General features: G+C 41.5%; 3 protein-coding genes across 11 annotated transcripts in view; all 3 read left to right on the top strand.

Moving 5' to 3' along the window:
• Positions 1 to 14,649: 14,649 nt before the first annotated feature.
• On the top strand, positions 14,650 to 26,509 carry kcnip3b (Kv channel interacting protein 3b, calsenilin). 2 transcript variants are annotated; one of them, XM_034541691.1, is made up of 7 exons: positions 14,650 to 14,755; positions 22,106 to 22,230; positions 22,333 to 22,402; positions 23,180 to 23,358; positions 23,603 to 23,707; positions 24,165 to 24,227; positions 26,462 to 26,509. In XM_034541691.1, exons 1-7 carry the CDS (start codon positions 14,650 to 14,652, stop codon positions 26,507 to 26,509), a joined length of 696 nt encoding a protein of 231 aa, XP_034397582.1. The 2 variants fall into 2 exon arrangements, with proteins under 2 accessions (XP_034397582.1, XP_034397581.1); XM_034541690.1 differs by lacking the exon at positions 14,650 to 14,755 and adding an exon at positions 19,417 to 19,528.
• A 3,488-nt stretch (positions 26,510 to 29,997) lies between these two features.
• slc23a2 (solute carrier family 23 member 2) lies at positions 29,998 to 61,302 on the top strand. 6 transcript variants are annotated; one of them, XM_034540674.1, is made up of 16 exons: positions 29,998 to 30,302; positions 41,195 to 41,243; positions 44,189 to 44,397; positions 45,507 to 45,605; positions 46,803 to 46,919; positions 48,126 to 48,283; positions 50,915 to 51,003; positions 51,285 to 51,352; positions 52,613 to 52,794; positions 53,262 to 53,382; positions 53,934 to 54,090; positions 54,446 to 54,593; positions 54,687 to 54,792; positions 55,482 to 55,749; positions 56,510 to 56,605; positions 56,781 to 61,302. In XM_034540674.1, exons 2-16 carry the CDS (start codon positions 41,195 to 41,197, stop codon positions 57,056 to 57,058), a joined length of 2,145 nt encoding a protein of 714 aa, XP_034396565.1. In that variant the 5' UTR covers positions 29,998 to 30,302; the 3' UTR covers positions 57,059 to 61,302. The 6 variants fall into 6 exon arrangements, with proteins under 6 accessions (XP_034396565.1, XP_034396564.1, XP_034396566.1 ...); XM_034540673.1 differs by having other exon boundaries at positions 44,186 to 44,397; XM_034540675.1 differs by lacking the exon at positions 41,195 to 41,243 and having other exon boundaries at positions 44,186 to 44,397.
• Positions 61,303 to 62,312: 1,010 nt separating this feature from the next.
• Positions 62,313 to 71,597, top strand: part of rassf2b (Ras association domain family member 2b) — a 10,736-nt gene continuing 1,451 nt past the window's right edge. Inside the window, exons 1-10 of one of the 3 annotated variants that reach the window (XM_034541248.1) lie at positions 62,313 to 62,554; positions 67,557 to 67,630; positions 68,366 to 68,441; positions 68,632 to 68,786; positions 69,466 to 69,581; positions 70,345 to 70,487; positions 70,621 to 70,774; positions 70,878 to 70,999; positions 71,100 to 71,197; positions 71,343 to 71,597. The exon at positions 71,343 to 71,597 is cut by the window's right edge and continues 1,451 nt beyond it. In XM_034541248.1, the coding sequence (XP_034397139.1) occupies positions 67,578 to 67,630; positions 68,366 to 68,441; positions 68,632 to 68,786; positions 69,466 to 69,581; positions 70,345 to 70,487; positions 70,621 to 70,774; positions 70,878 to 70,999; positions 71,100 to 71,197; positions 71,343 to 71,412 (987 nt within the window). In that variant the 5' untranslated portion in view covers positions 62,313 to 62,554; positions 67,557 to 67,577 and the 3' untranslated portion in view covers positions 71,413 to 71,597. Of the gene's footprint in view, positions 62,646 to 62,720; positions 66,078 to 67,556; positions 67,631 to 68,365; positions 68,442 to 68,631; positions 68,787 to 69,465; positions 69,582 to 70,344; positions 70,488 to 70,620; positions 70,775 to 70,877; positions 71,000 to 71,099; positions 71,198 to 71,342 lie in introns of those variants that run through there. The other 2 variants (XM_034541246.1, XM_034541247.1) reach the window with 2 other exon arrangements.

Below are 71,597 nucleotides of genomic sequence, written 5' to 3'. Positions count from 1 at the left end.
CTCTGTCACACTTTTGAACATTTGTAGATGAACTGGTGATCATACTCTCTAAAACTTACCGAAAGATGTCTCACTCTTATTCTTTTTCCTGTATCCAGTTTGATTTTTGTAAGCTGCTGTATTTACTGCCAAACTGTTGTTATCAGTTCTTTTTCAGGGCCATATGGCGAGTGAAGCGACTTCATGATGAGCTTATTAAACTCACTTTATTATTGCTGATAAATGGGGGGAACAATTTGTTTGTATACATGGAAAGGGAGACATTAGGGAAATATTATACATCAAGACACTAGCAATAAAAAAAATGTAAGTGGTCAAATTAAGTCATATATTCTCACATGCATCAAAGTGTCCATGATGTTGCCATTTAGTACATCTTCCGTGCTTCACTGTCTGTCTCTCCATCCGTCTGTCAGGTCATATCAAAGAGCTTCTATTGCACTCAAGTGATTTTAGAAAGTGGGGCTGTAGCGGCCAGTATTTAGACACAAGCCGTCATTAAACTCAGATAGTTGAAGAACTCGCAAAGTCTCATAAGATGTGCGCGACTGAAGTTCCTGAAAACACCTCCAGACCAGAGGCTAATCATTTTTTCCAGGCACGCACATAATCTCCTATTTAATTTAAATATCTCATCCTGGTTTGTTTAATTTCCATATCGACCTGAACTCTCTCTCCCCTCTCTCCTCGTCCTCCAGGCGGATGGCAAGGTGGTCGATGGCAGCCTGCTGGGAGATGCGAACGGCGTAGAGCCTGCGCCGGGCAGAGTGAAGGATTCTGGGAAGTGGCAGAAGCCACGGTTCTCTCGGAAAGCTCTGATGAAGTGCTGCCTGGTTAAATGGATCATCACCAGCACACAGCCACAGGACAAAGGTTAGAGAGAGGGAGGGGGATGGGGGGAGAAAAGGTGTGGTGAATGCACGACAAGTGTGACTAACAGTGTTTGAATTGATTGCTGATTTGACTGAATGGACCTCTGCTGGCCTCCGCGGGTCCCCGGGGGCCCGTCTGGCTCATTGTGGCGGGCAGGTGACCTCCGAGTCAAGTACCCAGAGATCACTTAGTTGCATACGCTCATTTATCAAATGTCTACACCCTCAGTTCCCCATTATTGTTCTCCACATCGGCCTGAAATACTCCTCTGTGCCAACAATTCCACTGCCCTTGGTTGTTTATGATGGATGGACATCTTTTTTGCAGCGGTTGTTTTATCTTCAAAGCACTCGGCATCGCCACGCGCTGGTATAAAGTCGTGGTTCAGTCCACAGGGGTCGTAGTTATCGTCAAATCTTGTTCGGCCTCTTCTCATCAGTTTACCGACTCAAAACAGCTTGTTGTAGTTAAAGATCAAGTCAAAGTGTTGTTTTTCAGAAGCTCCATCTCTTTTCCTGCTCTCCCTTTCCTTCCTTACCTACTTGGCTCCTTCTCTTTTCCAAATTCTTTTTCCATCTATGCCCCCTCTCTTTTTCTTTATACCTACTTGTCTCCTTCCCTACTTCTTCTTGTCCTTTCCTGCCGACCACATTTTTTCCTTATCTACTGATTTCTTTCTTTTCTTCATTATATTTGTTCTACCTGAATTACCTCATTAATCTCCTAGTTTATTTTCCTACTTCTTTCTGTACATCCCCACCTCCTCATGTCCGTACTTGATTTCTTCCTTACATCCTCTTGTCCTTCCTTTGTCTCCTTTGCTACTTATTCCTCCCCATTTGCTCCTTCTTTTCCTTCACTAACTCCTGTTTGTTGTGCTTCCCTCCCTTTGTCTTGCCTTCACTATCCCCTTGTGTCCTTTCCTATATTTACCTGTAACTTCCTGCCATCTCTTTTCCCTCTCTACCTCATAATCTCATTTCCTACTTCCTACTTCCTAATTGCGTTCATCCCTGCCTGTAAGGTTTTCCTGTCCTACCTGCTATATTGTCCTCCTATAGCATAAAAACAGACCGTTTTGAGGTTTTAAATCATTAAAATGCTAATATTACCTCAGGCTATAGAGAGAATTCAGCTCAAATCCTGCATATTACACTCTATGAACCAAATTAGGCAGACATGTGTCATTGTGACCCATCTCGAGGTCAGAGGCCACCTCTGCCTCATGTCCCATTTGAAGGCACTCTAGCAGGTCACTGAAAAGTAAGAGCTAGATCCAGCTAAGACCCGCCCTTGTGGCTTCACACCTAATCCCGTACATCGCACACTTTTATCAGGTTCTCTTCTCCTCTTTGTCCCTTGGCTCCATCAGCAGCACTTCACTAAGTGTTGCCATGTTTTTCCGCCAAACCGCTGCACTTTAGCGTCCCCAAGTGGCAACAAGAGACAGCTCGTTGAAAGTTTGAAGTTTGAGTTTTTTTCCTGTCTGGAAACGCAATTGCTAGCTTCTCGGATCTTCTTTTAAGTTTTCTTAAGGCTGAAAATGAGATGCGGAGAAAAATAGTTTTGGCAGCCGGTTCAGGCGTACTAATACTGTGCTGTGAATATACCGTGTAAAGGTCACGCATTAAAAACTTTACTTCAGCAAATGTTTATCAGGAAATGTACTTTCACTGTCTGTGTTTTAACATATATTATATTGAAATTGATATTACTTATGCATTAATATGTCTTCCACTCCGTTGTATGCTGTTGTACAGTTTAGCAATGCATCACATACATGATCCTTATATGTCCTGTGAGAACATATGTCCGTTTCTCCTAATGAGCTCAGAAGCTTTGTGACGATGCATTTTACAGCTCATCCAGGAGGCTTTTGAAATAGTTATTTTAGGTCAAGAAGCAGGAGAATTTCGCTCGGCCCACAAAGGATCCCTTCATTCTTCAATTCATCCATCCATCCATCCATTTTCAATACCGCTTATCCTCATTAGGGTCGTGGGGGCGCTGGAGCCTATCCCAGCTGACATAGGGCGAAGGCAGGGGACACCCTGGACAGGCCGCCAGTCCATCGAGGGCATCTTCAATTCATGTGAAAAATAAATTAAATTCCATGTAACCAAAATTGAGGATCTGGGGACAGTGAAACAGTGAAAAGTGACAGTGAAATCGACAGCATGTACAATTTAAATAGCGTAACATGGAAAGTACCTCCAATGTATACTTAAGTACAGTATATACAGTATATATATATATATATATATATATATATATATATATATATATATATATATATATATATATATAGGTATATATGTGTTGGGGTCAGTTGTATTTAACACATATAATCAGTGTTTAACATATTCAGATTATCATTCAGGGGTTTTAATCTCTCTTTGGTACCAACACCAGTTCAGCTCTTTGTGTGTGTGGAACAGGAGCACAGTGACCAAAGAGCACAAGAGGAAAGAAAGGCTGGGATCGGATCTATTTCCTCTCAGCGGTGCCTCAGTATCATCAGTATCATCAGTATCATCAGTATCATCGGTGGGCAAACCCTCACCTCTGTAATGGCCAGCAGCTATAAATAGCCGCACAGAGATGGAGATGTGAATCAGACAGCGGTGGGGTGCAGGTGGGGTGGTGTCGTCGATGCTGTAGCTGCGATGTGGTTCAGGCGTGGAGAGGTGGAGACGGCTGCACGTGAAGCACAGCTGAGGGTTTGAGGAGAGTCAAAGGGGCAGAGAAGATGCTGCTGTGCAACTAATTATTCTTTGTATAAACTAATTATTCTTTCTATAATTAGTTAATCGGCCAGTCAGTTTTCCGATGAACTGGTTTATTCATATGAAAAGCTAAGAACACAGAAGTGATGTCCCTGCTGTTGGTTTTGGAGTTTAATGACTGGATGATTTTAATTACCCATAATGTTGTTTTTTTAGAGGATAATTCTGATATTATGTAAATTAATTTTTTGGTGGCGTTCAACACTGTGGAAAGTGACCGTCGAGAAATGAATGAAAATAATGAGCGTTGGGAAGAAGAAAGGGCTTTTGAATTCCTCCACCAGAGCTCATCATCCTGGCAGTGAAACAACATTAAGATAATCATTTAGGAGATGAAATTGACAGAAATACATAATTCATAGGTCAATTAAGAAAAGAAGAAGAATGCAATCAGAAGTCTTTCTGTTAGCTATCATCTTATGTCTCTGAGGGAGATGGGGGTGCTCATGATGTGAGTAACATTCAGGGTTCTTTACTGATCTGTCAAATACTTCTTCTGCAAGTTTCTTTTAGTTTTTCGCTTTAAATAAAATGTATCCTATATATATATGAAATATCACGTTTGTGATTATTTACTGGTATTATATGCATGTAAATCTGTGTTTTTTTGTGTTTTTATTGTTTTCACCTGTGACATTGTCCAGTCATTGAATGTGCAGCAGTAGCTAGAATAACTGTACTGACGGGTTTCTCTCTATCGCTTTGGCTCATTTTTGGAAACCATCTTGATATTCCCTAAATTGTAAGAGCAGTTGTAACAACCGTCCTGGGTCCTCTGCTGCTCTGAGGCTCACTTCTATTGTTCCTATCGTTATACTTCCACGTGTGAAGCTTGTGAAATACAAGACAGAAATCCTCACAAAGGTCTAGTTGGGGCTCATTGTCACGTTTCCCATGTCTATGAGTTGTCAGCAGTTACACCAAAGACCCTCGGATTGATCTTGTTCCAGACTAAACCACCAAACTGTACCCAAAAGTAGTGAAAGCTAGTTGCACCTGGATCAGCTGGGACAGAAAAATGCAGTCGATTTGCGTTGGTCTTTGTTTTTTAATAATCCCGTCGCTATAAATAGTTGTAATCGTTGTTTCTTAAAGAAACAGCCTTGGTTTCATACTCAAGAGGCGCTTCCTCATTTGTTTTTTTATCAAATGTATTATTTATTTCTGTCTGAGCATTGTCCAAATAAACTTTTATTAGGTTTGATCTGATCAGTCACACCTTTTCCCTACATAGGATCTTTATTTTTCATTTAATTTTTGCTCATCTTTTCCTCAGCCTGTCCTCGAGTTAGTCTGTAAGTCCTTCCGTTTCAAAAGTTCATCACCTCTGCCCCAGTTTCTCCCAAAGTCTGTGCAGACAGGGGGAGGAGGACACCTCGGGGGGCGGAGTTGGCACCCCCCTCTTTCGAGACAGGATGTGATGACATTGGTTTGTGCCTCTCCATCGTGCTCTTCGCTCAACAGTCGCCAGCTTGAATCTCCATTGTGGAGTCTTGTAGGGGTTCAGGTCTCCACTGATCCATTACCAAAACCTGATTCTGCCTTCGGTGTATAGGCTCAGAGAGATATGTGGCTGTTGGATTAAGAGAAATGAGAGGAATAAAGCAACAACCAGGGGAAAGGACGAGAGGGGAGAGAAAAAAATAAGCTTTGATTAAGTTTCCCCTGTTTTAATTACACAGCTACGGTGGACTTTGAACCTTCCGAGCTGCTTTTTAAAAAAAAAAGGAGATTCATCTCATATTAAAGTGCGACGGGCTTCGTTTTTAATTGGAACATATCAAACGGCTGAGCACAGGGACAGCAGGACTGGAAGTCTTCTTCTTTTCCCCTGATGACCAATGTTTCAGAAACGGTTTATTGACACGTATGTCACACACACACACAAGGAATGTGGCTTGGTGATTGGTGCGTAACAATAGTCAGTGGGGGTCCCAGGCTTTGTTGATGAGCCCAACTGTAGATGGGAATCAACTGTTGTGGCCTGAGGTCTCTGTCCTGATGAACTGCAACCTACTGTCAGAGGGAAGGGACTCATAGAGTTTGTGTCCAGGGTGAGAGCGGTGGGCTACAATCCTTCTTGCCCATCTCAGGGTCCTGGAGGCCAAATTTTTAGCCAATCACCCTCTCAGCAGACCAATGAGGGCGGTGTCATCCTTAAACTCCGGGAGCTTGACCGACTGGTGACTGGAGGTGCAACTGTTGGTGTACAGGGGGAAGGACCGAAGTGTTGAGGGGGATGAGTCAGAGACGTGTTTCCCCAGCTTCACATGCTGCTTCCTTTCAGAGAGGAAGTCTGTGATCTGCTTGCAAATGGAGTCGAGCACCCTGCAGCTGGGAGAGCGTGTCCTGCAGCAGAGACGGAATGATGGTCTACAAACAGGAGTCCAGATGCTGGAGGATGAAGTGGAGGGCCATGTTGACTGCACCGTCTACAGACCTGTTGGCTCTGTAGGCGAACTGCAGGGGGGTCCAGGACTGGGTCGGTTACGGATTGGAGGTGGACAAGGTGCTCAAAAGACCACATAGGTCAGGGTAAAGGGCCTGTAGTCATTAAGTCCTGTCATCGTTTGGTTTCTTTGGCGACGGGGATGATGGTGGAGGTCTTGAAGCAGGCTGGTATACGTGGCATGTTGTCTGCAGTGAGGGGTTGAACATGTCTGTGAACACCGGAGACAGCTGGTCAGCACAGTGCTTACAGCACAGAGTTTGGAGAGTAAAGAAAAGTTTACATTTTTTCATCTTTAGCCCCTGGAGCCGGTTGTTAGGGAAGACGTGAGCATTAAAATGTCTACATGTGTTTCGACTCCTGCATGCTCACTGTATGATCAGCTCGCCCCGGACGTGCACTGCATCAAGAAACACAAGCCGTGTGCTCACCATGCAGATTTCCACTTGTGTGCATTATTAAATGGCATAGATGAGCACATGCTGCAGTTTTTATTCAGATCATGTTTCTTTTGTGGCTACTCGTTTTATCCACGTATTGGCTGTTCCCGATTAATGAGGGTTAATGAGTAAGCTAACACCCGATCTTGGAATAGTCTGAATGATTTGATCCATTTTCTAATGTTTCATTTCCTTTTTTCCCCTCTCTGAATGTGTCAGTGAGTGGATGTGAGCTGCTGTTCTGCTCTGCTGTGTGGTGTCCAGCGCCCTCTGGTGGACTGAGGGGATATTACAAGCAACAATTATCTAAGTATGTACCTGTAAGTGAATTGTGAAAAATAATGTTTACAAGTGCCCAGAGTCCAATGCTGTTTTAAAAAATATTTAGTTTACAACCGTAAAGTATAAAAGAGTATGAAAAGCTTATTACAGCCTAAAGAAAATTATATTAATGAAACTGAAAAACACAAATTTATGCTGAAAAGAAATCCTGTAATTGACTTCTTATCTGTTTACAAATAATGCTCTGTCTCTAGCTATTGTACTTCAGTTGTTTGCAACATAACATAACAACGTGATGATTTTTTATTTAATTAGGAAATCAGGCACATTGTTCAACAACAATAAATCAAAGTTAAAACATGTAATATTGATGTAGGTTTTAATCCGCATCTATATTCATTAGATTCCAGCTTAATGGTGGTGAACTGAATATGCTCTGGTGTTGGACTGTTGACCAGACAAAACAGTTTGACAAAGCAATATAAATATGTTACGTTCAGTCCGTGGAAATGATGTTTAGCATTTACTAAATTGTTTGACAATTATCACAGTCATTAAGACTAAACAGCTTGTTTGCAGTGTTTCATGCAGCTACTACATTGATAAATAATGGAGACATGCGATAAACGACAGCCTAAAACATAAAAAAGACAATTTACCCCAATTTTCACCTTACAATGTTGGTGATAATCAATATAATCAGCAACATTTAGATACTAAGATGAAACTACCGAAAAGCGATTAATGAAAATAATTTAGTTTAAAAAATAAAAAATACGAGGAAAATGTATTTAAAGAGTTCCAAGCGACATTAAATTAAAAAAAAGTGATGAATGGGATAAAGAAACTCTATTACAATAGATTTTGTATTTGTCCTTGTACCAACAGAAAGTAATGACTATGAGGCTTTTATGTATTCTCTATTGCCTTTATGTGTTGACGTGATGAATACTAAATGTGTTCAAAACAATTGTCCTTTTGGAAAATTCTAACGTTAAAGTTGTTTCCATGCACACAAGTGTATTTATTTTACAATGTATTAACCGCAGCAGAGGAGTTGCAGTTGCACATTTTAATAACACAAAAAGAAGAAAAACAAGAAGAAATAAACGTAATTTGTTGCCTTGCAGATTGCACTGTGAAGCTCTCAGCCAGACCTCTGGAGTCTCCTCAAAGTGTCTAATCCAGGAATAAACGCTCCATCACAACATAAGGATTTACTGTAAACACCAGTCGTGGATTGTTAAAAACAGAATATCCGCCTACCAGTGGTAATTACAAACAGGATATGTGGGAAATAAAGACAGACTCCATTTGTCATAAACCGTAACGATGTGTTAACAAGAGCGGTAAACGCGGCAGGCAATCACCCAGTGACAGTCACAATACTGTGTTTTCTAAGAAGAGTAGTTCTGTATTTCAGAAAATACAGAGAGTTCAATTAAAATCAACATCACTGTCGTATATCTGTCCATTGAAAAGAAGACAGCTTAGCTTAGCATCAAGACTGGAAGCAGGGAAACCGCTCGTCTGGCTCTGTCATAGGTAAATTAAAGATATGATGGTATTCTATTCATTTTTACCAAACAGATATGAGGGTGGAATCGAGGAGAAACAAACGGATCAACATCTTCTTCTTCTTAAACAATACGTTATGAACATGGCATGAAGTCCTTATTAATGTTGTATTCATATGGTGTGTTTGGTATTGCGAGGGTTTATTCCATCTACAATCTTTGTCCTCGCCTGATTTAGAATAGTGAAGTCTGGGAAGTGCTTTGAGTCTGTTCAGGCCAACTGTGTGAATCCATAACCCGAACCCGACGTGCCTCGAGTGACTCATTAGAACACTGTGTTGTCTCCAGTGTGAGTGTATTCACTCACTTTCAGATAGAAATCAAGCAGATTGAGCACATCAACCTTGACTTGCACTTTCAATGCCACTTTCTGGGTAATAGAGATCTAAATTGCAAAATAAAAAAATTAAAGATAAAAGCATTCTTGCCTTCATATACTTTCACAGTAGTGGTAGGTTGTTGTTGTTGTTGTTTTTTCTACTTTCAAGCTCTGTATTGTATTCTGTTGCTCTCTTGACAGCAACATAACACATTCAAGAGAATCTTTTGGTCAAAGGCCCACATTATTGAATCTATATGAATAGGAGAATATTTGACCATTTGTTTCTGGCATCTATCCCAAGCGTATAAATAAATATGTCTCTTTGTGTATTTTAATAATCAAGTGTTACAGATCAGCAAAAAGAATAGATTTAAAACATATATATTTTTGCACCGTTGTGATGTACCTTAATTTGTCAGTTACATGATGCATTACCCAACAAAAACGTGTTATGCATCAACTGCTTCTTACAGTTTTTATTTCCCGAAAGCTAGCTGAGAAGATTGGTATCACGCTCGTATCTGTCCAAGACTACAGATGGTTAGCTTAGCTTAGCACAAACACTGGGAAGCTAACGAAAAACATGCAATATCTTGTTTGTCTCTGCCCTACAAAAAACATAACAAATGGTTTCATGTATCTGGGAGTAGTAACTACCTTAAACCATATAACTCACAATGTGATTTTATCTCAGTGAGATTATGGAGGCTTGCTCGTGGTATAGCAGGGACAGTGAGTGAGCGCGATGGAGGTGTATAGACATGCTTCTCTGTGGGGCAGGTGCAGACGAGAGGAAGGCAGACAGAGGGATTATTTTATAAAAAGAAAAAGATGTGTGATGCGAAAGGTCGGAAGCTCACCAGTGATGTTTGATCCCGTCCTCTTTCTCATCTTTCTCTCTTCTCACTGTGAAATTCAAACAGATTTTCAAATGTGGCCTCTGACAAAAGGCACACACACACACACACACACACACACACACACACACACACACACACACACACACACACACAGAGAGGGAAACTCCCCCACCTGTCACCTTTTTCCACTGTGCCAGGCTGCCGCCTTTTAGGGTACACAGAGTCAGACTTTCAAGCTCCTGTTTGAGCTGAGATTCTCAGAGCCGGGGTTCAAACTTGAGCGTTGATCTCCACGACTGAGCTATTGAAGCCTTTTAAAGTCTGGTTCTTGTCTTGTGAGATGTTGGTCTGATCCAGGCAACTCCGGCGCTATTCAAGCTATTTCAGAGCAGCCGGGCAGCCAGTTGTCGCGGCTCGGCTGCAGAATGGGAGCCGTGCTGGCCGCTCTCTCCGTGGAGGCCAGGAGGCGACTCTCTCGGCCGAGCTGCCTCTCTCACTGCGGCCACAGCGCAGCCAGGTACCACCGCTCAGGTAGGCACTCGTACGGTTTCACCACCCGGGGTCATTATCTGTCTCTCCGTTCGCTCTCCTCGTCCTTAAAGTCTCTCACGTGGTCTCTCTTTTTCTTTTCACTCTTACGGTAATCCACAGGATTCTTGTTTTCTTGGAGTTTGGACAAGTGTCCCGTGATCCGTGAGCAGTTTTGTTGAGCGTTTGCATTCAAAGTTGCAGAAATCCCTTTCTGGCCTATGAAGTCCTCTCCTCAGTAGTACAACACAGTTTCGGTGGGTTGTCATTTTTCAGTGTCAGTTCGCTTATGATGGAAATTCCTGTTCCCTCTAACATTAAACACATTGCTTCATGCATTTTAGAAGATGGAGCAGGACACCAGAGCTCTGCATCTAGTGATTGAAATTTGATATGGCTTTTCAAATGTCCTACTTTTTACACTTTATTTTTTTTAAAGCGGTGTTGCAAGTTACCTTTCAGATTAAGATTGTATAGACAAAACATATAGTGAGTGATTTTACTTTTGTTTATTTATTTGCTTTTATGGATTTTATGGAAAAAGGTTGGTGTACTGCAGCAATCAAATCTAAATAGAAGAGGGAGCTATTTCAAACCATGGTGAATATAGAAAATAAATCAATATATAGATGTCCCAAACTATCTTTTAATCTATCGAATCATCTCCTTGATCTTTTAAATGCCAAAGGCTGTCATTGAGTACTATTGATACTTTAAGTAGGCCTTCATACTGTTGCTACTACTCAAGTACTTTTCTGAGATAGAATTTTGAATGCCTCATAATGTAATAGAATTTGTCTCCACGGTGGAATTTCACTTAAGTAGAAGAGCAAAAGACTTAATAAATAATAATACCTATACTAATGTTTTTAAGTGTTTGGCTGCTGGTAGAATCATCAATGTGTTACATTGGTGAACTCCATTTAAAATATATGAGAGAATTGTATCATTGTAAAATGTTGCAGCTGGGAGCGAGGCATCATGTTTGCGATCTATTTTCTTTTTTTTACGAATGCCTCTACACTCATTAAGTGTCGTTTCTGCGTCTCTTTCCCTCTGGTTGTGGTGAAGAGTGAGGTGATCTTGCTGATGTGTCTGGATCCTCTCTCCCTCTTTACTGACTGTTGTGTCAGCAGGCAGTAAGCCTGCCTTTTAAAAACCCTTTAGTGTCCTAATGGCCTGCTCAGAGGAATGATCACACACCCACACACACGCACACACACACACACACACACACACACACACACACACACCTTAAACTAATTATAGCAGCATCGATATATAAAAACTGTGATATCTGAAATTAAAATTTGACCTTCATCCGCTGTAAAGATTGGCACCACAGACTTATTAAAGAATAGTTACCGCAGAAACTGTGAATACATTTTTTATGATTTTATTATTGATGTCTGATTTATATGTTTCCGGTGACGTGAGGAAGAAAAGAGGGGAAGCTCCACCACCACCGCCTCACCACAGATATATTGATCTCTCTCACTCTGGCCTCCCATCTGTGTCTCCTATCTCCAACCAAGTCAATGCATTAACACACACACACACACACCTCCATTCCACATCTAATCGTGATGCATTAGCAAGAAAAGCGAGTCGAGGAGCAGTTTCAGCTGTGGGGTCTGCAGTGCCCATTTGTGGCCGAGCCGTTTGGAGCACATGCCTGATTGTGTGGCCACCGGTATCGTGGCTTGCGGTGTTCTTGGGAACCTCTCATCACTTGTTGGCATTGTAGTCTGAGCATCTCCAGCATCCAGCAGCAACAGTGAAGTGCAGGCATTGAGCCACCGCTTATAAAGACCCTTTGTGGACGACATGCATGCTCAACTCAGTTCGCAGAGCCTTGAAGCCCCGCCCACACTTTATAGTTACACAGAGGAAATACTGAGTGCAAATCAGGCCACGGATCAGAATATCTGTATGAAGCGACTGCAACCATTTCTTGGTGGAAAGTCAATCAAAGGACAACATAGAGACGCAAAACAACCACAAAGAAACAGAAACAAGACAAGATGCAAAACGAGAACAAACTAACTAAAGGTAGATGCAAAATGACAAAAAAGAGGTAAAGAACTAAGAGATGCAATGTTTTACAACGTTCCACAACGAGGCTCGAAACGACGACAAAGAAACGCAAAGGAATCACCAAGAGACAAAAAACATCTACAAAGAGATGCAAAATGACCACCATGGTATGCAAAGCAACCACAAAAAGAGGCAAAACAACCACCAAATTACGTAAAACAACCACAAGGAGATGAAAAAACGACCACTAAGCGACACAAAACAACCACAAAGAGATGCAAAACAACCAGGAAGAGACACACAACTACTACAAAGAGACGCAAAGCAACCACTAAGAGACACAAAACTACCAAAATGAGATGGAAAACGACCACAGAGAGATGGAAAACGACCACAGAGAGATGGAAAACGACTACCAAGAGATGCAAAACACCCACCAAGCAAAACAAAACAACCACAAAGATATGCAAAACAACCACAAAAATAAATAAAACAACCACCAAGAGACGCAAAACAACCACAAAGATACATAAAACAACCACCAAGAGACACAAAACAACCACAAAGATACATAAACCAACCACCAAGAGATGCAAAACAACCACAAAGATACTTAAAACAACCACTAAGAGACATAAAACAACCACAAAGATACATTAAACAACCACCAAGAGATGCAAAATAACCACAAAGATACATTAAACAACCACCAAGAGATGCAAAATAACCACAAAGATACATTAAACAACCACCAAGAGACACAAAACTGTCTCTTGCTGACTAGGAGACTTGCTGTGCTGGTGGTTGTGGCGTTTAGACGTCTGTGTCCAGGATGTCTCATAATGTAGGCTATTTGGAGTTACAAAAAGCAGCTAGGAATTTATATTATTTCATTTTATAATATTTAAAGTGTGTTTGTTTGTCATTCATTTCATCCCAGTTACTTGTTGATCAGAACCAGCGAGTCTTAACAGATTTTGACTCATTTTACAAATTTGTCCCGTGCCATTCAAACGTTACTGAGCCGCCCCTGAAGAGGTTGATGTGGTAAAAAAAGGAGGGACACTTTGGAGCAGGAAAGAGGGAGTCGAGCAGAGGAGAGAAAGTCTGCGGTTGGCCAAAGTTATGGAATGACAGAGAGGATGGAGGGAGCAAGGGGAGGAGGAGGAGGAGGAGGCTCACTCTAGGGCACACAGGCGAATCAGATGGACAGACTGAGGAAAAAGGAGGAGTGCGGTGGAGTAAGGAGAGACCACACGAAGGACAGGATGGGAGGAGGGCTCTGGGTGGACAGGGCACTTCAGTTTTAAACCCCAGTGAGCGCTGACTAATTGAGGCGAAGGAGGAAAGTTGCAACTAGAGGCAGCAACAGATAAGTTCAGGAAAGGGTGCAGAGAGAGAGGAGTGATGGAAAAGTATGTCCGGAGGAGGTAGACACCGGGGAAGGAGGTTTCATTCCACACTCTCAGTTCGTCAGGACTCCCCTCGCTGGACGCTGCTTGTGCCTTCTCTCCTGGGCCATACTCTTCCATATCTGGAGCTGGATTTGGTCAAACGGTGAAGTGGACTGAATCAGACGGGACAGCAATGCCGCACCGACATTGAACTATGTCCAGTTAAATGAGGTCTCTGCTGAAAAGTGTTTGGTGGACCAAAGGATTACTGACAGAGGAAGTGGTTTTGGCTGCATAAGTAAATGCCTTTTCTTTTTTTTCTTTTTTTTGGGCAGTGCAGCGTCATTCTACCCACTTTTCCCTTTGCATGGAAGTCTCATGTTTGTATCTTGACTCACAGGTCTGATAAATGGGATAATTGGGGTGATTTATTCATAATTGCTAATGCCGTGTTGCCTTTTTATGGCATGGAAAATGAGAACACTTTTCTGTATAAAATTGTGTCAATGGACGCCAAAGTCTCTGCTTTTCCCAAAAGTCATTTTCATCTAAAAGGAAGATGTGATTCATGAGCGTAAACTATGACGTGAGCACTCAGGATAGCTGTTTGGATTAAGGGGATGAGCAGCAACTAGCCAGTCTGAGCTCCTGGCGGCGCGTGCAGGAGGAAAGTCTGGAAAGTGACTCCAAACGTCTCCTTTAATGCACCATAATAAATGGCTCGTGACACAACCCCCATTTTCCCTCATGGGTCTAGAGAGGGAGGTTTTCCATATATGTCGGCGACCACATATTTTCCACTTCAGCATCAGTGTTGACATTAGAGCAGCCTTCGTCCAGCCCCCCGGCCTGATTCTCATGCTGCCTCCCGGGCCTGGAAACAAACCCATGCAGTCACCCACCAACCAGAGCTGATTCCTGTCACTTCTTGGCTCACCTCTGTTGAAAACACTTGCTGTTGGTCGGCTAGCCCGGCCCAGCGTTACTTGTGCCGGCCTCAGGCTCCCACAACCCTCCGCCCCCCGCCCCTCTCGCCTCTCCCCGGGGCCAGGCCTTCTCGTGCAGGCTTGGCCCTGAGTGGTCTCCCCGTGTCCCGGAGTCATGGGGATCCAGGGCATGGAGCTGTTTGCCATCGCCGTGGTCATCATCCTTTTCATGGCAGTTCTCAAGCAGTTCGGCATCCTGGAGCCCATGTCCTCATTTGAAGGTAAGGGCCCCCCTGAGCCCCCACTACCGGCTGTATTTACTCTGTACGCAATAAACATTGAATGAATGTTTATAACAAACTATAATGTAGTTATATGCAGTAACAAGGAAGTGTTACATATTAATAAGTAAGTCAATGAAGAAGCATTTCATATAATGAAAAGTCTGATAGAGTCTTTATAGGAATATTTTGGTAAACAAAACAAACAACACATTGTTGCTTTATTTCCAAATTTGGTGATGAACCAAAAGATAAAGTGTTCCCTCTTCTACTTCCTCCCACTACTATTATTATCATCTACGAGTCACCTTTTCTTTAAGTTTAGCTGGTGTATAATACATAATGAATATATGAATATATTTTGGTGACTTTAAATTGAACTACTCAGCAGGTTATTAAAACCCCTAAATATCTTGCCTACACGTTTATGCATCAGTTATAATAATAGACCAATAAAATATATAATTGATAAATCTAACAATCTGACAGGATCCATTCTGCTCTACTAATTCTTTTACCTACGTAATATCTCTGTATTGTTGTTTTGATTGTTTTACTTAGCTACGGGGTGGGAATACTCCACCACTATGACCAAGTACATTTTATTTCACAACTCCTCCTGTATTCAAAATAAAGTAAATTCTATTTATATTCTACTGTCATGTGCCACAAAGTGTTTCACACTAAAAGACAAAAGCGAGTCATAAAATACACACACAATAAGTGGCTATTTTAACATCAGGCCAAAGGGACAACATTTGAAAATGTGCCTTTCACATGATCCCTGCAAAAATACATGTGAAAAGAATGAAGCTGATCATGTAATCTCAATGTCGTTACACGTCATCTCTCCTCCTGCTCCGTCCCGTCATTCCCTCTCAGCTCTCTATTATGTGATTAAAAACATAACATCACCATTTTGTTATAGCTACATGGGCATGTGTTACTATTTTTCTATGCATTTCTTGGGGTATATTTAAAAAGCAATGGACCATCAGCCAAACTATGTGCGGCATCAGAGTGGGTTAATGGGTCAATGTTATTTATTTATTGTGTTTTTGTCCGGTGTACATTTGGGACGGAGAAAGAGACATGAGAAGCTGCTCTCTGAGCGATGCAGTTCCCATTTGATTTGAGTTTTGGGCGGATTGCCAGCCAGTCAGAGTGCCCTGCAGTCAGGGAGCCAAGACGATTACAGGAAGGCTCCATTCGGCACATTAGTGCTTCTCATATGGCTCGGCATCATAAGTAATAAGTTCAACAAAAAACACCAGTAATGTCCTCTTCATAATTTATCACTCATCTCAATCACGGCAATCTTTAATCTCCACCACCCATTCCTCCTCCTCCTCCTCCTCCTCCTCTTCCTCTTCCTCTTCCTCCTCCTCCTCCCCCCACTGTGGCGGGGCCTACACCCCGGTTTAGCATTACTGCACATCAATTATCCATGCAGTATCGAACAGGCTTTCTCTGAGGCCGCCTAAATATGGAGCCTGGAGTACTCCCCCAGGACCCTGAAGGACACTGGCCATCCCTCAGCGGCCTCCCAAGTTCTCATGCGTCTTCGAACCTGATTCCAGCCAATTCATTACTTCATCACATCCCTGTGAGACTCATTTTCCCAACTGCAGCGTCATTCTCTCAACATTGTAACTCGTTTGGCAGCAGATATTTTACATAATTGTTGTTTCTCTCCAAATGTTCACCTGTCTTCATGGAGAAAAACGTCTGAGACGTAACTCATGAGGCCGTCGTATACGTTCCAGGATCCAGAAGTTCAGCTCTTTGCTGACCCGCCTTTGTGACGTTTCTGGCTTGTTAGATATTTACCAAATGACCTGTAGATGGCACTGAGTGAGTTCATGTCCTCAGAAGTCATTTCTTCTAGCCTGAGAGGTTTAATGATGCAAATAAAATATTTAGTCCAATAAAAGAAAGTGATGAAAGCCCATCAAAATGTATTTTTCAAAACAAATATACATTCATTTTACAACGCAATACAAAGAGAAACAATCAATGTCTCACAGTTGCTAGAAAAATAATTTTTAAAATTAGCAATCAACTGACTTAGTCGATACAGGTTTTGGACTTTAAGATTTAAAGCATTTTAAAATGTGTCTGTTTACAGGGATTAAGAATACATTTCCGTACTCACCGAAAGAGAAAAACAACTTGTAATACTTGTACAATACTTGTACTACAATGTAGGGAGTTAAGACAAACCAAAAATATGTATTGAGCTGTTTTTTTTAATACTGTGAACATTTCACTATTTCAACAGTTTAATAGACGAAATTGGACTCTTATTGAGATCTTTGATCTGGAGCACCATTATATCCCCTTTGAAACAGAAATAGTGGTATAATGTTAGTTCATCATAACATAAAAATTAAAAACATAAATAGTGTCAAAAAAGTGAATTAAAGGCCTTAAAAGTACTTTATACTATCCCATAAAAGGAAACTCTTTTCAGTCCCCCGCCACTCAAAATACAATTAATTGTTCGGGCAGAGTATTTTAGTACGTAATAAATCACGTCTGGAGGGGATCTTTAATACTGCGTACCTAGTTTTTCCACATTTACCATCAGCAGGGCATTAGATGTCCTTTATCAATCAGCAATCCAATCAGTGCTGGTAGCTTATTTGTTGCATTATTTATATCATCAGCACTCGAGAAAAGATCTTGATTTTGAAAATGCACCTATTTACAAACCCCTCGGCCCCTTTGATTGTGGTTTCAGTCCCGTCCTCTCTGCTCGGATGTCCATTTTGGGCTGAGTCCAGCTTGGTACTATTTTGGGAAGACATCTGATGCCAGAGGTAGTAGCCTTGTATTTAAACGTGGAGATGTATTCTGAGGTTCTCCAATAGCATCATCTGGTATTTGTACGCCACATTTGACTCAGGATGATGCAGGATGAGTAAGATCGATATACCATTAAAAAAGAAAAAATTAAGGAGGTTATTTGTGACTTGTTTGCTCATTCCCATGTTTGTCGGAAATACATAATTCATCCAGTGTTGGAATGTAACTAAGTACATTTACTCAAGAACTGTACGTTGGATGTACTTGTATTATATTTGAGTATTTCTATGTTACGCTACTGTACTACGCTTGCAGATTCCAATTAATAATACAAAATACAAGTCAGTAAATGAAATTCTGATGTATTAATATATATAATTATTCAAATAAACTCCCACTTTTACAAAAAGTAACATTCAAGTGGTGCACACATTAATGCATCAAGGATTATAATCCTCACTCAGCAATGTGCTGAAGGAGCAGGGTATTTTAAGACCTTTTTTTTACCCTGGGTTTTGCCTCTCGGGCCACACACAGTCCACCCAACCTCATTGGTGGAGTTTGTTGGGGCTGTTTGCATCCTGAAAGGAAATCTGCAGGTAAAACTCAGGTGAATATTCTCCTAAAAAGCATGTCTCTATAAAAGAAACGACGTGATGAAGTTGATGTCTCTATCTTGTCTTTTTTTACAGACTGAGATTTGAACCCTTGACACATTAAATAAGAGGCACATTATTTGTCCCATTGGACCTCATATGCTGGGAACAGAATACCTCAATTGTGAATAGAGAGAGAAACAATCCTTTTTCTAGTCACCTGTCCTGAAGTCCTGTGGCTGCACAGTCTCATGTTGTTTCATTGTTCTCCACTAGAGGGAGCAGTTATTACAGGAGTGTGAGCGTGTGACACAGTATCACAATCTGTGTTAGGGACCCCAGGAGAGTCACGGGGAACAATTAGAAAGTGGATCACTGAGCTGACTGGGAAAATGGGATCCAGGACACCTGTTGACCTTTTCTCACCACCTTCCCTGGCTCCTTAAAGGCAAACTGGCTCACGTGTGTCACATGTAGAAAAATAATATTGCAATCGTTCGTGAGTTTTGTCCATGTAAAGCTTCAATATTCAGTGCCTTGCTGCCTTTTGTTTTGTTATTTTTGATGGAAAAGGGTATAGAGTTGCTGTGAAAAGATGTGAGATGTAGGAAGCATCAGTCGTTCAGTAAGTGGTGGATTTTGGAAGTCTTTTTTTTCTTCTATTTGACAAGACTTTTGTCACCAGCTAGAGGAATGATATTCACGGGAGGAATCCCAAACCAACTGACTGCTTGTGCCAAAACAACTTCATGTGTGACGTGGGAGTTTCTGAGCTTCCTCTCTGATTGGATTTCCCATGGATTAACAATGTCGTCCAGATTTTTGGGAGGGATTCTTTTCTTCTTTTCTCTCTCTCTCTCTCTCTCTCTCTCTCTCTCTCTGTCTCTCGATATTTTTTACAGCAATAATCTGATTCACCTGACCTTAAAAGAGAAGTTGCACCATCAGACGCTCAGTTGTGGAGAACATGGAAAGATCCATGAGAGCAGGAGAGAGCAGGGGTGAGGGAAGAAAACGCCAGTCAATTAAAAAGACAGAAGGGGGGGAGCTAAATAGAGTAACTTGTGACAGAAAAGGAGTGATGAGTGAGTGACACTGTTTCAGAGACGGGAGGGTAAAGAGAAGAAGAGCGGACAGAGTTAGACCCAAAGAGACAGATGGATTGAAAGAGAAAAGGTGTTTTGTTCAAATCCAAGTATGTAAAAGAGGCAAGGAAAGAGAAGGACCGTGGAGGGGAAGACAGAAGAAGAGGGGAAGATGAGTGTGAGGTGGGAGACGGAGGGACTCCAGACTGTTGGCATCGTCTGCCTGGTGATCATGTTCCTCAAACTGATGCACCTGCTGGGCCTGATCGACATCACTGAGACCGGTGAGACAACCTGGGTGAGGGGCAATAAAGAGGAGGAGGAGGAGGTGTGTGTGTGTGTGTGTGTGTGTGAGGGGGGGGGGCTTGACTTGTTATCTGCTTGTAGATATCTGTGAATGCTGTTTTTATGTAAGTCTGGAAAGTGTACATAATAAAGAACATTTTTGGTTTATCCTTTCGAAGGCTGTTGTGGAAAAAACAGTCTTGACTTTAACATTAAGGCATATATAGGCAGTTTGTTATTGTCAGCACAGGCCATGAAAGGATACACCTCCCACTCATTGTCTTTCCCCTCTGCGTCTGTTGATCTTCGGCCCCAATGACAAAAAATTGACACAAATATATAGTTGTATTTTTTGTCAGTATACTTTCCCAAATAAGCTGAGCGCTGTAGTTTCGTAGTAAATGCCAGTCAAACAGGAGTAAAGAGTACATTTTTGCTGGGAATATTTTCAACTGGGCATGAATTCACATTTGGTGGCCGGCTGTTCGTAGCCTCAAACTCAGCCTAGTTTACCAAGTGGACATTTACTCCTGACTAACTTGACGTCCAGTAACTGCCGAGTGTAGCAACTGTTGTGTAGCTAGCTGCCAAAGCTAACATTAGCGTGCTAATTAGTGAGCCGTTTAGAGTGAATATTAAAAGAGATAATATGGAGTACGACTGACATATCTGAAACTGAAACTTAAAACAAAGCTGTTCAATTAATGATCAGCTATAACCTCAGTTTGGTTTGCATAGTCCCATTTTTCCCTCTCATTCTTAACTGTATACTAGTAATGTTAACTGGAAAAAACACATGTAGACATAAATACATGTGTATTTTATTTTATTTTAGAGGTGCTGCCTATCTTTAGCACATATAAAACTGTAATTTTTTTAAACTAATGCTAGCTTGTGATGCTACAGTGACTTCCTGTTTACATACCTATTTGTTCTTCATTGAATAGTGCTGCAGATAGCAACCAACACGTTAGCCTTTACTAGCTAACACTAGCCATCCCTAACTATGGGATGGCTGATGGAAATGGTAAAGATTTCCATCTTAGTGGTTTGCTAGTTTCTCCTTTATCCTTTAAATGACGGTTTATTTACAGTAAACTGTGGTCTTCGGTGGATGTGAGATGTTCATGTTTGTTTAATTAAGTCTGATATATCGGAGCTTTCGGGAAAAATCTGAGTTTCCCAGTCGTTCCAACTTGGAAGCTAACACAGATGCTATTTACATGTTGTAAAAGCCATGATTATGACAACTCAGATGCTACATGAACGCAGCATTATGAATCGGTGGTGTCGAGTGCCGCAGGGATTACGTATCTTTGTAGGCCAACCCCGAAATATCAGCACTCTATTAAAGGTTGACTCTTATGGGAAAGTCCAGCTGAGATAAAGAAAAACAGGCAACAAATATTAATGATCACTTTACACCACACACAAATAATCTCACTTAAAGTAAATATTTTAACAAAGAAAGTTTTAAACACAAGCTCCACAGTTTTTTTTTCCCAGATATGGTTGAAAGTTCAACCTCGATTTGAGATGAGATGTTTATGCCAAACTGCTGTTTTCAAGGTAAATAATAAATTGTAATGCTTCAAGGTAAAGTGCTGTTATGTCTTCACATCAGGACTATTGCAATTGAGATCAAATTATTATTTGTCTGGCGTAAAGCAACATGTTTTGTTTGACACATATTATCATGTGGAGTGTTCCTCTGCTGGAGCAGGTCAGAGGTCGTCTCCTGCTGTCTCTGTCTTATTCTTTTCAATGGACAATGCAATATTACACAAGCGTTTCAAATCCCTCTGCGCGGTTTTGGTTTACGTTTCACAGAAATATCATATCTCTCTGCTCTGCTGGATGTTTTTATCAGAATATAACTGATAAAAGTTTTTTACTGAATGAAAACCTCTCAGTGTCCAATCTGACTTTGTTTTTGTTTCCTTTCTCCCTCTTCCTTTCATCGCTCTCTTGTTCTCCATTCACTCTCTTTCACTCCATCTTCGGTGTCAACACCCCCTCCTTCGTCCTTCGTTCTCCTCCTCCTCCTCCTCTGCTCTCTTTGTCTAAAGATGGTGTGTATAGTACCCACTTTGAGAAAACTCTTCTTTTTTTATTTTAAATGTTTTACTTTTTACAGTTGTGTGCTTTCTCTTAGTGTGTGTAAACTGGTAACCAATAATGTGAGTCACTCTTTGATTGAACTTCTTAAATTCAGATTTTCTGCAGTGGCATTTAAGAATAAAAAATTAACTGAATAAAGTAAAACTATATTAGTTTGGTGACATTTCCGCTACAAAGAAAGTACCTCCTCTTCTTTTTTTGCCTGCATTTTGCTCCTCTACAGTTTGTTGCTAAATCTCTCTCTTAAACTTGCACGCTTTTTCCCACCTGCTCTACAACAAATCCCTCCCTGTTAAATGTGTGACCCCCACCGCCACTCAACCCTGTTCCCCAAATGTCGACCTGCATCCACACTCTAAATGTCTGCCCCAACCTCCCTCTTTTTCCTCTTTGTGTATCTGCATCTCTTCCTGTCTGTCTCCCCATCCCCTGTCCTGCCCGTCTCCCTCCCACAGACAGCAGCGACAGTGACTTGGAGCTGTCGACGGTGCGTCACCAGCCGGAGGGCCTGGACCAGCTGCAGGCTCAGACCAAGTTCACCAGGAAGGAGCTCCAGTCCCTCTATCGAGGCTTTAAGAATGTACGTCCAGCTTCATAGCTTTACCGCCGTTGCTTTGCTTTATATAGACTTGAATTATACTCTGTGTTTCTTTCTTTTTTTCTCCCTTCTTCTCTTGAGCAGGAGTGTCCCAGTGGGATGGTGGATGAGGAGACATTCAAGACCATCTATTCTCAGTTCTTTCCCCAAGGAGGTTAGACATTAAAACAATCTCTCCTCTCTTGTCCTTCCTTGTTAGTGACTGCAATGATTTTCTGTAATATTATCTTTAATTTGTCCATGTCCCCAATTTTATTTCATAGTTTTCCTGTGAGATTTACCATACAACATGTTTGATTTGATGCATCCAAAATAAGCCAAAATGATCACGCCAGTCATGGAAGAAGTATACCGATACTTAGCTAATTAAGTAAAAGATAACAATACATCGATGTACAAATACTCTGTGCACAAGTGCTTTCAGTTTTTTTAAATTGGGATGTATGAAGATTTTACTATGTTTTAATGTTAGGGTTAATGCATTATTATGTAAGCAATAGGTGGTTAATGTGCAGCTAATTTTAACTACGTTGTCTAAAATTGATTGTATTTTTACTGTAAATATGAAGCATGTTGCTGCATAAGAATTACGAGAAATGCAAGCTGGAATATATTCACTGCACTGGTGGATTTTCTTTTTGAGTAAAGACTGAAATGATGAAACAAATGCATCGTCATCAGGGTGATCATATGTTTGTATTAACATTCTTAACAATAAGTAACAAGTAACTACAGCTGTCAAATAAATGCAGTGCTATATTTCCCTCTGAAATACTCAGGTACTATCTTGAGGTACTTTACCTGAGTACAATACTTGAGTAATTTTACTTTACACCCATGGTTCATGAAGGTCTGTATTTCAAAGCAGCTCGTAGGACCAATGTCAGCTACAGCGCACTAAATCTACCACCTCGACTCCTCTTGTGCACAGATGCAACCACGTACGCTCACTTCCTGTTCAACGCATTCGACATCGATAGAAACGGCTCGATCCGCTTTGAGGACTTTGTCATCGGCCTGTCGGTGTTGCTCAGAGGTTCGGTCACCGAGAAGCTCAACTGGGCCTTTAACCTGTACGACATCAATAAGGACGGCTACATCACCAAAGAGGTGTGTGACCTTTTTGACATCGCCTGGCATGTGATGCATCTTATCATTACACTCCGTCTGTATGTCCATGCAGTGGAACTCAAGCACCACCACCGCCATCATTTGATCTCGTTCTGATTTTGCTGCGTGATCCATGAGAGATCAAGCGTTTCAGCTTGTCTTTCGTTCGGGTGTAGTGGAGCTAGGAGCGCAGTAAATAGATATGTGACTCTTCGGCTTTGCTTCCGTCCTCTTCTCTCTTCAGGAGATGCTGGCGATTATGAAGTCGATCTACGACATGATGGGGAGGTACACCTACCCCTGTGTGCGAGATGAAGCGCCCTCTGAACACGTGGACAAGTTCTTCCAGGTTCTGAATGCACACAAATCCAAAAACACACAAGCACGCCGTGGTGGATTGTAATTAAGTACATTTACTCAAGTGCTGTACTTAAATGCAGTTTTGAGTTACTTGTACGGAGTGTTTCCATTTTATGATACTTTCAACTCCACTGCATTTATTTGACAAATTTAGTTAAAAGTTACTTTTAAAGATTGATATGATAAATACAAAATATAAACCAACATATACATTATGATGTATTATTATGGATGAAGCTACCCTGCAGTATATAGAGAAGGTTAACCTTTACCAGCTGCAACATTAAAGCGACGTACACATTAGTTCATCACTAATCACTAATTTTATAATCCAATATAATATGATGAGTAGGCCATTCTGCATAGTGACTATTTTTAGTTTTGTAAGTTGTCGTCTCTAATGTTTCCTTCCTCTCTTGTTTTGTTTCTCCTGTATTTTCCAACAGAAAATGGATAAAAACCGAGACGGTGTGGTGACCATTGAAGAGTTCATCGAGACCTGTCAGAAGGTGACTCTTTCACCCTGTCTCACACACACACACACACAGACAGACAGACAGACAGACAGACAGACATTAAAAACTAAATGAAAGTTACTCATCAACACAAATACTGTACTACAGGATCAGGATCAGGAGATGTTATTGTCATTCAGAACATGAAAGGGGACAAAGAAAACAAACCAACTCATGTCCTGATTGCGTCTCTTTCTGTTTTTGTATTACATGATGTATTATTGCTGAGATTATCCACATCTGCATATATATGGTAAAGCATGAAGGGCTGAGGTTCTACCCAGAAACATTTGCTTCTGAAGAGCACTCCTTTTCAAGGGTTCTTTGTAACTACAGGTTCTATTGAGCACCCCTTTCAACCATAGAACCCTTTCTGGAAGAAGGTGAATTATTGATAGCATGGGCGTTAAAAAGAAATGCACTCATTTGAGCCGCCACCGCCTTCAAAAACTGATTGTGAACTGTGAATTTGTGGTTTGCGGTGCGCCACATCAGCCCCCGGCCGTTTAAGACTATCACAAGGAACACTGGGTGGGTTCTAGAGGAAATCCTTAGAATATTAAAAGCTTCTCTTTGAAATCCCCAGGTGGGTTCTATATGAAACCTTTGGAATGTAAAAGACTTCTCAGTAAGAACCCCTGGGTGGGTTCTAAATTAAATCCTTGGAGTATCAAAGGGTTCTCGGCAGAACCCCCTGGGTGAGATCTTGTTATCACCCTCAGAAGGGGAAAACGTTCTGGATAGAACCTCCAGAGTGGGTTCTGGGTGTGATCAATACACCATAGAAGGGTTCTCTGTAGAATCTCTCAAAGTGGGTTCTGGGTGGATGGTTCTATGCATAACACCAATACTATCGGGATAGTGATTTTCAAACCGGCTGAAACCTAATTTCCCTTTCTTAACGCTTGACTTTTGTGCAGTAATTCTAGACAAGCTCATGGGCTCATATTATTGTCAGAGTAATAAAGATCTGATATTTCTACCCCTTGTTATCAGCTGCTCGTCATTTTTTTCATTAATCTTCCTTTTGAACCATTCAAACTGAAAAAAACATCTCAAGCTATAAATGATGTGTACTTTCATGTTGAAATATATCCCATCATAAATTAAAAACTCATGTCAACTCAAACTTCATCTTCAACACTGAGGTCAGTTCAGTGTTTGACTTTCTCCATCTGTGTTTGTTTTTTTATTGTGAAAGGAGAAGTTACCCCAATAAATACTCAAATATTTACCCTTAATTTAAGCCAGAATTTAACAGTTACATGCGTTATTTCCCTTTACTGTGTGCCCATTAGGATTTTCTTAATTCTTTATAAAATATTATATAAATATTTATTTCTAAAAAACTTGCGGTGCACCACATCACCAAAGATAAAATCACAGTATCAAATATAAATGTTGTTTCGAGACACATGCTGTAGCTTTTATTTGCTTCTTTGAGCTCAGATTAGTCAATCGACAGTTCATCACGACTGCTTGTTTGTTCAGTCAAAAGTCCACTTCTCCCACACTGCAGCTGAATACCAAAAACACGTTTTTACAGCTCCAAAAGCTGCAAAATGTTAACTGTTGTTAGCTTTCCCTCCCGATTTAGTGGGTAAGCATGGGAATAAGTCTCGACACGTGTTGGCAAAATTGCCAGGGAAGAAAATATTTGTCTTTGTGTGTGAGAGGAACTATCCGTGTCTTTAATTGACCCCAAACTCAAATATTGGGCCATAAATGTGATAAAACTCTGCAGCTGTTCTAACATAAGAACCAAAAGAATGAAAAAAGAAGAAGAATTTTGCTTCTCTTTTAGAGGAATTGACGAGTAAAACCAGTACATTTTTCAATAATATGAAATAATGTGCCATATAATTCACAAAAATACAAATATGTTGATAGTGCTCAGGAAAGCACATAAGGACACAAAGTATGTTTCTACTCCTCTCTGTTCTCTTCAATCCAAAAGAGTCTACACTTAATAAAAAACGTGCTTCAGTAAGTAAACAGGCAGATGAAATATATATATATATTACAATTTTACTGTCATACAGGATTATACAAAAACACTAACAATACACTACAAACTACCAGCAGGCCGAAAAGGTTTTTTGGAAAACTAAGAAAAGGGACAAATATTTAATTCATTGTTGTAAGTATAATGTCTATAATAATAAAAACCTGAAGTTTTGTTGACTTCAGATTTATAGTGACGAATGGTTTTCTTCTTGTTTTTCCAGGACGAGAACATCATGAACTCCATGCAGCTGTTTGAAAATGTGATATAAGGAAGTCCGACTTTCACAACTCACAAGCACAGCTCACCCACCTCACCCACATAATGTAGGTGCTGTAAAGACACAGGAACCATATTTGTTTATTATTTCACGCTGCGCTCCTTTAGCTGTATCTTGTGACTGCTTCTGGAGTAAAATGGACCGCTATAGAGACAGAACAAGGGAAGAGCTTCCTAGGCAAAAGAAAAATCCCCATCCGTCCGAGTGTGTTTTTTTTGTGTGTCCTCAAAAGAAGAAAAAGAGGAGTGTCTTGTGTTTGTATCGTCCCACAAGAAGAACCAACAACAACCAACAAGAAATGAAGAAGCTTACAATAATCCTCTGACCTGAGCACACCAAGTCTCTTTCTCTCCCTCTTACACACACACAAACACACACACACACACACCGTTTTTAGAGCACCGGATAAAGTGAACTGAGAGAATATAAGAAAAAAAGAAAAAAACAAGAGAAATGAACTTAAAGCATGTTTGTCATCAAATATGTGATGTGGAATTAGCTTGCACTACAGTTTTATAATTATGTATTATATGCGCCCGAAGTAAAGGCACTGTAGATACCTGCACTTTGATACACCGCTGGTGTGTATGTATATATGTATAGTTAATAGTTATACATTCTACCTTGTATTGGTCTCTTCTGTGCTGCACTGGGTGATGGAATGGAACCAGAAGTGAATATTTGTTTTAGAAGTCTCTGTTTAACACCATGTTTAGTAGCAGTTCTTCACAGATTATTCAAATGTTTCTCCCCTTTTTTTCTTTTTTTGTATTTCGGAAGATTATGTTTCGCTGGTCGGATTGGAAAAGTACGGTACTGTGAAGAAAACTGTAAAAAAGAAAAGAAAGATGTGTTCCTGTGCTGAATTAAGGCTTTATCTGGGTTCCTCAGTATCTATGAGCTCTTAAGTGCCACAGTATTGTGTACAGTACAGTAGGACCTTTGTGATGTTGGTTTAATTAAAGACGCTGTCGACAGCTGTGACTTCTCCTTTTCAATGTGCCCTCTCACTGCATCCTGCGTTCAGAGGACCAGACCAGCAAATTAAGTGGGTGAACAAACATAATGTTAACTGACATTAACCCTTAAGGTCCCGGGCCCACGGCCTGTATTTCCATTTATCGGCCTCTCAAAGCCTCTTTTTAGCTTCACACATGAATGTATTGCACATTTTTCCTTTTCAGAACAACCAGTGCTGTTTTATCAAACTGAAGATACATTTTATGGGAGTAGCTGCATTGATGGGTTATGTTTGGGCTGCTCCCGTTTGTCTATTGGTCAGCTAATCGGCCCTTATGGGCTGAGTCGACTGAGATTTATTTAGTCAATTAGTCGTTTGTTGTGCTTTTTTCCAAGAAACCTATAAGCACAACTTTGGTAAACATAATGTGCTTTTGGGGTCAACCTTTGTGGCGAAACCCAGTTTTACAGATCTGTCGATTAAATTGTGAGGGGAGGATGAATGGGCATCAGATTCAGAGAAGAGAACGTTACATATATCAGCTTTACTGTGCTCATAATGCTTGCCTCTTAAACAGAGGAGTGCTTTGAAGACTCTCTAAACATGCAGCTGCAGAAATGTTCCTGCATGTTAATGACTCTTCCTTCTCTGTGATTGACTGCTGAAGGGGGGAATCTTACTTGAGCGAACTCTTGAATTTGAGTCAGTGTTTGGCTGATTTTACCAACTTTACAGAGATTACAACAAACAGATTGCACATGATTGAAAACAATCCTTGATCAATTGTCAGAAGAGTATCTATTCATAGTCAAAACTGCCCAAAACAACCCAATTCCATCTCATGAATGTGAATAGTTCCTCGTGATACTAAACTGAATATCTTTAGGTTTTGCACTGTCAAGTAAAATAAAAACGACAGATTTGATTTCATCCACTTTGACTATGTTTTCATAAATTTCATAGAGAAAATAATGAATCCATTAATAAAGAAAATGATCAGAATATTAATCTACAATGAAATATTTTTTTCCCCGGGCGTTTCACTGCAGGCCACTGCTCCATAATAACTAAGGATGGGTCAAATTAAAGGAGAAGTTTTATGTTATTCTATATTTTTCTTTTCGTCATGCAGGCTCAGACGAACACGGTGTTAGCCCATCTCTAAATACCCTTTGCTTTCCTGTCTGTGGTTCTCAGCTCCAAGACCATTGGTTCCTACTGAATTACGTTAATCTTTAAAAACACAAACATATATTTTCATCAGTAATTTCCCAAAACTGTAGTGCATAAATAGTGCATTTGTTATGGACGTTACTATTTTCTACTGCGGATTAATCCACATTTAGTGCACTGGGTTGTATTTGGGGCAGCAGTATGATGTGTGTGGGATGTGAAATATTGTTAATTGTCAGTAAAATTGTTTGTATGCGTGTGTCCGATGATTTATCCCTGGGACTAAATGGAGTAAAGGGCTGCAGTGTTGCAGGGAGCCTACCGTCGGCGCCACTTCCGTCCGTGTCTCCTGTCAACAGATCCCACCATCTGCTGACGGAATAAGTTTATGCTTTACTAAGTATTATCTCAGACATCAACTGAGGGAAAAAAAACGATACATTGTCATTTTTTAACAGATTAAATTCAGATAAATCAATGAGCTTTCAGGGAGCTGGTAGGTAGGTTTGGGTATATTTGGACAGAGCCAGGTTTGCAGGCTCGCCCTGTTTTTCAGTCTTTATGGTAAGCTATGCTAAAAGGGTGCAGGCTGCACCTTCTCATTTAGGCATGCAGAAGTGAAAGTGGTGTCAAACTGAACATTTGACTCGCAGCAATAAAGAGTAGAAGCATATTTCCTGTAATGTCAAACATTCAGATTTTTTAAACTTCTGCAAAGATACATTATAATTCCAGGGTGTTAGCTGATTGAACGCATATGTGTTTACACCTACTAGTCAACCTAACCAAGTTAAATCCAAGTACACAAGAATGCATGTGTTTACATGATAACATTCAGTTACAATTTCACAAATTACCATTTTCCAAGAGAGGGAATAATCATATTAATTTACAGTAAAAAATATGTCAGTGCCCTTTTATTTTCAGGTAATATTGTGCTCATGTTGTTCATATTCCAAACTTGCATTTCATCAAAGTGCAACAACTTAAATATTGTCTGGGGTAGAAGATTTGGTCCTGATATATGTTAATTATGGATGCCATATATCAAATACTAGTATGTGTAATGCCTTGTCTTATCACATTGCCAACTCCTCAAAACCTTAAAAAGCTCCAAAACATTTTTCTTTAAAAACTTATATACCTACAAAAAAACTGATTGAGTAACTGTTCAATGGTAAGCGCAGCTTATGCAAGAAAGGTTATCAGCCAATTACAGAAGATGTTGAAGGTGCTGTCACTGAGCATCTTCACAGAGGAAGGAGGGAGGGATGCGTCACCGCTAGATCGCCTCTGATTGGCTGATCCGCGGCTCCGTGACAGGGGAATAGGGGAAGGCGCCTAACGTCACGGGTGGATTTGAGCATGCGTGGTGACGAACGTCAATCCCGTTGCTTTATGAAACGAGAAATCCCTCCATGAGTAGAGGACTTGTTTAAAACCCCGCTGGTGGAAGAGAAGCCGCTCGTCTCGGAAGAACCGGGCTGAAAGACTGTTCTCCGCGGTCCGCTCGGCGTGGGGTTATCTTCCGGTTACAAGTGTATGCTCACAGACCCCCCCACACGCCTCCTCGTCGTGCGCACACCCTCGGGGACGAGCCGACGGACCTAACCGAGAAAGGAAGTGGGCTCCTTCTCTTTCATCAGACAGGTAAGGACAAAACGTGCCATTTTAAATCGCATGAGACTACCTCGACACGCACGTGGCCGTTCAGAAGCGGGACATGTCGAAACTCCTGCTGCGTGCCAACCGCAGGGCTCGAGCGGGCGGCGGATAACGAGTAGCGGTTAGAGATGTAACGTAGCTAACGCGAGGCGACTTCGTGGGCCGGTGTGACCGTGTGTCTACTGATGCTGAAGTGTGACCGTGAAACCCAAGGCCCAATTAGTCCCATTTACTGTGTCCCTATTTAGCGCGATAAAATACAACAAAACAAAACGTGTTCACGCAGGAAGTACGTGGCTACGTATCTTTATGACAGACTGAGGCCAGATGCTTCTAACCTAGATACGAGGGCTTTATTGTGTCTAAAACATAAAACACATTCTCGGGCGTTTGCTAGGGAAACACGCGTTCCTAATCTGCATAGCCCTGGAGCATTTTATTAAACCAAAACCCATTAGAAACTACAACTTCCAGGCAGCACCACCTGGCACACAGGAGTGCGTTTGGCCTTTGAGGATTTATTGGTTCTTGATGATGGGGCTGTCCTGGAAACGTGTGCGCGTGGGTCATAGGCAAATACACGTTATCAAACAGGTGAGTTGAAATGCATAGTGCGGTAATAATCGTGAAATGATGATGGATAGAGATGCTGTCTTTCAGTCTTGACGACACAAAGCAGTTCAGACTGTCTCGGACCATCTCATCAAGTTGTAGTGCTTTGTCACGTGACTGCTTTCTCAATGTATTCAGACTAGAGACTTAAGGCACAACCTCGACACTTTAGTCTGAAAATATCCTCGGAGTCTAGAAAAAGCCCGGATGCTGATTTTATTTTTATGTGAAATCCACAAGTGAACAACATTTTTATTTTAGTTGTTAACCCCCAACTCCAAAGCAATGTTTAAAAAAGATGTTAAAAAAAAGCACCTTTTTGACTTTGTGTGTGATATGTAATACTTTCCACTTGATTGAAATCAACCAGCAGTATCTATCCGCAAAATTGGTGCACATTATCAAACCTATAATCTCAAGTACTGTGGAGGAATTGGTCCTCTTATTTAGGTAAGATAACATGGAAATATATATGTCCCGTGGCAAATTGTTTTGAATTTGTGTTCTGCTGCTGAGTCACCCTTGAACCTAAGCAAAGGCCAATAATGTGTTTTATTAGCTGTGCATACAAGTTACGAACTGCTGTGCCAAAAGAAGCATTAAAGCATAGAGAATTGTTAGCTGACTCACCCAGAGGTGCCTTTGTGATGTAAAAGGAGAATGGCTGTAGTGGCTGTTTAAATCTCTAGGTGGTGCCAGCGCTGCTGACTGTTGGGTGCTGAACAGTGGCTTACAGTCCATGAGGAAGTGCGTGACCACAGTCATCTGGGTGACGGGCCTTTTTATAATTATTTACACCTGTGACTAATGTTTTGTTTTGGGACTAGTGTAATTTGTAAAGGTGGCTCATCTGCTAAAGTAAGATCGCGGTCTGTTTTGGAATGGGTGTTTTTGTACAATTGTTTTAGAAATGAGATGCCATGTTTGTTTCCTTAACCAAACCAGGATATTGTCTGGAAAGAGTCTTCCTGACCAGCAAAGGATGGTGAATGTGACTCAAGGGATAACGCTGGGCCATTCAGCTTGGTGAACTGGTGCGTTCATTTTACTGGTGCGTTCATTTTACTTCCTAGAGCGTCCCTGACGAGTGTCCCTGACGAGCGTCCCTGACAGGCGGCTACACCGTAACCTGGTCCTCCAAGGCTTTATGTTCATTTGTACAACTATATGCATACTGTATCCCAGCAGTTCTTTCTTCTTTTTACTATAATAACTCGCTTCCTACTATTACTGGACCCATTTTTTAAATGTTGCTGTACGCTAACGATGATATTGCGTTATTCCACAAGTGGTAAGGAATACAATCTCAACGCCTTGGAGGGCGGAAGTGGATAAGAGTAACCGGCCACCAGGAACACAAGTAAAGCGAACACACCCGCAAAGAGGCCAGGGTCATTTCTTTGGTCAATGCTACAACTGGCCTTCTATCAGTTGGAGAATTTTTGGACGGGGTTATTGCACAAAATTAAAAATCCAAAAAGCAGAGGAGAAATCTGAGAGCAGGCATTTCACAAGGCACACAGAAGCCCTCAGAGTGAAGTTCAGGCTGGAGCCTCATCCTCCCCATTTACTGGTGAGGTTCAGCCATACAACTGCATACTTTTATCTGCAGTTGAGTTGAGCAGCTTGTCCAGTGAACCGCAATCATCTCATGAGTTGTTTCTTGTTAACATCTGACACCAATTTAAGCTTCCAGATTTCTCGTTTACGTGACGTTTAAGAAACTGTCTGAAGGCAAAATGAGTGTTTCCTAATGCAAATCCAGTAACTGTTGCAGTGCAATTTTTTTTGAAACTATTTTTTCAACCTTCTACAATAGCTTAGTCACTCTGACTGTAAGTAAATGGCCAGGAAACGAGCACAGTGAGGTGATCTGGGTCACAGAACTGGATTCTTGGCCCTGTTTGGCGCTGCAGCATGTGACTAAGATTACACCGTCATGCTGTACCATGCCCTGCCTTCCCACTGTACTGTGTAAAGGTTTATATGATTACATTAACAGCAGGATCTCCGTCTCCCTTTACCTCCCTACCCTCCACCCCCCCACAAGGTTCAGTTTCAATTCAGTTTATTTTGTATAGCCCATAATCACAAATTACACATTTGCCTCAGAGGGCTTTACAATCTGTACACATACAACATCCCTGTCCCAGGACCTTTACCCGGATGGACAGATGCAATAGATGTGTACAGAATGAACAGCATTACAGAGTTACATAAACACATTACATGAATATGACAGAAATGTGTGAATAATTAGTAGTAGGCATGGACCACGATCCAGACGGCCACAATCCATGAAACAGAAGTAGGTAGAGAAGGGGCGGGGCATCAGCAGGGCCATGGCAGGAGGCACCGCGAAAGGGACCAGACCAATGAGGCCAGGCCTTTGAGGCAGGAGGCACAGAGAAGAAGGCAGGGCCATTGGGAAGGAGGCCAGGTCCAGGCCAGAGGCTGGATGCAGGAAGCAGGGGCAAGGACCCAGGACCAGCTTCAGACACAGCCAGGTCCAATGGACCCTATAAGACGTGAAGTCACAAAGACTCTGGGGCGGAAGCAGAGTTAGTAAGGTGCAGTGAAGAGATGTAAATTCATCCATAAGGTGATGTTGGTGAGCTGTTACTGAGATGTTGGGTCACGTGTTTAGGACAACGTCAGCTCTTTGTGGAGGATGTGCCCCGTGTGAACGTTACAATAGCTCTTAATCAGCCACCTATCGCAGAGGAATGTCCTCTTTGTGTGCGGCTGTGTTGCTGCTGTTATAGCTGAATTCAATGGCTCTCTATGTGCACTGTTTTCTTTTTTTAATTGGACAAGTGTCAATGATTTTGCTTGGTCACATCTGGCCTGGTGTAACGAGTAAGTGAATAAATGAGCATTCAATAGATTTTTCTTTGCGTTTGAAAGATTTCCTCTGAGTGTGATTGGGACGTGTGGAGAAGAGACGGTGTGGGGCTATTGATTTATTGGCCATCGCGACTAACTAGGCTAATCAAACTTTGGTGCGGATGCCATTGTTTGTTTAGCAGATGCATGTTCTTTTCTAGTGTTAACGGAGTGTGCTGAGCTTCTGTTTGTTTCAATAGTGTGAGAGAATCATATATATTAATATTGTTCCTACCCTTCTATGGCTATAATTCAAAGAAATGTATGACAGTTGAATGTGACTTTTATATATATATGTATATGTTGATCAGCATTCTATGAAAGTCATAATCATAATCGTACTAAAGGAAATTGTGTCGGCAAAAGGTACAGGCCCCTCAAGCATCTGCACACTTGCGCAACTTTCCTCGAGCATGCGGCCATTGTGTGGAATATGTCTTACATAGCAAATGGTTGTTTGCAATTAATGCTCTGAATAGTATATAGATAACCGTATTAAGTGTCAAAGACCTATTTTCTTTCATTTTCATAGACCAAGCAGTCAAGAAAATAATCTGCTGATTAATTGATAACGGAAGTAATCCAACAAAACAAGTCTCATGAAGGATTTAGTCTAACCCCCCTCTGGCCTCTCTCCGCCTTTCTTCTGGTCGATGAGTTGAATAAGTGCCAGGATGTAGAAATGACATCCAAAATTCTCTATACAATCAAATCGGCCACGACGTGATCTTGTGCCTCGCTCGCCGCAATGGACAGTTAAATGTTGCAGCTTTTCCTCTGAGGCAATCAGTGCAGTCTTGATAATACTGTGAGGTCTGTAAGCAAGTCTCATAAAAATGTAATCGGCTGTATGTCAGCTGGTGGATGGAACGGTAGTAGACTAAAGAGCATTTCTAAGTGATTGAATTGCCCATTGTATTCTGTCCTACGGTCAGTGGTCCATTTTAGGTCTTGGGCACGATCTCAAAGTCCCCACTCGTGGGCTTGGAAGCGTCTTCCTGCAAAGGCTGTGAGGGTTCAGGGCTGTCCCACTGTTGGCTCGTCAAGTGCTCAAGGGCTACTTCGCAGACATTTTATTATATAATATTAGTAATTGAATGCTTATAACCAATGTTAGGGTTGTCACAATAACTACCATTTAGACTACCACAAAATAGAACCTAAATTGTAAAGTCTTTTGTGTTTAGTCTGAATTCAGTCCTTGCTGGTCACCATCGTTGTACAGGCTGATATTTTGTAGAACGATGTTAACTTGTTGCACACTGAACATCTAGTTGTTTTGGCCTCCATCCCTCTGGTATCAGGTCTGGGTGTGTGGAGCTTCGCCCGGTAATGCCCCAGTCTCTCTGAGCCTTGTTTGGTCCACTTTCTGCCAACATGAGTCACATGAACCAGAAAACCTCCAGAAAAGATTTTGCAATATTTTTTTATAGCTTAAATAATTGAAATGAGTCTATTAATGATCATTTAAAAAATCGGAACTGCATTCCTGGTTGTATGTATGAGAAATGGGGCACAAACTTAAGTTGCAGATCTACATTCTACATGAAGTATCTTACGTCTACAGGACTACAATCTGACTACAATTTGTTGAACATCACTAAACAATGCCCCATTTTGGTCTGCTTTAACTTCTCAGGATTTTAGCAGATCATTTAGAAACCGTAATATGGCTGAATGAAGGTAATCTGTCTCCACAGTTACAGTACAAGCAAATAAAACCAGCTGCCCCACTGGGAGCGACAGCAGGAGTCTGGGATTTGAGCAACAATGGATGCCTTTTTAGTCTTAAATATCCCCGTTGGACGTTTAAGGAAATAATGCCTGAGCCGGTGGGTGGTGGATATAAGAAATGTGTACAGTTACAGTACATGGCTTTTTTTTGTTCTTTTTTTTTTGTTTTATCTGAGAACAAATGGAGGAAACCTTTTTTTTTTTTTTTTTTATCTAACCTTCAACACCCATTAATGCGCTGCTGATAGCGTGCAGTGTGGGCGTAGGGGTTGCTTTTGTTAGGGGAGTTGGAAATGCATTTAGAAGCTCAACATCTCTACTCCCATGATCTATCGACGTGATCGTCTTCCCTGTTGCTTTCGTTTCTTAAACCGTGGAATGCGTCTCTCCGGCGTGGGAGCCCACCTGCTGTTAAGCGGGTAAGCGCCAAAGAAAGCAGGATTACTTTAGATAAACCAAGTTATAATAAATCAATAAAAAGACGACTTCCAGATATATATTAACTTCACTTCCGAAGTTGGCTAAATTTCCCATTGTATAATGACCCGTTTAAGTCACTGTAACGTCTTAGTAGTACAATTATTTCATTACAACCCCGACTGTTCTTTCTTACTACCTTCATCAAACGTCCGCCTGTGTCTTAAGATTAATAGGCATGGCAAGTGTGAACAAAAGTAAATAAGTACAAATGAATAGCAGGGGTTCTACAACTATGGTCTCCATTTGATGTGAGCTTTTGTGTGCTGAAAGGGTTGGGACCAGTCCTGACAAGATGCTACATGTTCTACCTTTTTATATTGGTATGCTTTTCTTTCTTTTCACCATTATTCTTCCATGTGTTTTATCCAGACGTTTCATCCAGTGGGGATAAATAACTGAATTGACATTTAACTCATTGCCTGAAACAAGTCAATAGATAAATATATACTGGAGTAGATCAACGACAGATCATTTAGTGGTAGTGAATAAATAAACTGGAATATGAATTGGTAAAGACAAACATTTCAGCAGTCAAGATGTATGTTTTGTAGTAAATGGTAGACCAAAACATTCTCTTTTCTGTTGCGCACTCAAACCGGTGAGCTGCTCAGATGACCTAACCAGTTATAAAACCAGGACATGTGCTTTATTTTTTATTTTTTGGTCAACTGGTTACGTGACTCAGTACGTTGTTACATCTGCATTCTTTCCTGTTACGTGTCTGCAAAGAGCCTCGGGTGTGTCTGTGTGACTGATGAGTATTGTTTGATGAATCCACTGACAGTTGGCACCATAATTTCACTTACACAACAAATGAGTTCATGTGTGTCTCTGAAGTGGAATCCACAAAATGGTCATTACTTAAGACCGGAAGAGGAAGTCTTGTGACACGAAGAGCCAAGTGTCTGAGGGTTTGTCTTCCAACCACAAATCTAAACAGGTGATTGCCTTTTTCTGTTCCACTTTTCTTTTTCAAAGCATGCTGATGGTTCTAAACCCAAATTTAGATTGTGGACCGAGAACCTGCACAGTTTGAGATGGCCTTTATGAATGTGACCGCTATATGCAACCTAAAGACACAAGCATTTTTAATTGAAAAGACGAGAGCAATACGAATGAATATAATAAATCGACTAAAAATAATTAGCTTTTCATGGAATCATTAAGTAAATTACAGTTGAAGGGTAGCAAGCACATTAGAATCATAGAAATAATTTGAATGATTAAATTCGATCAATAGAAAAAGAATGCATGAAAAACACAATGGCCACCTTTTTTGTACCCTACTTTTAAATGTTAGTGTGTGGGGGTACTTGAAGAGAACAAACATGGAACTACTGCATAAAGGGAGTTTGTCAGTGTTGTTCATAGAATAAAATGTTTGCTGAACAGATTTATCATCGGTCCCATCTCCAGAAAATTAATCAACCGTTGTATTCAAGTCATTTCTCGAGACACACCTCCAAATTTTTGCAAATATCCCGTTGTATAAGTTAATAACATAATTATAGATTGAACATAGGGAACCAACTGTGAAAGGTTTGCTAGTGTCTGACCAAAGTCAGGGGTGAGACGGGACAACACTGACTCGAGGTTTGTTTGTACACAAACGAAGGTTGATATTGATCCACCATTGCTAGCACAAACTGACATCTCTTCTCTGCCGCCTACTTTCTTTTTCTTTTCTTTTTTTCATCTCTGATCATCTGATTGCTCTGTTCCTTCTCTCCATCAAGTGTGTGTGCTCAGGGCTCTTTTTTTCCAGCTGTTTGCATAGTTGGATCAATTTCCCATCGTATAATGACCCGTTTAAGTCACTGTAACGTCTTAGTAGTACAATTATTTCATTACAACCCCGACTGTTCTTTCTTACTACCTTCATCAAACGTCCGCCTGTGTCTTAAGATTAATAGGCATGGCAAGTGTGAACAAAAGTAAATAAGTACAAATGAATAGCAGGGGTTCTACAACTATGGTCTCCATTTGATGTGAGCTTTTGTGTGCTGAAAGGGTTGGGACCAGTCCTGACAAGATGCTACATGTTCTACCTTTTTATATTGGTATGCTTTTCTTTCTTTTCACCATTATTCTTCCATGTGTTTTATCCAGACGTTTCATCCAGTGGGTATAAATAACTGAATTGACATTTAACTCATTGCCTGAAACAAGTCAATAGATAAATATATACTGGAGTAGATCAACGACAGATCATTTAGTGGTAGTGAATAAATAAACTGGAATATGAATTGGTAAAGACAAACATTTCAGCAGTCAAGATGTATGTTTTGTAGTAAATGGTAGACCAAAACATTCTCTTTTCTGTTGTGCACTCAAACCGGTGAGCTGCTCAGATGACCTAACCAGTTATAAAACCAGGACATGTGCTTTATTTTTTTTTTTTTGGTCAACTGGTTACGTTGTTACATCTGCATTCTTTCCTGTTACGTGTCTGCAAAGAGCCTCGGGTGTGTCTGTGTGACAGATGAGTATTGTTTGATGAATCCACTGACAGTTGGCACCATAATTTCACTTACACAACAAATGAGTTCATGTGTGTCTCTGAAGTGGAATCCACAAAATGGTCATTACTTAAGACCGGAAGAGGAAGTCTTGTGACACGAAGAGCCAAGTGTCTGAGGGTTTGTCTTCCAACCACAAATCTAAACAGGTGATTGCCTTTTTCTGTTCCACTTTTCTTTTTCAAAGCATGCTGATGGTTCTAAACCCAAATTTAGATTGTGGACCGAGAACCTGCACAGTTTGAGATGGCCTTTATGAATGTGACCGCTATATGCAACCTAAAGACACAAGCATTTTTAATTGAAAAGACGAGAGCAATACGAATGAATATAATAAATCGACTAAAAATAATTAGCTTTTCATGGAATCATTAAGTAAATTACAGTTGAAGGGTAGCAAGCACATTAGAATCATAGAAATAATTTGAATGATTAAATTCGATCAATAGAAAAAGAATGCATGAAAAACACAATGGCCACCTTTTTTGTACCCTACTTTTAAATGTTAGTGTGTGGGGGTACTTGAAGAGAACAAACATGGAACTACTGCATAAAGGGAGTTTGTCAGTGTTGTTCATAGAATAAAATGTTTGCTGAACAGATTTATCATCGGTCCCATCTCCAGAAAATTAATCAACCGTTGTATTCAAGTCATTTCTCGAGACACACCTCCAAACTTTTGCAAATATCTCGTTTCTCAAGTGAGGATTTGTTTTATATTGGTATAAATTCAATATGAAGCTGTCACCTTTGGGCTATGGGAATCGTAAAGGTTCTTTTTATAGGCTAAAGAATTTTAAAGACGGTGTGGAAATAAACCTGGGTTTTCAGCAGTGGGGAGAACATGGCTTGAAATCTTATTGCTTTATATTTTATTCTGTCTCGACTGTGGAAAACGCATCCCTTTCCGTATCATCCAGCCTTCCCCTGCTGGAAGAAACTTGCACCTTTCTGGCCACCCTCGTTACATATTGGCCTGAAGCTCCCTTATCTCCGGTCACCTCTGCGCCACTGACGGTGGACAACGTAAACATGACATTGCAGAAATGTGACAATCCCCGCCTTCGCCCCCTCAGGGTTATGAAAATGCCTTGCTTGTGTGCGAGTCAAATTTCATTCAGATATGTATCTGACACGACGTGTTGGCAGCTGGCCAAGCTTCATGGGGACAAACCTTTTGGAATAACACCGAGTGATACCCTTTGTGTGGCTGCATTGTTCATTGTGAAACCTTCAAGTGACAACGGGCAAAGCATTTGCATGGTCATGGGATTTCAGGTTCTCAATAGCAGTGTGACGAGCTGTTGACCTCCATGTAGTGTTTGTCTCATTTTAGGGGGGAGTTTGTCAGTTATTAATGTACTGTCTCGGGCGCTTGGGATTTTACTCTTATTTATTTATTTATTTATTTATAAGATAAATATATAAATAAATATATTTTTAATTTTATGATAGATAGATAGATAGATATAGCCTGGGCTAGAATGTATGACTGAACTTCAGACCACCATCTGGAGGGGATGGAGGCGATGTATACATCACACACACACACACACACGTATGCACACTGGCACACACATTTGGCCCTAGAGATGAAACCGCCAACACAAACATCTGGTGTGAAGTCCTCGTCCTCCTCCGGTGGAGTCCCACACAACGCGGCACAAGCCTGCACAGGATCCACGGCTCAGGTTACCATGGTTATAGCTTTGGGCGGTAACGATGTCCACCAGCCGGCTTATTCTGGGATGAGTCAAATTACCACTACAGGTGTCTTTGTTCTTCCTCGCTTCTTAAGTGCTTTTAACACAATCGCACACACACACACTTTGCCTGCCTTATCCGTGTTATATGTTTTACACAATGGGAAAAGTTTTTTTTTTGTTTGCCACTGCAGATGTTCCCTCTGTTTATATAATCATATAAGCTCAGTTTCAGTTCTCTCTTCTCTCGTGCCAGTTCCTTAAGTCTCTCCTTCACCCTGTTTTTTGGTGCGTGTGCAGATTCCCAGTCAACACCGACAGACAGGAAACGCAGGAAACAGTCGAGGAGGGTGTTTGTGTCTCTTGGGCGATTTGAGCAGATGTAATGCTACAGCGGTTCCTGGTGTTGGCACGTGCCTCATTAGACCTGCAGTCAGCCCGAGGATGCTTTAGCACATATTTGCTGTCTTTTTTTTTATCGTCCGAACAACTATAACCCGTAACATCGCTCGACTAGAACCTATTAAAGGCTCATTTTCATTTCGTAGCATGTCAATCCTGACTGTGGCGTTAGTAAATAATAATGTAATCTATCGACAAACCTTTTCTATACACGGTTTGCCTTGGCTGGCTTTTTTTTCTCTAGCTCTCATTATTTCTATAGTGCAGGGTCTATGGGTGGCCGATTTGATTGCACTATAATTCACTCTTACTGCCTGTTTCTTAAGCCATATTTATTTATCTCAAAATTAAGTCTTACAGTCGACAGATCAGTCACACTACACACTAACTTCTGTTTGTGATTAAAATGCTGTCTGTCAAATTAACTTATGTCTCACCTCCCTCCTTATCCTTGAACCCTCTGTCTCTCCTCTATGCCTTCTTTGCTCTCCTCTCCTCTTCTACCTTCTCCTTTCCCCTCTCTCTTGCTCCTTCCACACAGATGCTCCCAGCCGCCCAGCTTGACAGGAGTGATGGGATGTGTCAACTAGGTATTACACCTATCCCAACCTTTTACACTGCAAGCAGGGAGACTGGCTGGGTGGGAAAGGATATTTTGGGATACAACCATTTGGAAATACTTGTGGAAAGGGAATATGACTCTGCAGACACTTGACATGGGTACTTTTGTTTACCAGGCATTTTATAGGTAACAAAAGTCAACGGTCGCAGACTAACCTTTGCCGTTAACTTTCCTGCAGCTTGTTAAGGAGTCGTGATCTGCATGCATTAGGCCTACTTGTTCAGGCTTGTTTTTTTGTGGGTTTTTCTGTTACATGCAACTCTTTAAAACAAATATATAAATAATCAGAGTATTAAAAGCAACGCACTACTAGACACAGGGGGAAATGGAGAGCTGAGAAATAAGAAAAAGGAAAGTCGAACAAATGAGTATATAGCAAAGAAAAGCTTCTTTAAAGTAAAGAACCAAACTAACCATAACTTGGTTTCCAAATAATTAATAAAAAGACCATTTTAAATAATGAAACAGCCTTGTATTGGTGTCCAGTGGGAGAAAGGAAACAGGATATTTTGGTCACTCTTCTCAGAGCCAAGTCTTGCAGTTTAATTTACGGTGGAACACCATTCACGAACTGGCTAATGCAACTGCTGTCGTAATGAGATGTCCTCAACGGGTCCCAGCGCTGTAATTGCTGTTTGTTTCAGACAGCGGTGACTGAGATATCACGTTTTGTATTTGAAGTCCAAGGCTCGATTCAGCCACTCTGTGGCTGAATACTAATTTTCTTCACATATTGTTCACCGAACCATCCTGAAATGTTCTCGTCTGAGATTAATTGGTTGGATGGTGATGACTGGTCACAAATAATAATATTATTATTATTAATGATTTAGAAATGAGCAAGGACAGCTAGTCCCTCAGAGGAATTCCTGTTTTTTGTTTTGCAGTTCTCTAAGATAGTATGACGCCACGTCTACATGTATGAAGGGAAAGGTTTCTCAGTCAGTTCAGAGAAGACCAGACGCAGGAGCACTGGATCTTTCTCAGTTGGCAAAAGGTTACAAATGCATCCTCCAGTGGGGATAAATAACTCAATTGACTATTAACTCATTGCCTGAAACAAGTTAATAGATAAATATATACTGGAGTAGATCAACGACGGATCATTTAGTGGTAGTGAATAAATAAACTGGAATATGAATTGGTAAAGACAAACATTTCAGCAGTCAAGATGTATGTTTTGTAGTAAATGGTAGACCAAAACATTCTCTTTTCTGTTGCGCACTCAAACCGGTGAGCTGCTCAGATGACCTAACCAGTTATAAAACCAGGACATGTGCTTTATTTTTTATTTTTTGGTCAACTGGTTACGTTGTTACATCTGCATTCTTTCCTGTTACGTGTCTGCAAAGAGCCTCGGGTGTGTCTGTGTGACTGATGAGTATTGTTTGATGAATCCACTGACAGTTGGCACCATAATTTCACTTACACAACAAATGAGTTCATGTGTGTCTCTGAAGTGGAATCCACAAAATGGTCATTACTTAAGACCGGAAGAGGAAGTCTTGTGACACGAAGAGCCAAGTGTCTGAGGGTTTGTCTTCCAACCACAAATCTAAACAGGTGATTGCCTTTTTCTGTTCCACTTTTCTTTTTCAAAGCATGCTGATGGTTCTAAACCCAAATTTAGATTGTGGACCGAGAACCTGCACAGTTTGAGATGGCCTTTATGAATGTGACCGCTATATGCAACCTAAAGACACAAGCATTTTTAATTGAAAAGACGAGAGCAATACGAATGAATATAATAAATCGACTAAAAATAATTAGCTTTTCATGGAATCATTAAGTAAATTACAGTTGAAGGGTAGCAAGCACATTAGAATCATAGAAATAATTTGAATGATTAAATTCGATCAATAGAAAAAGAATGCATGAAAAACACAATGGCCACCTTTTTGTACCCTACTTTTAAATGTTAGTGTGTGGGGGTACTTGAAGAGAACAAACATGGAACTACTGCATAAAGGGAGTTTGTCAGTGTTGTTCATAGAATAAAATGTTTGCTGAACAGATTTATCATCGGTCCCATCTTCAGAAAAGTAATCAACCGTTGTATTCAAGTTAATAACATAATTATAGATTGAACATAGGGAACCAACTGTGAAAGGTTTGCTAGTGTCTGACCAAAGTCAGGGGTGAGACGGGACAACACTGACTCGAGGTTTGTTTGTACACAAACGAAGGTTGATATTGATCCACCATTGCTAGCACAAACTGACATCTCTTCTCTGCCGCCTACTTTCTTTTTCTTTTCTTTTTTTCATCTCTGATCATCTGATTGCTCTGTTCCTTCTCTCCATCAAGTGTGTGTGCTCAGGGCTCTTTTTTTCCAGCTGTTTGCATAACCTCACGTCTAACCTTCTGTTCTCGTGTCTGTCGGACCGATTGGCAACATGGATTGTTAACAATTTCTTTTCATTTTTGCTTAAAATTGAAAATCGATTATCAAAATAATTAATTTGGCTATTTCATCTGTAGATCGGTTAAAATAAAGGTCTTTAACCTTTTTATATAGATTACATCCCGATGGTATTGTGCATCTATTTAACAATATATAAAAAAGATTTATAAGAGCAAATTCTCGATTTTTTTTTTTGTGTGTGTTGGGGAGGGCGGGCGGGCTTCGGAAGTCATGGAGGTGAAATGTTTTTAATGGAAACAGAGAAAGCAGATCTAGGCGTTTGTAAAGCCTTAACTGCATATTCTTTTCTACTCTTTACTTGATAAATCGTTGCAGTTACCCGAGATCAGTTTCTAATCAACAAGAAGTGCGGCCTGGGATCTTCTTTGGCCCTTTTGATGTGATCAGACCTTCACAATGAAGTTAGGATATTGCAACGTCTTAATGTTGTAAATCAAGATATTAATCTCTCTTTTTTTTTGTATCTGTCTCTTTTTCTTCCCAAGCAGATGAGGCAGTCCTGCACGATGTAATCGGACTGAAGGATTCATCTGCAGCGGTCACACTGGAAAGAGGCCGAAGAGGGACAGAGGAGGACATCGAAGACACTAGGATGGGCGTAGGGAAGAATACCAATTCCAAGTCGATGGACAGCAACAGTGAGGGAGGAAAACTTGAAGAGGAGAGCAAGGATGGCGCAGATTTCTACCCCATCCCGGTACACAAATGTGTTTTCTTTTCATTTTAACATTGGCTCAATGACTGTGTTGTGTGTCATGCACTTGAACTAGCTGATCTGAACTCTGTGGAAGATTTAGCAGCTAAAGAGACAAATATTTCCCTGAGGAGTTGGAGATTACTCCAGATCTAAAGAACCAACCAACCAACTTACATTCGACTGGTGTTCAGAAACGCAACTCTAACACATCCAGCAGACATTGGCATTCATTTAATGGGCAACTGTCCGCGAACGCATTCAACATATCCGCTTAATAGGTTTATAATGTCATTGTTGTACTTACAGCTTGTTTTCCATATTCCCCAAGTGCCCCAAAAATTAGTTAAAGCAGGTTTAAGTAAAAACAATCTGCCTCTACTGCAGAAGCTGCAGGGAAGGAAATACGAAACGAGTCCAAAGTTTGTTTGTTTTTTGTGCGACCCTTAAGTTTTTAGACATTCATCTCCTTCATACATTTAATTTAATAAGCACTTAAATAAGATGTAATATTAGTATACATATGAGGGAGGTGAATAAAAAAACAACGGGCACAGGGGTTGTTTTAACAATTCCTTTGACGTATGGAGTGACTGCTGCCAAGTGTTGAAAGCGTGCATTCAAAGTGTGTCCTCTCTCTGAGGTTCCCAGGATATAGTGAATACTTGGTTGCCGCACTGAAACCACAAAGTATGATAAAACTGACTGACACCCTTCCTCTGGCATGCAAACATTCCAACGGTATCTTCTTTAGAATTACATTTGAATGCGGCCCTGCCCCCCTTTGTTGATTTTACGCTTGTTGATAATATGCACTTTGTTGCACATTTGTTGGTAAAGTGATGTGTTTGCATGCGATAAACGCCTGTCCCCATTTAGGTTGGCAAGCCGGTTTATTACACTATAAATTTCTGATGTGTCACACGCAGACACAAAGTTACATAACTTCCCCTCACGTGTCTTTTTTTCTTCTTCTCCATTTGGTTTTGTAAGCAGCAGCATCAACCAGCTGTCCGAGCCAGTGGGTTTTTGCAAACCGTAATTAAAATGAACCTTCTGTAATGCCTTATGAAACCAGAGTGGACGGCATTAATTAACGCCTGTGTGTTAAGGTGGTGGTAAATGGCGTGGGCGGGGCCAGTGGAGACCAGGACACTGAGAACACGGAGCTGATGGCCATCTACACTAAAGAGAATCAAGGAGCAGAAAAGGTAAAGTGGAGAAATGGAGACGTGAAACAGAAACCCTGTGATCCGAAGTGCAAGTTCCCAAATAAGCCTTTTAAGCAGACTCACAAAGCTTACACGTAACCACAGCGTAACCACAGCTTCAATCACTTTTTGATTTCCTTCCTCACCGTTTCCCAGCATTCTGAGAAACTTAATCCTTCAGATTTCAGTCCTAGTGGATTTATAACCCATGGTCACCGTGGTAGCAACAAGTGTGTTTTGGTATTACCTCAAACGCACAGTTCAGTTCGTCATTTTCCAGCAGAGCATCGCCCTCCATCTAACAGCTGTTCCTCCTCGTTTCATGAGTTATCGCAAAGGATCAGAACTGATCCGCTTTCTTCTTCTGAAGATGCATTTTTGATGACTGATTTTGGTCGGCGCTATCGCATTGCGTTTCACGTGGCTGTTCCCCAATAAATGTAACTTTGTACTTTAGTGTTGAAGCAGCAGTAGGATGGTCAGTTCATCAGTAACTTAATGATTGTAATATAACTTTAAGAGGAGAGGGAGCAGTGAGGCAGATACAGGTTTGTCAATACAGGTTACAATAATCGTTTTTTCAGAAACTAAAATATTACTAAGATTGTCACTTCTATGTTTTACTAGTCTGTCTTATTTTCCATTGAATACAAAACCTGTGAACTGTGACTACCACAAAGAAAACATCTATCATTAATAATCCGTTATATTGCAGAAAAGCACCCATCCACGTGGTTTCCTATTTTAAAAAGTATATCCTTAAAAGAATTAAAGCTATACAAATGTAGCTTTGTGTCACTTCTGACCTAGTTCTCTGCATTCAACATTGTAAAAAACAAGAACAATACATGTACTGACTTCTCACTATGACTATGTATTTTTCTTTGTTCGTGAGAGTGAAGTCATGGGTTTGTTTTGTTCCACCCAGTCTGTCTCTGTCTCTTCTTATGTGATCATTCATAAGTCATGTCCACTCAGACGGTTGCTTTTTTCTCACGTCAACGTTTGACAGTATCGGTGTGACCCGGCCGCTATATTCCTGTACTTTCACAGGAACTCATTCCACCAGAATACATTATTTTGACCCTTTACACAAAGTGAAGAATGCAGGACAAAGTAAATATCAATTATGAAGACATTGATCTCTGTTTTCATCTTTGTGTGTGTGTGTGTTTGTGTGTTTGTGTGTGTGTATAGAGCTCAATGTCTGAGACGCTGGACAGCACGGACAGCACGGACGCCAGGAGGATGGACATGATCTATACCATTGAAGACACCCCACCCTGGTACCTGTGTGTGTTCTTGGGCTTGCAGGTAAATCTCCACACTGAACTGTTATGAGTCATGAATATATTTTAAAAGATGTGTTTGAACTGGCAATGACTCGCCATAAGCGCTGAAAAACGAGCGCTGCCCCCGCGCCCTGTATAATCATGGTGCGTCATATTCTTCGCGGGGTTGTACTTGTCATCCCGGTGCAGTATTTTTCATCCGACCGTCCACAGTGTTCACCACACAACTGGACGCGAGTCCCAAAAATAGTATTTTGCTCAGTGCGTGTCATGAGGGTTTAAGCTGGAGTTGATAACTATTCCACAAATAACTTTGTCACATTTGATGTTTTCATGTGTTGTCAATTCTTTCTTTGAACCGTGGTGGTTTCCCCCTTCGGGCCTTCACAATACATATTGCACAGCGCCAAGACAGATGTCTAATGCCCTTTTTGATGTCAGCAGTCACTAATTCCTGTTTATATTGGAGATTATATGTCAATATTTCTTAGTGAGCAGCATTGTGGTGCAGCTGCAGATAATTCTTTTGTAAATAGACTGTGTATCGTCTTAATGCATTTTAACATAATTTCATGTTTAACTTTACTACATTCTTGACGGAGCTGAACAAATCAATTCTGTTAAAGCTGCTCTCATAGGGTCAGAGTGGCTGGCCGATAGAGCTCACGCTCTTCTGTCAATATTGGTGCAGAGATACAAAAAAAAGTAACTGAGTCAGACTGTTGAGTCGTGGATAATTTAATTGAATCATCAAAAGGTGGAACTGCATCAACTTTTCCATGATCACTCAGTTTTTGGAGTTTGTCAGGCATGACTTTTAGATATTTTATTTTTTGCTCTGTTTTGGTGTGAAATAATTTTGGCCAAAGGATTCAATTCAAACTTTAAGGTTAGAATTTTATTTATGAAGATTGAAGAGTCATAAGACAAAAAGTCGGCTACATAATCCCAAAACAAGTCACTTGTTCCTTTGGCCCGCAACATGCCTTGATGCCAACCTTCATTCAAATGCGTGGGATCTATTTAGTTTTTCAAAAGTAACAGAGGGGAGGGTAACATTTTCTTTAGGAGACAATGAGCCTAAAGGAAAGGTTCATAATGATATGATGTATTCTCAGAACAGCCTAAAAGCTAATGTAACTATGGTGTCAGGTATGGACTGGTAAACTATAGATGTGCATACACACACACACACACACACTGACTCTGTGCCCTCTTGTCTTCATAGCACTACTTGACATGTTTCAGTGGAACTATCGCCGTGCCGTTCCTCCTCGCTGAGGCGATGTGCGTCGGCAACGATCAGTGGGCCACCAGTCAGCTCATTGGGACCATCTTCTTCTGTGTGGGGATCACCACCCTGCTACAGACCACACTGGGCTGCAGGTACACTCTCATGCACACAGGAGGTCCAGGCCCTCTCTCACACACACACACACACACTGCAGCTTTTCTGTAAGCTGTACATTTTACTCTAGTTCACTTCCTCACCTCTTCCCTTTTTATCCCTCCCCTTCTCAACTACCTAACCTCATAGCACTTAAGTACAGAACTAAGTGCCATCTAATTACAAGGGCCTTTGTCGACATGACGCTTCTCTTTCTCCATCGTGTGTGTGTGTGTACACGTTTTAATATAAATGTATATTGCGGATATCTCACAGATGCACTGAGCAGGGATATCTTATGTTTCCAACTTTTCTATTTCGATTTTTTTGTTCACAAGAATGTGATTATTAGCGTTATTAGCATTTCAACTTCCTTGTTTGGTTGATGTGACTGCAGTTTGTCTTGAAAGTGAACTTCCCAGAAGATGAGACAACCGGTAAGACGATTAAGAAAAGCCCGAAACTAGAGACATGTGGCATTTGACTGCAGACCAGAGGACTGACCTACATGTAGTTGAACTATTGCATCACTTCTCATTGAGACACTAACCCAGAAAGACGCAGGTACTCTCTGTGCCCCAATGGAAATAGTGGACAAATATATTTATTTGTATTTCCTACTCAAACATATTAGGCTCAGAAACTTTTGCTGGTTAAACAAAACAATTGGTCATGGAAGTGTTTAACTCTGAGTTGCTTGTGTGGATTTTCAAAGGTTTTTGATTTCCTGTGAAAATCATGCATTGTCTTTGCCTTACAGCTTTCATTGGGTACTCATTTTCCAAAGAACAAATGCATTTCCAGGAAACTCGGGTTTCCGGCTACATTCCAATGTCAACAGACCACCGGCGGTCCAGTGTGTCATACAGATCATTTTTTATTCTGTTGGGCTTCACTTATCCAAGATATTTAGTTTGTTCTCCTCTCAGTAGCGTAGCACTGCTAATTTTTTGCAGGTTTGTGAGGTCACAACCTGCAAAAAATGAAATCTGTAGCCTTTAGCTCCGCCACCACTGGCACTGGGCATAGAGGTTAAAGGGGTATTCCACTGATTTTTGTATTGCACTTCCTTAAAGGGGTGGGTTGGGCTAGAGGGGGGCTGGCCGACCAGAGACTGGTTTAAAAGAAAGAAAAATGCTTTTACATGAAAGGAGAAGTGTGCTTCCAAGCAGCTGCCACCTGCAGAAATTTGTGTAATTTAAGATTATTCAATGTGGGTTTGCTTTTCTTCATGATTCTTTTCACAGAATTTATTTGATCTCATCTTTCTTTTGTTTGCTGAAATAGACACGTAGTCAGTGTAGTTTACTTTAATAATTAAAAAGTAAAGTCCCTCTTTATTTTCCTTTTTTAGTATTACTAATCCACCCAGTATGCCCACAGGCTTTCCTGGCTGAAGTGCTGTTCAATAAATAAATAATTGGATTTGATTTCACTTTAATATCAGAATATTTTTGTGAAACTTTGTCTTGCGTCCCAACACTTGCACTTTCACAGGCACACAAAGTCTGATTGATCTATTGATTCGACGAAGTTCTTTGACCTGTTGGGACTCTAAATGTTTGATGACAAAAGCGATCTGATGCAATGTTACCAGCCTTCTTCTAGTTTCTGCAGTTTGAAAGCTTGACCCAAAACGTTTGAGCAGTTCCGTAGCCGTCTGGCTTTACCGTGGCCTGATTGTGTACTGCATAACGCTTTGTAATGTAGATGAGAAAAAACAAGGAACAGGATCTGTGCTTTTGCTTCAACTGACCTCAGTTTCATGTGGGTGTAAATACTCAGTTGCACTTTGCAACAGATATGATCTACATGTGCACTCCAAGATATCGACGCATTCCACACAGAAACTCCTGGTTAGGGTCGGTCACTCGCTACAGGGACTCAAACGACTTACCTTGACATTTAAAGCTTAAATCCTTTGGAAAACGAGCGTCAGCCTGCAGATGGGAGTGTATTTTACGTTAATGTTTCTAATTAACCTGGCTTTTACACATGTTGGGAACGAGAAGTTGTGCTGTGATCACACACAAACATGTGTAGCTGTTAGAAAGCGGCATTGGTTAAACTAATCACTGAACAAATCTCTTTTAAATAAACAATGGGTCAATCCCATCTTTGTTTTTTTGGGACAAATATTAAGTTGAGCATTTGGTCTGAAGCCAGTGTGCAGGTGTACTACTAACTCTGCTTTTGTTATCAATGTTCACATCCTCTTAAGAAAATCAAAAAGCCTTTTACTGCTGCATTTCCACTAATATGATGATATAAGGTTATGTATTCTATTTTTTTTATTCCAATAATATCTTTTGATATCCCTCTGCTGTCATGAACGTTGCTTACGGTTTAAAGGTCAGCCAGGACCACTGTAAGAGGAAGGAAGGGAATCTGTGGCATCAATAACTTTAACTTTTGACCCCATCCTGTGTTTGACAAACCCAACAAACAACTAGGGGGGTTCTCACACTCTGAACACTAGTCAAATAAGCAGGCAGAGCATGAACTCCGTTACTGAAATGCTGTCACCTGATGGCTCTGCACTGAAAATCCCATGTGCATTCTCTATTGTAACACTCCTTTTTGTTGTACATTAGTGTCCCTTCTTTAAACTGTGCTTTCCTTGTGTTTAGGTTGCCCCTCTTCCAGGCCAGCGCGTTCGCCTTCCTCGCACCTGCCAGAGCCATCCTGTCCCTGGACAAATGGAAGTGTAATAACACGGGTAAACTCATCTGTCTCTCCCTCTCTTGACTCATTCAATACAGACGCTCACATCAGATATCATGCGGTGGGTTATTATATCTTTGTTTACTGTAATTTCATCTCCAAATGCGGTCGCCGTCGAAGCAGAGGATTAATCGTCCCTGATTGGGCTTTGCCGGGGGGGGGGGGGGGGGGGGGTCATCATCTATACGCTCCAAATGAATATTAACTTATGATTCTGATAGTGATCTAATTAAGTTGTCTCGTTCTTCACCCTACCCTTTATCTTTCCATAACCAGAGGTTCCAGTGTTCAACAGCACGGAGCTCTTCAACACAGAGCACATCTGGCACCCCAGGATACGAGAGGTGAGCAAAGAAAGACCAATGAAAGACCGAGGAGGAGGAGGAGGAGGAGGAGGAGGAGGATTATTGTGGAAAGGCAGATTGTTTAACTATTTGCATAAGATGTTCAACTCCTTACACAACGCCAATCAGATTATGGATGTTACTTAAGACACAGCGTCTTTTTTTTTCTTCTTTTCGAGCTGCTAATAAATGGCGACGTTTTCTGTAAATGGCTACAGCGTTTGGTTCTCCGTGATCGAAGCTATTTATTTGAATTAACCTTTTCCGTTTGCGCGAGCCAGTTGTGTAATTGTTTTTTATGTAACGCATGGATGAGGCCAAACTCAATCAGACCGAATCAAATTGTTGAATGGGACATCGATGGACTGAGGGCAGGAGGTAATGTGCCTTTGACCGCAGATGGATAAAGACGAGGCAAACAGGATTATTGTTCTGTCTCCTCCGACCATGATGCAAACGAAAAGATCCATTCATTTGATTTCCCATTACGTTGTTATGAATGGGACTCGGCAGAGGTGCTGAGTGATGACGGCAAGGCAAACGCACGGCGGGATTGATCCGTGCTGTGCTGCAGCGGACAGATTGTTTTTCTTATAATCAATTATAGAGCAGGTGTTCTAACGATGGCCTCATTGACCAAATATATGGACCGTTCATTTCGTCTGACACTTGCCACTGATGCCTCTACATGACCTGCAGAAATAAACAAGATTGACTATTTATATGTAGTTATTATTAATAGTAACGTATAGTTAATGCTGCATATAAAAAAAAAAAGCTTTTCTAAAGGGACTCTGCTGCATAAAAAAAACACAAGAAATGCCAAAAGTAACCAAATGAAAGTACCTTGTCGGAGCTTTAATAAAACAAATATTATATTTCGTAAAATGTAGTAATTTATTTTGGCGTTAATGAAAGCACTCTTAAATCATTGAGGTTTATGTGTTGCATTAAAATCTTTTTTACAGTTGCATCAGTCAACATCATCTTGTATCCCTCTGAGCCTGCATCTGTACTTTATGAGTTGGTTCATTTTCAATTCAATTCAATTCAGTTTATTTTGTATAGCCCAATATCACAAATTACAAATTTGCCTCAGAGGGCTTTACAATCTGTACATATACGACATCCCTGTCCCAGGACCTCACATCGAATCAAGGGTCATGACTTAAAACTGAAAAAAGGTTTCATGTTCATGTTGATAATTAAACTTTGTTTTGAACTTTTCCCCTAATCTTTACAATATCTATGTTCTGTCAGATCCAAGGGGCCATCATCGTGTCGTCCCTGGTCGAGGTGTGTATCGGAGCGCTGGGTCTGCCCGGGCTCCTGCTGAAGTACATCGGACCTCTGACCATCACCCCCACCGTGGCCCTCATCGGCCTGTCTGGTTTCCAGGCCGCGGGGGAGAGGGCTGGAAAGCACTGGGGCATCGCGATGCTGTAAGTTCAGACTCGCACGCAAAGAAATGCAAATTTCTAGCATTTTCCAGAGCTTGTATGTCGTTCACTAAACTGATGTGCAGCGGAATCCGTTTTCTAGATCTCCTCCCTCACTGAGGGTATTCCCAGCTAAAGATGGAGCAGATATGATGTGATTATTTGTATGCATTGAGAAAGATCCCCTTCAAAGCTGTGATATTCATGCTGTCTCACCACTGTTTGCACTGCAGCTGGAGGCTTCCTCCTCTCGCTCCACAGGGACGGAGGATGTGTGCCTGTAATTTGCCACTGATTTGCTTTTTCTCGGGCGGTTAGGTTAATTGATTGGCTTTGCGGACCTCTGGGGTCCAAGTTGGACGCAGGCGGGATAAATGGAACATGTTCGTGTGGGATTTGTTCTCACACGAGTAAATGAAATGGTAAGATGCCGATCCACCAAACTGAGGGGGTTTGTGTCTGTCTTACAGGACGATCTTTTTGGTGCTGCTCTTCTCTCAGTATGCCAGAAATGTTCAGTTCCCTCTGCCGGTCTACAAAGCCAAGAAAGGCTGGACTTTCTACAAGCTGCAGGTCTTCAAGATGTTTCCTGTAAGTAAACAACTATTAAAAGCACTTGCATACCCCGTGTTTTTGATGCTTTTTGCACAAACTGACCAGTCTCCACGTTCAGATGACTAACACCTCTGCTCTCTTTTCATGAATTATCTTTGGTTCCTTTACAGCTGGTCCTTTCCTCCACCGCAAACTAGGTTCCCATCTAAATTACAAATTATTCAACTGGGCTAATCTCTTTCTCCCTGGGAGATTAGGAGGTTCTCCCTCCGCCTGCCTTTATGTCTTGTTTAAATCTGTGTTTTCCTGCTCTCTGCTGGTAGTAATATATATTGAATAGTATTGGTAGCTTCTACAATTTCACTTTTCATTGGATGCATTTATTTTAAGAAGATATTTTACAGGAAGATAAGAGATTCTCAATATATTAAATGTTTACAAGAAATAACTGACACCATGGTGAAGTATTACTGAGGTCAGTTAGCGATTCCAAATGTTTAGTAACTGGTCGAATTACTTACAAAAAATTATATTCAATATTTCAATTGATCTTTAATGCAACTGATTGGTGGTTTCTTTTCACCCAGATCATCATGGCCATCCTGGTGGCATGGCTGCTGTGTTTCATTTTCACTGTGACTGACGTTTTCCCGCCGGATGTAAACAAGTACGGCTTCTACGCCCGCACTGACTCGCGTCAAGGAATCGTCGCAGCAGCCCCCTGGTTCAAGATCCCATATCCCTGTGAGTGTTGCACTGAGCTGAGGAGGAGGAGGAGTAATAATAATGATTATTAGACGGTTTAAGATAACTAAAAATGTGTTATCCTTCATGTAATCGCACACAGTAAGTGCCAGTACGATGGAATGCAATTTACTATTGAATCCGATCAAAAGTCCATGTATGTATGTATGTATGTAACAACATTATTTTTGTAGGAAGAGGTGAACCGGTGATATACACTAAATAAAATGTACAAGAAATCCTTTAGAACCAATTTAGATTATGAAATTGGCATGAAAACTCCACAAAGATATTATCAGTTTTTAAATGTAGCCATTTCTCACCTCTGACCCGCTCCGTGTTTTTACTTGGACAGTCCAGTGGGGAGTTCCAACGGTGACGCTCGCAGGTGTGATCGGCATGATGAGCGCGGTGGTGGCCAGCATCATCGAGTCGATCGGAGATTATTACGCCTGCGCGCGTCTCTCCTGCGCTCCTCCACCTCCAATCCACGCTATCAATAGGTATCATCTATTGGATTCTGGGTTTTCCGTTTGTTCAGGAGTTCACTTTCTGAAAGACACTTTAATGAGCATGTTTTTCTGCTGTCTCTGTAGGGGGATATTCGTAGAGGGTATTTCCTGTGTGCTGGATGGTCTTTTTGGGACAGGAAATGGCTCCACCTCCTCCAGTCCAAATATAGGTGTCCTGGGAATCACAAAGGTAACACACACCTGCACTTTTATTTCTTTGTTTTTATTTCTTTGACTTTTTGAATGTTTGTGTGTTTATTTGTTTTAAAGTCAGGTAGACTTTATAATTCTTAGTGTCCTGTTCTTCTCCCTGCACACTGTATTGTATTTCTTTTTATCGTATATTTGTGCAAATGATTAAATCGGGAGCTGTTTAAGTAAAATAAAAATAAAAACATTTGCTGGTACCAGCCTCTTAAGTGTGAAGATTTTCCTCTTTTCCATAATTTTGAAATGTATATGTTGGGGTTTGGTGCTGTTTTGACAAATTTAGTAACTTTATTAAAAAGTCAACCTTGGCCTCTGCCCATTGTCTCTTCTTACAAGTGTCATTCTGTTGAGATGTGGGTGGGTATGAATAAACTGACACTCCGGTGCATTTTCTTAATTGGTAAACCAGTTTTATCGGCTGTAACTCGTGGGTAGAGGGGTCGTCTGCAATCGCAAGGTAGCCAGTGTGTCCTTGAGCAAGACACTGAACCCCCAGTTGCTTCCCGGGCACTTCACAGCAGCCCACTGCTCCTGGGTTGAAATGCATTGTCCAAAATGTTATGTATGCATGTCAAATATTTAAAATGACGATTGGTAAATGACCCTGCTGCGGGACAAAATAAAGCGCCCTCACCGGCTTTCCTTTTCTCCCTCTGACCGGTCTTCCAGGTGGGCAGCCGGCGTGTGATTCAGTTTGGCGCTGCCATGATGGTGCTGCTGGGGCTCGTGGGTAAATTCAGCGCCCTGTTTGCCTCTCTGCCCGACCCTGTGCTGGGAGCTCTGTTCTGCACCCTGTTTGGCATGATCACAGCTGTGGGGCTCTCCAACCTGCAGTTTGTCGACCTCAACTCCTCCAGGAACCTCTTTGTCCTTGGTTTCTCCATCTTCTTTGGTCTGATGCTGCCGAGCTACCTCAAGGAGAACCCACTGGTCACCGGTGAGTGTGTGTGTGTGTGTGGGAGGGGGAGGGGGGAGATGCCAGCATGTTCACAAACTAATTGTCACTTTTACCTCGGTAACGATTAATGGAGCTTTTTTTAATATGCTCTGCCCTTGCAGGGGACCTTTGTTAATTAAAAATGTGTCCTGAGCAATAAACAGGAGTAACATAAGTGAGATAAGACTCTGAGAAACTTTTGTTTAACACATTCAGTTGGTAAGAACCCGTTCATGCATTGTCAAGAGAGCTGATTACCACATATAGGGCTCCTCTTGTCTCATTCCATCTGCAGGACATTTGTCATTAACATCCTTAACTCTGCACCACGGTGATAGCCCCCATCCCACCACCACCCCCTCCCCTCCCGCACACACCAGACACCTTCATCCAATGACTATACACACTTGCACTTTACTCTCTTTTTATCTATCTCCACTGTTTATACTGCCTATATTGTATTTATCCAGCACATTGCACTGCACTTCTACTGCTTTCTTTTGCACTTCTGGTCAGATGCTAAACTGCATTTCGTTGTCCTAGTACTTGTACTCTATGCAATGACAATAACGCTGAATCTGAATCTGATTAGTGTGACTGAAATGTTCCTTAATAAAGTGTGCCATTTCTTCCCCTTTTTTCTTTTGTTACTCTTGGCCATGCATGCATCTTATTGTTTGTTTTTTTGAGGTTGTGGAAACTGCTTGTGTATTTTTCTGTCCCAACTCACTGACTAAGCCCCGTCTCTTATCTTTCTCAGGCATAGAGGGGGTTGACCAAGTATTGAACGTGCTCCTCACCACTGCCATGTTCGTTGGAGGCTCTGTCGCCTTCATCTTGGACAATACTGTACCTGGTAAGGTGTTTAATCCACTCTTTTGATCGTAATAACATTATAATTGTAGTTTAGAGTGCACAAACCACTTTTAAGAAAGAAATGGAGAGCAGCTGTACATAAAGGCATAACATGCCGAGGTGGTTATGTATCCAGTCCCATGACGATGATCGATCCGTCTTCCTGTTCTCCACAGGCACCCTCGAAGAACGAGGTGTCAAGAAGCTAAAATGTGGCACTGGTCCGAGTACTGCCGAACTGGAGGGCATGCGCTCTTACGACCTGCCGTTTGGAATGGACTTCATCCGCAGACACCCCATCTTCGAGTACATCCCGATCAGCCCCACCTTCCATGGTTACCAGTGGGGGAGAATACAGGAAGGCTGCAGGAGCAGACTAGGACATGGGGATGCGGTAAAGGGGGGAGGAGCGGAGGGGGAGATCGACGCAGCAGCGGGGGAGAGTCGGGTATAGCCGACGTGGTGGTGCTGCAAGATCTTAAATGTGGATGAATTTGGGGAGCAAGGGATGGTACACGAAGATGGAGGAGAGGAGGACAGAAACGAGGATTCAGGATTGTGTGGAAAAAATTGTGATGCACCAACGACAAACCCCCCACCCCTCCCCGTCAGTACTTCCTTTTAGCTCGTGTCAGTCTTTTCCCACTTCCCACTATGCTATTTTAAGCATGCTTTAGCAAGTCACAGCATGTTATAAAAGAAATCACCACGTGGAGGTTATTTGGTGTGTGCGCGTGTGTGCTGCCAAATTTTTCTAAAAGATATTCTCTACTCGCAGTAGACGTGATTATATCAATCGAGGCTCATGCAAAAATTCTGTTGCGGACCGGTCGCCACTAGACTCGTTATACATACACACACACACACCAACAAACCTCACCGGAACTAGCTTGAGCCACAATGCATGTCGGGGGTCATGCAGGTGGATGGAAGAGGTTTGCCAGGTGCCCTTAGCCATGCGAAGTGATTGTTTATTTGTTTGCACTATCTGCCTCCTGAGTTGAAAAGCAGAATGTCACTCTGCAGCTCGCGCCCCCATTCTACCAGTGACAACTCCTCAGAGACATCTCACAGTAAAGAAACTCGCATCCCCCGTTTTCTTCTCTCGCCTCAAGATCTCTAATGTAACAAACCGGTTTACAGCGCTTTAACGTGTCAGTATTATGCATCGGTTACTAGCAAAACTTTTCTTGGACACACCATTGTTTCATTTGTCTGTCAAATGGAACTAAAATATTTTTTTATTTATTTGATGACCTTGATTTGCTTTTTCTTTTACGCCTCCTTTAACACACAAGGGCACTTACAAGCTTTTGATAATGCACTGTTCAGAACGTCCTCTGGGTTCGCTGAAGCTTTCTGGAGAACCGCTCATCCCAACGGCTTCACACTCGGCGCTGTGCTTCCGTAGAAAGGTGTACCCAGCATGCTGTTGTCAGTCGTCTGCGCAGCAGATTTATGAGCAAGAGGGTAAAAGTTCAGGTTGCAATGTTCTGGCGAAATAGTCCCACTAGAATCTGTACTGCATGCAACAGTGCGTACTATTTCAAGGGCGGCTGCAGCGTGTGCTAACATACGATTTGGAAGGCAGTGCACACTGCTTCAAGCGACCGTGAGCGAGCTGTACCCAGCATGCCGCTCGGTGGTGTAACAGTTAATAGGGCTACCCTCTCAATATAATACACTACACTATGTACACTTTACTAATAAATGTGTCACGTAGATCTTAAGAGCTGGCACTCTAACACTGCACTTCCTCGGGCCCACCACCCACCAAGTGTGAAGCCGATCAGAGGAACGGTTGAGGAAAGCGGAGCATCTAGTCTGAGACTCGGGTATCACTTGTGCTCTGCTTTTAGCTGTGATGTGTGTTAATGTGGGACTGAACACACACACACCCCCTCCCCCCACAGCCCCGCTATCCAAACCCACTCTCAGTGCATTCATTTGGCTCCTACATAACTGTGATAAGAAGTAACGGTGGTGGGTTTAGTTTGGAGTATGTCAATGTAATGAATGCAGATGTCATGAACAATTTTTTTTTTTTTGATTACACATTATACATTCCTACTCCCATTATACATTATACACAACTTTGCAACATAATATCGGTAAACATCTCGCTTTAAAAAAAATTAAAAAGTAACCGCTAAATTAAATTTTGCCTGCTGAGTTTTCCTGAACCAACATGCTACAGAGTTAATTATTTAGATCTCCTCTTATTGATCTGTTGCCACATACCAAAAGCAATGGCATTTTTCACTACTAAGAAAAAAAAGTTTGAAATCTTTCTGCGCTTTTTAATCTCTTTTGTTAAAGCTATTTATTTATTTATGACCAGACGATTAGTGATAGCCTGCAGGCCTGTGTGTCTCTTGCACAATGTTGAAAGTATATTTATTGGTTTACTCGTTCGTGCCGCGTGAAGATCCACGTGCTGATGGTGACGGACCTCCCTGAGCCAGTCTGTGCTGTTAGAAAACTCAAGAAAAGCGTTTTCTAAAGAGTTTCTAATGTAAGCTGCTTCTGTCATTCCATTTATATCGTGTTGTTTTTAAAAACCGGAGAAAACACTGAAAAAAAGAGTGCTGGAAACTGAATAGTTTTCCTCAAGTTCGTAATCGGGGCCTTTTTTTGCTACAAGTACTGTTTGCACATGTAATGGTGCCAAGAAATGAACCTAACATGTCCCTCGAGAGCTCATCCTCATGTATGCTCTATAAAGTATAGCCGTTGTCTCGTTTGGTGACTCGAGGACAAGTGGCTGATTGTGATTGGACATTTTTGGGCCTTCATCCGTGGTGGCGTGGTCGGCTGTGGCCCCATTTATGACGTCAGCACGCCGTACGTTACTGCCTGCTCGGAACGATGAAGTGTTTGACCCCGGATGCGAGCAAAGATAAGATCTTGTGTTTCCAGAGACCGGCGCTCCGCTCTTCTGCTGTGCCGGATGGTTGTACTAACAGTGACCGGTGTACATCACATGCTTTGTTTTGATGTTACCGACCCCCCCAACAGTATTTGAGGCACATATCTGGGTCTTTCTCCTGTGGTTGAGTCTGTAATGTTGCAGAATCACAGCTGTACAAATGGGTGGCCCGGTCTAAATGCTACGGGGGGCTTAATTCGTAGTCATACCTGTCAAAATGCAGTATGTAAGAAAACCACTGTTTTGATAGCGGTAGAAACCGTTGGGTGTCACAATGTGACGCAGCGCAGGCAGAGTCTGTGGAAATGTTGTCGTTGAACGTCGGTCTCTGTAAATATTTTATCCATCTGTAATCCGAATCGCAGTGCTGAAGCCACGAAAGCGGCTCGGCCGGGGACTCCCAAACCTCACCATCCTCATCTTAATGTTGCCAGCTGGTTGTGGATAACGAGCAGCGTTATCGGGTGGTCGGTAGAATTGGCAGTGTGTCATTGGCCACACCAGCAGATGTTTGTTTTTTTTTCTTTTCTGATGGCGTCCTCGCCCCACGCTGCCTGACCTCGCTCAAGGAGCAGGTGACGATCAAGTCAGAGAGTAGTCTCCTCCTACCGAAATCTTCTCGTAGAGCAGCGTGACTGGAGGGGGTTTGACAGTTGTTGTTTTGTTTTTTTAGCACCTCTTGTAGGGAATTCTTCAGTACATGGGCATGCACACATAATAATCACGCACACAACATGTAGGTCTGTACATTTATGCAACCGGCACTTACTTCTCCTATCACGTCCCCTCTCTCCTCCTCTCTCTTCATCTGCTCTCTCCTCTCCACACTTTGTTGGCCGCCCTGCTGTTAAAACCTATTGATGTCCTTAGTGTACCCAGTTTTTCTCCCTAGGAAGATCTTAACTGTTCCTGGATGCAGAATAAGACACCGGCTGGCCACCTTTTTGTTTATTATTAAGATCCCGTTGGTCATCGTCAACCGGCCTAATCACTGAACAGCGAGATGAACAGGGGATGTCTCTGCACCTACCGGCAGCCTCCTCTTGCTTTTAGCTGTTACTGCCCGGTTGTAGCCGTACTCCCTGTAGGATCCCATGAACATGCATATGTGTGTGTTTCTGACATAGTTGTTGCAGTAAACAAAGCACGTCACAAGCACAGACTCTTCATTGATTTACAGCCAACCAACAGCTCTTAAAAAGGTGGCCGGCAGGTGTGTGACACAAAGACATCAATCCCTTTCAGTTATTTTGAAGGGGGTGATACCTGAAGAATATACTATTGTGTTTTATCTTTTTCAATGTTTTTTTTTAATATATATACATTTTTATGTTGTGTTTTTTTTCACGCAAATATTTGTAGAAAAAAAAGAACTAACTTTTAATCATAAACCATGCTGGAAATCGCACCTTTCTGTTGTACTTTATTTACAAAGTAAATACATGATGATCCTATTATTAATCTTTGGTTTGGTGGAATCCTTTTGTGTGTTTTTGTTAGGACCTTTTTCATATTATTTTTTTACTCTTGACATTGCTTTCATGTCCATGTTAATGCATTACTATTTTAAATGAAAGAAAAAGCTGAGAAACTTTAAATAGATGTACAAATGAAAACTATTAAAATAAATGTATATTTAACAGAGTAAAGTTTGCTAAACCTTCTGAAGAAAATGTGTGTGTGTGTGTGTGTGTGTGTGAACTATTTGTTGCAACACAATGTTTTAATCTTTGTTCCTAAAACTATTTAATAAGATGTTACTGAATGAATGCAGTCTTTTGTCTTTATTGGTAATAAAACTGAAATATTTAGCCAATGACTGGTTTGATTTAACTGTGGTAAACAGCCAATTTAAATATTGATGTGCTCTACAGAAAGACCTATACACTACTGACCAACAGTTTCTTCCATCACTATTAAAGTTCTGAAAATGTCACATTTTCCCACCAGTTTCCCAGTACATTCAATTACAGCTATGCCTGTAACCATGACTACAGTGTAACACTGTCTTAAAGGATTCGCGGCAGGTGGGCAAACCAATACTTTTAGATGACTGGATCTAAAAGTTTTTCAATGTTGCCATCACAAACCAAGCGGGTGTCCAAATATGAAAACTCTAAAAGTTATAGATTAAAATTATTGTAAAGTTATTAGATTACAGGCGCAGATTTATCATGCATCTAAAATGGATTACAATCCAAGCATAGCAGAAAATTCCCCCATTTCCTTTTAAACTTAAATATAATTTTGTTTGGGAATATGCACTACTGATACTATCAATACCGTGAGTGTTCTTTTTAATTTTTTTTTTACCAAAGCTTGAGTCACATGCTACATGGTTTCTGTTGAATATTCAATTTCAGTGTTACATTAGTTAAATGCAACTAAGCTGGAGCTAAACAATTATTTACCACGATATATGAAAAAGAAAAGAGCAGCAAATTATATTTGTAAAATTGGAACCAGCAAATATTTTTTGCGTGAAAGATACCGCAAATTTAAAAAAGTGGCTTTACTCTCAATAGTCACCAGTGTATATTATTTATTGTTATTTTCGGAGTCGACAACATTTTAAATCGGAAAATTAAAAATCAGTTGTGTTATTTACATTTTGTAAATGGTGCTTTCTTTTCACTGAATATTAATGAGGGACTGATGCGGTGCGCATGCTCTGTTCTCCTATTGTTTCGGCGTTTTCATTCATCTCTGCAGGCAGCGCGAACAAAGGGGCGTGAGGGTCGCGCTCTGATTGGCTCCCGGCGAGGCCCCCAGACGCTGCTGTTCCGCGAGCTCCACCACAGCAGATGGACCTCTCGCGCTCTCCTCCTCCTCCTCCTCCTCCTCCTCCTCCTGGATGCACGCGCCCCAGCGATTGTTTCCAGCGGCGGGAGGGCGAGCGAGTTGACCGAGGAGTTTACCGTTAACGGATAACTAGTTCAGCCGCCACGGGCACGAAGAGGAAAGACGGGAGCAGGAGGAGGCGGAAGAGGACAACCGGAGAGCCCGCGTCCGTCGGGTTTGGTGAGCCGAGATAGATCTCCAAAAGTCGGCAGGAACCAGACCGAAGCGTCGCTGTAGCGGGCTGCTCGTGGGGTTAATGTGGGACGTGGACGTACGTGTAGTTTCATTACGTGATTGTTTGTAACGTAAAGAAGACTTAGACACGTTTTGACAACATTAAATGCACAACAGTGACATTTAATCATTTCACCAAAGCACGGGCGACACGTTTGTGGAATAATAACCTCGAATATGACGCGTTTGGGGTGTATTTGAATCCCATGCAGCGGTAATAGGCACGCGCCGTTACACTAGCCTAACGTTAAATGTTGAGCGGAAAGATGATCACAAATGCCCTATTTAGCCACATTTGGTCTCTAGCAGGGGAGTGCTGCATACAGCGGCGTGTTAGTATAAAAGGTTACGTAACGAGCAGATAGTTGAGATTCCTCTCCACGCACGCACACACACGCACACACACACAAGGCTGCTTAGACATAAAGTGAATATGTGTTAATGTAGGTTCAAGCTGCCAGTTTATTTATTACACTTGGCTAACTGATGCCACAGCAGCCCTGCTGGGAATGAAGGAAGAAGGTACACTTAAAACCTCCTCCATTAAGCTGATGATGCTCAGTTTGGGATTGAGGCCGTTTTAAGAGAGGCCTTTAATTATAATGGTAGTGTGTGTCTCCCTGCGTCTGGCTGGACCATAGTCTTTAATCACCTCAAATCTTCATGAAGTTGAATCGACGCACCTTAAACTGAACAGTGTGTGTTTATACTATTTACTTTATATTGTACTGCATTCACTTTAGGCACGTGGGTCTGGTGAACTATCGACTGAGTGTATTCTTCATATTTAATGAAGTATCCAGCCAACAAGGGCTGCAGTCAACGAGCCCATGGTGACCTCTGTAAGCGTGAGGTTGTTTGTCTGACCGACCTGCTCAAAGCACAGATGTCTTCAGTTCACCGTCGTAGGAGACTAAGAATACTGTGCACTGATTCATCTTTAAATAGCTGAAACGGTGCAGATTTTGGCCAAATGACAGGAACAATGATTGGCCCATTATCAAGATGGTTTCCGATAAGATTTTGACGTGGATAGACTAATCGCTGGAGCTCTACAGTCAACAAAGGGCCCCAAATAGTTTCTGTTTGATCTGGAGAATCTGGTCGCCATATTTAGATTCTTGCAACGTTGTTTTTGACAACCGCAGTGCTGTATGCCTAATGAGGAGCACGACACACATGCATACACACACACTATTTTTGGTTTCTGGAGCTCAGATGTTTTCGGTGTTGCTATGACAATGGTGACAATAGTGAGGCAGAGCTTTAGTAATGTGGAGGCTTGAGGCAGGGGTGGTGGTGGTTTTGAAAGCGGACTGGAGGAGGTTTGAAGCTATTCATCGTCCATTTCAGCCAAAGACTTTGACAGAGGAGGTTCAGAGACAAGAGGGCAGAAAACAAGCATGCTTGTGTGTCAATGAAAGACAGGGGGAGGGGAGGGGGGAGTCAGGAAGCTGTGGTCATGAGTTTTAATAGCATGGTATATGGCTTCTAGTCCTTCACAAGAGGATCACTAAAGGAGAAAGCTGAATGATAAAAACAGTCCAGACAGCACAGAGGAAAGAACTCCCTAATCAGAAAAAAAGTAAATAAATGGAGTTACTAAGACAGAGGGGAAGATGGAGGCTGAATATATTAGCTGATGTTGTAATGAGACACGGGGGGATTCAGGGAGTCGATGATGTCTACATTTGGAGCAGAGGAGCTTCCTGATCTGAGACAGGACTGGGTCAGTCTGACTGCATTCATATGCTGCTGTTGGCTTCACCAAAAGCGGAGACGGCGGCTTTCTGCAGTCTTAAATGTCACGGAAACCATTTACATGTGAACAAGGTGTTCTGGTTATTGCTGTCACTGGTTTGGAACCAATTCGGTTAAACGTCCAGGTGATTAACAAAAGTTATCCAGGCTTGATCTTCGAGAAGACTCAACATGATGTACAAAAGGTCAAGGCTAATGTATTGCTTTCTGAAAGCTCCACAAAATTTTATTTTCATATCAATAGTGCAAGAATGTTTGTGATTTGAGGCAACATTTGCAAAATGGTTTGTAAGAAGACGTCTGACAAAACATAAGTTACGTGGTTATGATACAGTATATGATATATTTTACCTAAGTTAAGTTACCTTTTGGACGGGATGCGCCTGTAGTTGCCATCGAGGACAATGAGGTTGTGTGCTCTTTTTTTTCTGTGAACTTTCGCATTTCAACAACCTGCGTTCTTTCAGGTTGATTCTATCATTTTTATACTCGGGAAATATTAAAATTTGAGTTATTTCAGGCCAACAAAATAAACAACAGGATTTATCATTTACACCTTGATGTAATACAGAAAATACAACAGTTAACTGAAAAAACATCAATAAACATTTTGTTATTTGAAGGCCTTTTGGCTCATGACAGCAGTATCTCTTCAAAGTTGTCGTCATTTTCCTCAAAGTTCCTTCAACCTCACTTCTTTTTAGTTTTCAACAGATAGATCCTGATGATATTTTGCCTTTAGAACAGCTGCTTATGTTTGGAGAACATCCAACATTTGAGATGTTGCGACGAAACAAATATTTTGATATCGTTTTGGCACCTTGTCTTGACATGTTTCAAAACATTGCATGTGGTTTTGAGAAAGCTCTTACGGTTTTAAGGTGAAAAACATAACATTTGCCTTTGGACAAAGTAAAAACTGCACACTAATCAAGCCTGGTTTGGTGCAAACTTATGTCAAACCTTGAACCGGGTTCACAATAGCGATTGATACTCCAGCAGCAGTTTTAAAGGTCAGATGTCCGATTTTCCTGTGGTAACATTGGGGTCAACTGTCGATTAGCTGTCGAGCTCGTTGACTTAAAATTCCTGTTGGTATTGTTGAGACACAATTACAACGTTGTCTTGGTTTGACAGTTGGCCACACGTCTGTCTCCGACCGCTGGCACCACCGGCCAATGAGTGCACGGTCGCAGCCGTATTAAAGACTAATGGCTTCCATTATGTAGCTGAATGGTTGATCTTTTTGAGCGCTTGACAGGGCTAATACTGGTGCTGAAATATTGATGGGCCCTGGCACGGGGCTGTGCTCATTGGTGATTAATATTTAATTTGGATACAATAACTGAACACATTTATTTCAGTGATTGACAGGCTCAGTTTATTTATCAGCGCTGTGTGTTTAAAGCTGCTACATTACGCTGCTTCTTAGATTGTGAATATCTTTGTTGACAATACAATGTTTAGTTATGTGTCTGATCTTGACGAGGAAAGAGAGGGGAAAAAAGTTGGTGTGTGTGTGCGAGCTATTGTTTGGGTGTGCATGTTAATACAGCCGTGATGTTTGAATTGAGGAAGTTTCAGGCCGTGCCGGGGCCAGTGTCAGTTTCCTGTGTGACTGACTGAGCAAAGGAGGAAGTGATTTTTAACGGAAGAGGAGCTCTTCCTTTTAAAAGCCCCCACTTCTCAGATCACAGTCTTCACTACGGTAAGATCACTTGTAGTCTTGTAACCGACGTTTATACCACATGACTTTAAGTCATGTGGTATAAACGTGTCTGTGCTCATACGTGTGTTCGTTTGTATGTTCCAGAGGCGCTGAATGTGCTCTGCTCTTGAACCAACATTAATATAATATTGAAAGATGAACGCAGACTGGATGTTCACTGTGGTGGATTACATGGCATACACAGTTTGAAAAGTCTGCAGATTAACGTTAATACCGTATGGAAATGAAAGGAAAAATTCACTTCACAAAAGATACGCAAACAACACTTAAGACTCTTAACTGTAAAACTGAATGCTAACAATGATTCCAACAAGCAGATGTTTTAGCGGGTAATATTTAGCAGCCTGCTAACATTCGCTGATTAGCATTAAGCTATTAAGACTGATTGGACTGTTATCAGTGTTTGCAGGTATCTGGTCATAAACCAAAGGTTTTCTGCAGATCAGAAACATGTATTTGGATGTATTGTCAGGGGCCCATGAATATCTCGACAGAATTTTGTGCCAGTCCGTCCGTCCAGCTGTTGTTGAGATGTTTTACTGGAGAACGTGAAATCTTTAGAGGAAAAGTCAGGATCGGCAACGTCATTAACACGACAAGTATCTGCAATCCATCAAGCAGTTGTCGAGATATTTCACTCAAATCTGAAAAATGTCAACCACATGTTGGCAACAGATGAAAGTCAGTAGGATTCACCTTTCACATTCACTTAATGGCAATCCATTCAATATTTCCTTTAGATATTTCAGTCTGGACCAAAGTGGTGACACGCTGACATTTCCATCCACAGGTTGTAGTTAAAATCTAAAAAATACAAATGCCTACATTAAAAAAAAAGTTCCTGAGCTAAACTAGACAACACATCCTTTACAACCGTCTCTCTTTGTGTGTGAAATACAGAAAAAGTGAGAAAACAAGATTCATTGCAGGACATAAAATGTTGAGACAGAAGTTTGTTTTTTTAAATAGTTAGCGATAAACTATGAAGCACGTTCTTCAGACGCGAGGACAGATGCACAAACGATCGGCAAAGACCGGAGGGAAGGGAAGCCCTCCGCGGTGATGGCCGACTGCCATTCTTTTTAAACAGCTGCATGTGTGCGGAGAGACACTTGAGGCGTGAGGAGAGCGCCAAAGGGGGCCAGGAAGGCAACGCTATAATGTAGGAAAGGGGAGGAAGAGAGCAGCTGTCTCCCTCCATCATACACCAGATGTTGTGACTGCGTGGCGGCGGTTTAACGGTTAACTATGATGTTGATCTCTCTCTTTAACGAAAATGCATCGACGGGAAACTAGATAGAATCTGCTGTTATCATTGTTTACTGTGTGGGGCTTTACCTCCTCCTCTTCCTGCCATCCCTCTCCTCACCTCCTCCTCTCCAGTCTGCTGGTCATGAGGAGTCATGAGACGGAGGGAGAAGCTGTATCAACTCTCTGTGTTGCCTCTTTGTCTCTCAGCTCCTCTCATGCTTACTGAGAATGGATGATCCAGAGTACGGGGTTCAGATCGGAGAGAACAAGTTCATCAGGAAGTAAGGACTGAAAACCCTTGCTGTTTCTCTTGTACAAACACTTGCATGGAACTGTATATTGACCTCTTTATTGACCTTTTGATATGTTAAAGTATACACAGTCTTTCTGGAAACCATTTTCTAAGCCAACATGCATTTATTGATCTATTTAAAGGTTCTCATACAATATTCAGAGCATTAATGTAGTTTTGCGTGTCACTTCGTCGCACACAGCTAGCTAGCTAATGGCCGCACTGTTAGTGCCGTTACCAACGTTAGCTGTGAGCCGTCGCCATGTTGAGAGCCGTGTAGAGTCAATAGTTATGCTCTGAATACTGTGTAGAAAACCTTTAAGTACTTGACTTGAGTATACGCAAGTTTATTGGCTCGCTACAAAAAAACCCAAAAGAGAACATTTGAAAAGATTTGATTTAGTCCTGTTCTAAAGATACCGTGTCCTCTGTCTGAAAATCTCATCAGCAACAAAAAGACAGTTATTATTATTATTAATATTATTATTATTATTATTGGATAGTCGGGATTCTTGAACCCATTTCAAACACTGTTACTTTCTTCAAGCATACTTTTCAAAGGCTAGTTTGACAGCAGGAAATCAATCAAACCACATACAACACTTTGTAGAATGGAGTATACATGATACACATACATATATTTACGTGGGCTACAAAATGTGTGAAATCAGTGGCATGCTGCTTCAGCATTTCCTCCTCAGTGATTCAACATCTCTGTCTCCAGGGCAACAGTCCTCTCGCATCTGAAGACGTACAACTTCTACTATGAAGGACAGAATCTACAGCTCAGACACAGAGAGGTGTGTGTATATATATGTGTGTGAGAGACTACTCTTCTTTTAATGGGTTTTGAACAGAAGCATAATAATAATCCCTGTGTGGTGTATCCCAGAGGGGTAACAACAGTCTACTGTGTGTGTGTTTGTGTGTGTGTGTGTGTGTGTATATATATTTATTTATTTATTGACCAAAGCTCCTCTCTCCCAACAGGAAGAGGGGGAGTTGATTGTCGAGGGCTTGCTGAATATCTTTTGGGGTCTGCGGCGACCAATCAGGCTTCAGATGCAGGATGACCACGAGCGAATCCGACCGCCCCCCTCCTCCACGTCCTGGCACTCGGGTTGCAATCTGGACAGCCAGGAGGGGTAAGAGGTCCAGACGGATCCAGTTACACCCCGCTGACCGGAAATGGTGATAGAGCAGCAGGGGGCCGATATAGATTATGTCGAGGTAGCTGATGAAAAAAGGAAGTTTGATAAATCCTATTGGCAATGGTCCAAGGACACACTGCTGGATTTAGCCCCTAGCAGATCAATTTGTGTCAATAGGCTTGAAACTCCTTTTTTAGCTCTGTAATCCCATTCATCAGCGAGGCTATTCTTGTTCCACAAACAAAAGATATTGCGGACATGCAGCCGACATTTGGGGACAAAATAACATCAACACTTCATTAAAGAGGACGTTAACTTTATGGTGTCTAATTTGCCTTCCAAACCACAGCTTAAAGTTGCCTTTCCTCAGGTTGGATACCAGTCAGCAGCTTAAAGAGTTCAGGCTATCAGGTTTCGATACTCAGAGTTTTGAAACAACACACTCAAACGCAGTTATTGCTGATGCTTCAATCCCAAGATATAGCGAAACTACTTTACATATCAAAGGAAATACTCTCACGTATCCCCGAAAAACTGCATCAACAAAGAGGAACAGCCGCCACAAGCTGAAACTAACCAACGGAGATGTGACGTACATGGTGTTTCAGTGGTGAACAAAATATTTTTGGGTGTGTCTTTACAGTCTGTCTTTTTTTCTTTTCTTTTTTTAAAGTTCCCCAAACGGCACAGAAGGTCAACAGACGACACAGCAGAGCCCGCCCACCGTGGAAGTGACACCGCCTGACAGCCAACCAGAGGACGCCGATGTGATGGAAGAGCAGGCCGAAGGTCAGTCGCTCCCCTCGGCTGTAACGAGGATCGAGTGAACAGCAGCATACATCGATGCCAAAAACAGCGGAATCGTTACGTCATACATTTTCACTCCTTTTGTTTGTGTTGGCTCATCAGTTCCCAGGGCAAAAAAAAAGAAACGTTGCATTAAGGGATTGAGATCAAATTAAAACAAATTTAAAACACGACCAAATCTCTAATCAACCCTCAGCTGCTTTGTATAAACATGCCATCGCTGTCAGAGGTTTGCATATGACAACGGCGAGATGAGATGGAATAAGAAGTGAGTGCCACGCTCCCATGTTTGCTTCATCCTGTTACACAATAATTACTTTTTTCTCTTCAGTGGTAGAAAGTTACATTTACTTAAGTAATGTACTTAAGTACAAATTTAAGGTTTACATTGATCTCTTTATCAGTTACTAGCTACTTTTCAGATTTGGATCATTAATACAAAATAAACATTAATCTATAAAATATCATAAGTATAAAAAGTAATTCAAATCAGCCCCACTTTTACCAGATGCAAGATTAAAGTGATGAACACATTAATGCATCATAATATTTCAATTCTGAAAATTACCTACCTGCCTTTACTTTTGGTACTATAAAGGTATTTTGATGGCAATACTTATGTACTTTTACTCAAATCAGACACAGAAACAACTTAATTTATCGATAGATAGATTAAAAGTAACTGTGTGTCTTCATGTTTAAGATTCTGAACAATAACTGAAGTTATGATTTATTGTGTGGACAGAGGACAGTGAGAGCTCCGCTCAGCTGCTCAGGACGAAGAGCGATGCCGGCGTCTTGAGACGGGGCCAGCGGCGGTCACCGAGCGACCAGAGGAAAATCCGACGCCATCGCTTCTCCATCAACGGACACTTCTACAACCACAAGGTGATGCCTGAAAAGCCTGCGAACCATGTCCTGAGAGTTTGCGTGGTACTTTTTAAACGCACGCTGGCTACGGCAGTCATGATGCCTGTAAAACCTGTACACGCAAACAAAGTCATGTTTTTGATTTTCTCAGACGTCCGTGTTTACCCCGTCTTTCGGCTCGGTCACTAATGTCCGGATCAACAGCTGCATGAGGACACCACAGGTGCTCCGGGTTCTCCTCAACAAATTTAAAATCGAAAACAGCCCAGACGATTTTGCGCTCTACCTCGTCCATGCAAGTGGAGGTGAGTGGGAATTATTCCGTCTTTATTTCTGTGGCGGGGGAGAAATGTCAATGAAGGAAAACCCCACTGTCTGTTAATCAATACCTTTTGTGGATGTTTTCAGAGCGCGTGAAACTGAAGCGGAGTGACTACCCGCTGGTGCTGAGAGTGATGCAGGGCCCGTGTGAGCAGGTCTGCAAAGTGTTCCTCATGGAGGAAGACCTCGTAGAAGAAGTCACGTATGATGTAAGACTGAGGCATGAACGTGTCTTACTCCTCTCTTCTGTGTCTCCTGTATCCTCTGATTTACCTCATGTCTGTGCTCTTTTCTCCTCCCTCCCACCAGGTGGCGCAGTATATCAAGTTTGAAATGCCCGTCCTGCGGAGTTTCATCACCAAACTGATAGAGGAGGAGGACAGAGAGGTGCTGAAGCTCAGGAGAAGGTACAAGGAATAGTGGTACTTTATATTGTCCACGGAACCGTCTTGGGTCTCTTTTCTTATGGCCGAAGTCTTCTACATGCTCATCAGCTGTTACACACATTAATTCATTTTTTCCCCATCTGCATTTGTGTGCTTGCACTTGCAGATATACGTACCTGCGCTGTATAATTGAGAAGCAGCTCAGCTGTCTTCCAGAGGGGGCGACGTGTATGTGATCCACCCGCTGGACTGTTAAAAGCACCACACCCTCCGCTCGGCTGTGACTGAGCCGTGACCGAGGATCAGCCAACAAGTACCCCGATGTATGTGTGTCAGCGATGATCCGGCTCCTCCTGAACAATGGAGCCTTTTTACGTTTTTTTCTTCTTTTTTTTAAATCATCCGAACGATTAACCCTGTA

Source organism: Cyclopterus lumpus, chromosome 9 (genome assembly GCF_009769545.1).
Source record: "Cyclopterus lumpus isolate fCycLum1 chromosome 9, fCycLum1.pri, whole genome shotgun sequence".
Classification (NCBI taxonomy): Eukaryota; Metazoa; Chordata; class Actinopteri; order Perciformes; family Cyclopteridae; genus Cyclopterus; species Cyclopterus lumpus.
This window is presented reverse-complemented; position numbering and strand designations above follow the sequence as displayed.

Coding starts and splice junctions, on each gene's coding strand:
- kcnip3b (XM_034541690.1), top strand. CDS start 19,417: ATGAGTGTGAGGTGGGAGACGGAGGGACTCCAGACTGTTGGCATCGTC. Junction 19,529..22,105: donor GATCGACATCACTGAGACCG/GTGAGACAACCT, acceptor TCCCTCCCACAG/ACAGCAGCGACAGTGACTTG. Junction 22,231..22,332: donor TCTATCGAGGCTTTAAGAAT/GTACGTCCAGCT, acceptor TCTCTTGAGCAG/GAGTGTCCCAGTGGGATGGT.
- slc23a2 (XM_034540673.1), top strand. CDS start 41,195: ATGCTCCCAGCCGCCCAGCTTGACAGGAGTGATGGGATGTGTCAACTA. Junction 44,398..45,506: donor CAGATTTCTACCCCATCCCG/GTACACAAATGT, acceptor CTGTGTGTTAAG/GTGGTGGTAAATGGCGTGGG. Junction 56,606..56,780: donor CTTGGACAATACTGTACCTG/GTAAGGTGTTTA, acceptor TGTTCTCCACAG/GCACCCTCGAAGAACGAGGT.